Raw genomic sequence first — 72,089 nt, forward strand, 5'->3', positions numbered from 1 at the left:
ATTAATTTATAAGATACATTAAATATTAATATTAATTTATAAGATACATTAAATATGAATATTACAGGGAACATTTACTTAATTAACCTAATAATTATTGGCTTTGAACGGTCCTCAAATGTAGCTATGATATCTTTTTTCTTAAATGAAAACTAAAAGAAACAGGGAAAACACAAATATACTGATTAAAGTATTAATGAAAATTAAACTAATTTTTATCAAAAAGCTGAAATAGATTCGTTTTTATAATATTTTATTAACTATACTATACCAATATATAAAAAGGATACATTCTTTTGGGTTGAATTTTTTCAATAGATCGATGGAAAATTTCCCAATACATCATCATTTTGATTGTACTATGGCTATTTTAGCATTTGAATAAATAAAGCTTATTTTTCTGTTAAAAAAAGAAAAAAGAGATACATGATGGAAGAAATTGGCAAGTGCACCAAATTGTAACAAGTAATAAAATAACAAGTTTATCGTTCTTTACAGGGATTGTCGTTCAACTTAGTAATTAATAAAACTTGTTTTAAATGGTGAAAGTAAAGTAAAATTGAATAGAATTGTAGGGTTGAATTACCTTGCCATATGCAAGATTAAGTTTGTGATTCAGATAATTAACGGTGATTAGGGAATCCTTTGAATCTCCCCTCCGTCTTTGTTGGAATTAAACTTTAAGAAATAAACAGCTATGTCTGCTACTTATGATTTAACGAAACAAGCGGATAAAACTCTCAAGAAGCTTCTCACAACAGCTATGCGTCAGACTAACCTAAGTTATGTACGACAGTTGTCCAATGAAGGGAGTATTTAAACGGCCAAAATTCAAACCTGAACTTTCTAACCACTATAAGAATAGGTAATTAGAAAAGCCAATATAACTGATATAATTTTGGGTTGTCAGTGCCTACTTTTATCCTACGAATCATTCTTCAAGATTACAATTAAATTAACCAATTGAAAAAAACATTACGAACATGCATGATCTAATTTAAATCGGACACAATAAAAATATAGACTGAATGAAAACATTATTGATAATATCCAATAAATAAGAAGGGGTTCATCATGGAACCATAATCAAGTGGTTTAGTTGCTCATATCAACATACATCATAACAAAACATGAAAAACATACCATAAAGAGAACAAGAGAAGGAAGAAATTATGCCTTGAAGCTCTGATGCTTGACCCATGCCTTGAACTGTTAGTGTTCTGTAATAATGAGCGCAAGGGTCCCTATTTATAGCAAATCATTTGGTATGGTTTAGGAGAAGAAAAAGAGCCTTGAATTGTTAGTGTTCTGAATTAATAATAATGAGCGCAAGGGTCCATATTTATAGCAAATGATTTGGTATGGTTTAGGAGAAGAAAACTGGGCTTTTTGCACCGATCCAGCTTGGAAACACAAGCTGCAGGTAAAATATACCTACATCCGAGCGTTAATGGCGCATGCAGGGGCGCTAATGGCGCCCAAGGCAATAACAATACTGCCTCAGGTTTTAATGGAGCATGGCCAGACGCTAATGGCGCTTGAGGTAGCTCCTGATGTGCGAATTCTTGTGTTTTTCTTCCGTTTTCGATCGTTCTTTCGTCTAGAAACTCCTAGGAACTTGAAATGAGTTTTTTTTCACTTTGTATTGTTTTCAAAACCTTCTAAGAACCATTGAATTCAATCTTCATATCCTTGATCCTTCATGCGATTCTTGATTTGTCGATTTACATGATTTCTCACTACAAAACACTCAAAACATATATGGAGTTGCATGATCTAAGATAAAGGCGAATTACAACGACTCGAATGAAAACAATATAATATATTCCTCAAACCATTGACAACTCCTCAATCTCTCAACTTATTTGTCTTCAAATGCAAAGAAAAGTACTAAAACATAGCAAAAAATGTCATATGATGCTCTGTCATCAATACAGTCTTTTGAGCTGAACTTTTTCTTTCATTTTTATCCTTTATTTAGCTATTTATTTAGAATATTATATAAATTATCAATTAAAAATTGGTTTAGTCTCCCTCAATATAGGAACAATCTACCAATATATGAAATGATCTACAATAATAGGAACGATATTGAACACCACTATAACGAAAACCTTACTTTGACCCTATGTAAAAATATTATGTATTGGTGTAACATTTTTTCTTCCATTATTTTTTACCATTTTACCGTCTGTTGTCAATAAAAGCAAAAAGACAAACACGTTAGTACCCGTCTTGACGCTAATCTATATATCTATACTATATATAAAGAGAATATATAGTTTTGGATTGTCTTTTACACTTCCAATTATACCCTTACACAAATTTGACTATAAGAATGTTATTTTGTTGGTATTATTAAAAAAAAAGAATTTATATTATATTTATTATATTGTTGATATCCTTGAAAAAGATAAGTATAGTTTGTTACAATATGAAAGTGTAAAATATATATTAATTGCTAGTGTTAAGAAGGGCACGTACTGTCTGTCATGTCTTCTTATTGCACTAATGCGCATAAATTACGAACAATAGTTTTTTATGAAATTTTGATAAAAATTAATTTGATTTTGATAAAAATTATTGATATACATAATAAATATTTTCACTTTTGTATTGTAATAAATTATAGTTATCTTTTTCAATGATGCCAACAATTTAACAAATATAATATCTTTCAAAAAAGGAGAATGTTAACAAGACCCTTCAAAAAATATAACAAATATTTCCCTCAAAAAAAAAAAATATAACAAATATAAATAAATCCTTATCTTTTCTAATGACACCAACAAAATAGCATTTTTATAGTCAAATTTTGTTAAGAGTATAATTGGATGGAAAAAAAGTCAGCCCAAAACAGTCTACTTTCTGTATATATAATAAAAGAAAAAAAGGTATAGATACCTATAACTTTAATGAAAAACATATTATTTTAATCAAAATTTCATAAAATATACTCTTCGTAATTTAAATGCATTAGCGCAATAAAAGAAGCGGACAGACAGATATGAAGTACTCGTCTAAATGCTAGTCTATATATAAAGATGATACATAATTTTGAACTGGTTTCTTATCTTTCAATTATACTTTTCATTTGTATTTGTGACTATAAAAGAATCTCTCTTAATTTAAATGATTTGAATTACAATTTTATCTCTTGTATAATATTATTCGAATTTTTAATTAAAAAATCAGTTAAATCTTGTTATAATTGGAAATATTTCACTACAATAGTTTTTTTTTTTAGGGATTTCACTACAATAGTAAAAGCATAAGTTAAATCTTTTCTCTAAAAAAAAACATAAGTTGAATCTTTACTTGATTAGATACTCTACAATTTTATAACCAAATACAATAAAAAAAAAACATACACATTAGTTAAGTGCAATATGAAAGTTAAAAAATTGTGTCTGTCCTAACGCTAATCTATCTATCTATCTATCTATCTATCTATCTATTATATCTTTGTAAAGTTAAAAAATGGTGTCTGTCCTAACGCTAATCTATCTATCTATCTATCTATCTATCTATCTATATATTATATCTTTGTAAAGGAAACTTGAGTCATTTTTATTCTAGAGTTTTGATGATGTGGCACATCTAAGAAAGCTTCTCATTGTTAGAAAATCTTCTCACCTCACATATAACTTTTCACTCTTTGATATATCTCATTAATCCTCCACTAAATGATAATGTTGTGTGAATTAAAACTAATTCACTCTTTCTTATTCTATTATTATTAGTGCCTTAGAAAGTTGTCATGTATTAACATTAATCTTGCACTATCTTCCAAGTGAAGAGTCACCGTCAAGCTTAATCAATTTTTTTTTTCTTCATGAGCTTCTCTAATAATTAAGTTACAAAAACTTTCCAACCTTCCACGTTCAATTGTTTCATTTTTCAATCTTTGTAAGAAAAACTTGAGTCTTTTTTTATTCTAGAGTTTTGATGATGTGACACATCTAGGAAAGCTTCTCATTGTTAGAAAATCTTCTCACCTCACTTATAATTTTTCACTCTTTGATATATCTCATTAATCCTCCACTAAATGATAATGTTGTGTGAATTAAAACTATTCACTCTTTCTTATTCTATTATTATTAGTGCCTTAGAAAGTTGTCATGTATTAACATTAATCTTTCACTATCTTCCAAGTGAAGAGTCACCGTCAAGCTTAATCAATTTTTTTTTTTCATGAGCTTCTCTAATAATATAAGTTACAAAAACTTTCCAACCTTCCACTTCAATTGTTTCATTTTTCAGCATCCATACATTTGTGAGAAAATAATGAATGCCAACATTATCATGTAACAGTTGCTTCACATTTGCTGAAATAAAATCCGTTCATACCAAATATTTGATTATGCTATCCAAATAAATTCCATTTATTAGATTGGAAACTCTAAAAATGAACGTTTGAATTTTTCTAATAAAATCTTGCCCCATCTTATCTTATATATGCATGATTGCCCAACTCTGCTACCATGACCATTTATGCTTTTCTGCATTGTTAAGGTGATATATATGGTTCTCCTTTTACTTTCCTTTATTTTTTGTGTTTGGGTTTACATTTTCGGTCTATAAATTGGTAGATATGTTTTCTCAAAAAGAAATTCATATATGCCACACATATAGTATAGAAGATTATATATATAGAACACATTATTTTCTTAGACTAATGCAGTTTTATTTTCAGATTTTGTCCATAACAATAGAAAATGGTGTGATTACTAAATGTATTTTTACCTATATGTCTTATGAATTTTTAAGATATACTTTTATATCTATTAATTTATTTAATAGCTTTCTTCCTTCTCACAACTATTTGTTGATGGCCTTTTTGATAGTTGAGTTAGTATTTTTTTTCTCATGATTTATTATTGAAAATCCTTTTAAAAATAGTTGACTTTTTTTTGAAGTGTGATATATTTTGGAATAAGTTTGTTCATGGTCTTTACATTAAAGATGTTCTCTCAAATTTCGTTTTGTATCTAGCTTCTTTTGATATACTTTTATCATTGATTTGGATATTTGGTCATCTTACATTTTCATAGAACGTATTTAATTAGGTTTGTTTGTTATCTAACTCATGATGACATTTTTTTTTAGGAATTATGATTAATATTTAAAAATAAAAATCCTTTTTGTTTGATTACATGATATTGGAGAAGGTTTTATATTGCATGAAATTTCATCTCAAACTCAAATAAATTGAAGTTTTCTCGAATATCGTATGTTACATTGATTTATGTTTTGAGAAACTTAGTTTGGTATAGCTTACCATTTTTTAAGGCAATCATATGCCTCACTAAGCCATCCATATCTATCTATCTATCTATCTATCTATCTATCTATGTAATTGAACCTTGAGTTGTTCATAGACCTTCATTGTGCTTATGTGTCATGCTTTAGAGAAGTTTCTCATCTCTAATTAAATATCCAAAGCAATTATGGTCAAATTTTACAAATTCTACATTGAAACAATATTAAAACCCGTAATTTATTAGGTGTATGTCCATTTATAAACTACTCTCCAAAACAACAAAAAAAAAGTCTATCTCCTTAAAAAAAAATCTATCATCCTCCACTAATTCATAAATTCCTATCCAGTCATAATTTGTTTAGATTTATTTAAAAAAGGAACATAGAGTGGCTTATACGACTGTAACAAAAAAAAAGTGACTTATAGGACACAATTCCTTCAATTATATATTCTTCACATTCTATTTCATCTTTCAGTTCATTTTTGTTTCAACTACACTATTTCTATTCGATCAATTAATTCACGGCCAACAACAACCCTTTCATTTTCCCTCAATTAGTAACAACTCTGTCTCTGAGTTATTCTTAAACTAGAATATTGATGATGTGTCACCTCTAAAAAATACCTCTCTTATTCCATGTCATAACTTAACTAATTCAATTCAAAAAATAGTTGGTCGATTTCCCCTTAATTTTTCACCGTAGTGTTAATGATTCAATATTTATTTTGATAGGAAAAAAATTGTGCATATTTCAATAATTAATTGGGAATAAAGCCAAATTCTTGATATGGCAGATAAATAATTTTTTATTTTTGGAGTACATATTATAAAATAAAGGTTCGATTATAGTTTTGATCTCTTTATTTTCACTCACAAAAAGTGTTCGCTATATTAAAAATTCAACAACATTGGTCCTGCCTTGACATAAAAGACTTTAGCTTTTATAGAATTAAAAGAAAAAATAAAATGGAACAATATGTTAATTTGATTCTTTGTTGTTATTTTTTATTGGAATGTTACTAAAAAGCATTCATTTAAGTTAGTGTCTTAGGTTGAACATGTATCTATGATCTTTTTTTTATTTTTTTATTTTTTACGTTTAAGACAATTTCACTAATGAAAGTCTGGGAATAAATCAAAAGCCAAGACTGCAGAAATACAGGGCGGAGTTCATTCGATCCATATGCAATCTAAATTCTTAAAAACATATTTAGCTAAATAATGAGCAGCTTGGTTGACTTCAAACTAACATGCAAAAAAATTAAACTACGAAACTACCTTTAAAACTAGGGAAATGTTAACTTGTGCCCTTAAGGCACAAGTTAATGAGCCAAAAGTGGAAATACTTTAGTGTAATTAATACATTTGAATTTAATTTTTTGACTTTTGATTAATTAAATGCACAAAATTTAAGAGAATGTTTCTACTTTTGGTTGTTTAACATGTGCCCTTAGGGCACAAGTTAACATGACCCTTAAAACTAATACAATCTCGAATAATAGAGCCAACATAGTTGGGAGATTGTTGGTGAGCATTCAACGTTAAAATCACATTAGAAACATCCGATTCTGTTATAAGATTCAGAAAAGATATGTCTTTCTCAAATTCCAAACTATGATCTTTAAAGCATATTAATATTGGAATGCATCTTTGGAATTTTGAAAGCTTGAATGTTTTTTTTTTAAGCTAGAACCATGATGATGTGCAACTCTTAGAAAAACATTCCACTCTTAATAATCACTAATATTAATGTAATTAAGCATAAAATAATTTGGACCAATAAATGTAGATTTTTTTTTTCTTTCATAAATGAAGGTTTGATAGGAAAGTTCAAAATAAGCTAATTTATCGCCATAAGGATATCTTTTCAATAAATATAGGAGACCATAAATCAATACAAATTCTCATATATTTTAAAGAATACTCCTATTTTAGTATAAATTAATATTAAAATATACATTTAAAAATATTATAAATCAATAAAATATATGTGTCTTATACTTATCATAATTTTTATTTTCTCAAATGCAAGTTATAATCCAACCTAGGTATGGCAACAAAACCCATACCCGTGGTTACCCACCCGAACCAAACCCAATTTGACGGGTTTTCCCCGTTTTGTCTGGGTTCGGGTATGGGTTTGGGTTTTCCCCGATGTCAAAACACGGGTATGCGATGGGTAACGGGTATATAGGTACCCACCCCGAACCCGTACCCGAACCCGTCCCGAATGCAGAAAACTATTTTATGTTGATATATCATGTTGTTTTGTTTGATAATTGCCGTGTTATAAAAACTATCATTGATATTTAAAGAAGCAACTAAATCAAGCGGTCTAACAAATGTTAAAGTGAGCATATTGTTGAATAATGCATTACAACATTTCTCCAAGGGTTGCAAAAAAACTTTTATTTTTTATTAAAAAAATTTATTCAATGCGGGGATGGGGATGGGGCGGGGATACCCGAACCCGTTGGGGACGGGGATGGGGTTCAATTTCTCATCCCCGTTGGGTATGGGTAGGGTAACGGGTAAGTATATGAGAATCGGGTATGGGGATGGGGAATGTAAAACCCGTCCCCACCCGCCCCATTGCCATGCCTAATCCAACCCGTGGTTAAATACCTAGTTATAATATTAACTTATTCATGAGTTCATTTTTTGTTTTGCTATAGAAAAAATGATTCATGAGTTTTAAATTGATTGTGTTGATGGAGACCTTTTGTCGATCTAAGAACGTGCTCAATAATAAAAGAATTATTCCCGATTTAAACTATATTCGAGATACTTATTTTTTTCTCTTTTAAGAAAAAATTGCTTCTAAAAAGCAATAACAATCACCATACCGTAATCACCTCTTACGGTGAAATCAAATAGTTCATCAACATATATAGTGTACTTATCTTTGAACTATTTGCACTAGTTATGTTGATAAACCTCTTCACGCAAAAACTATTGTCCCTGACCATTCAATATTTAAAGTAGTAGTAGTAGTACTATTTATTTATCTACTATACGTAAATCATGCATGACATTTTCCTTCTCTTGTACCACGAGAGAAAAAAAGAATGTAGATGAAATTGGACCATTTAACAATATGAATATGAAGAAATTAAGGGTGGTTCTCACTGTTTGGTCCTCTTATCTAGCAGACAATAAATCCTTGAACATTAAACACACAGTGCCAAACAATCTATGATGATCCATGTAATGTCCACTATGAAACCTTGGAGTTCACAGTCACCTCCAAGACTGAGAAAAAATATAGAGCCCTAGCTATATACCTAGACGTTTCAACTTAATTTCAATTTTCAAGTTTCAATTTCAACTTCATATTCATATATCTGAGCCTATCTGCTCTCACTTCAATTCCCAATGCCTAGCCTTCACCTACAATCTTACTCCCTCCGTCTTTTTTTATAAGCAAAAAACACTAATTCACACTTATTAAGAAAACCAATGCTTAGTGATTTGAGGTATAATTTTTTGTGTTCTCCTTGGAATAAGTTTCATGGAAAGATGTAAAAATAATTCTCATTGGTTAAAAATTATGGAGAAAATAAAAAGAGAAACAAATTGAATGCAACATGCATTTAATTTTATATTGGAAAAGATGATTTGTTTGAAAAAACACAATAATAACATAAAAGTTGGTGTTTTTTGCTTATATTTTGATACAAAGAAAATGAGATTTTTTTGCTTATATTTTAGGACGGAGGGAGTACAACCCAACCGCATGTCTTTTTTCATTCTTCATTACTCCTAATTACTTTTATACCCCCCTTTTTCTTTCAATGCCGTAAACTACCTTATCTTTCTTTCATTCCCAAGACAAGATTGATCAACGTTAATCAATCTTAAACACTCTCCATGTATACATATGCACCAAAATCAAGAGGAAGATGAAAAGAGAGGGCCATTTTGGCAATTATTATTCCTAAAAATTCTACTCAACCATAGAAAGACGACGAAACCTAAGCAAGCAACCTCTCTCTCTGCCACCTCCATGTTTTCAGAAATGTTCTGCACCAAAAACTATACGCATGTTAAATTGTTCATTAATCTCTCTCTCTCTTTCTCTCTCTCAATTCTCAACTCTCAACCAATCTCAACTAACTTCGTTATTTATCATAACATCACTCTATAAAAGAGTGCTTGCTTAAGAGTTGTGAAAGCATTGGAAATAAAGAGAAGAAGAAGAAGAATAATGGAGGGTGAGAATAATAATGAGATTAATGAGGAAGGTTCAAATGGGAATAATAGTATTTCATCAAGTTCACGATGGAACCCAACAAAAGAACAAATAAGTATGTTGGAGAATTTGTATAAGCAAGGAATAAAGACACCAAGTGCTGAAGAAATACAAGAAATCACTGCTAGGCTTAGAGTGTATGGTCACATCGAAGGAAAGAATGTCTTTTACTGGTTTCAGAATCACAAAGCTAGACAGAGACAGAAACAGAAGCAAGAAAGTATTGCTTATTTCAATCGACTTCTTCATAGACCTCAACCCATTTATCCTTCACCTATTTGTCCAAATGGTATGTTCTCAACTTCTTCCTTTTTCTAGTTCTAGGTTATAAATTTTACATATACTTTATTCCATTTTCATATCAATGTTTTTGTTCTTATTATATTTTCATGGAAAAAAATTTCTATGCCAAAAGTAGTACTCATTAGGTTTTCAGCCATATTTAAATTGTGCTAGCGGACTTGTGGTTATGCTGCAAACTTTTTAATTTTTTTTTTTTTTATCTTTGTACGACATAAAATGGTTTATAATAGAATATTATGATGTAATTTGATTCATGTAGCGAACTTGTTGTTGTTGTATCTTTTTCATGGATTCTGCAAACATCTATATTGTGGTAAAATATGGGAAGATGCAGCTAATTCCGTTGAAAATGCACCTTGTTTTTAACTATTAGTTATTTGTTACATGTTAATTCAATCTCAGTTTAGAAGACATTAGCCCTCTATATAAATCCCGTTTTAGGAGAAATTAACCTTTCAATAAATCTCATTTTCATGGAAATTAATTTCTGTAATTTTTTATTTCAAATAAGTTAATTAGTTTATTCATAATTATCTTTTAATGCCTTCTAGTATTTTATTTTTGGTATTTAGTTGATTAAATATTTCTTGATATATTTCTTGCGTTTCTTCATGCAAATGTGTTTGGTGTATGTGTTCATAAAAAAGATTAACAAATCAAGATCTTAACTAAAAAAGCATTAAAAAAGGATAACTTCAAAACAGAAACATAACCAAAGATGGAGTAATTTATTTGCTCTGTGTTTTTGTTACAAATTAAATATACTTTTTAATCTAATAATGTGTTTTTTTTTACACATTCTAGTATTCTACTGTAACGTTGGTAATTGAATTATTATTTTTGGTTTTCAGCTATCTGTGCACCATATTGCGTACCACAACCACAAAGTCATGAAATAAGCTATTACCCTCAAAATCCAAAAGTGCTTCTACCTGCAGTAGGTTTTAGAAGGAATCACGCTGAGAAAGTTATGTCAAATGGCATGTCAAATATCTGCAATAGTCCAATGGTATATAATGAAAACATGCAACAGAGAATCCCTAACTATAACTTTGGTTACAGTAATCAAGAAACATTGGATTTGTTTCCACTGCATCCAACTGGCATATTGGAAGGGAAAACAACTGACCAGGTGTCTTCTATTGTTTCAGTTTCTGCTGATAGTTCCACTGATACACATTCTGGTTCTTCTCATCATCATGATATCAATCAAGATCATGGTTATAATGGGAACAAACCCTTCTTTGACTTTTTTAATAATTCTTCAGGACAAGGTTCTTAGGATAGTTTGGAAGTTTTTTTAATGTTTACTTGTTAAAAGTACAAACATGCAACTTCTAGTTTTCCACATTTCCTCAATCAATGAAACTGGTTTATGTTCTTTAGTTTATTATTATTATTAGTACTCCCTCCGTCCCATATTACTTGACCTATTTAGAATATTTGCACTATTCATGTACCATGCTTTGATTCTATTTTTCTACTAATATATAAAAACAAAATATAGCATATAAGATGTTGTTAAATTCGTCTCGATTAATATTTTCAAAATATCAAATTTTCGTAATTTTTTCTGCTAGATTATTAAAGAAATTTAAGTTTAAAATTGTGCATTGTCATACGTGACAGAGTCAACTAGGTCAAGTAATATGGGACGGAGGGAGTATTATATTATATTTGGGAAATGCTAACCAGTGCCTTCAGGACAATGGTTAAGGAAGCAAATATAGTAATCTTACAATGGAACTTGTGCATTCAACTCCTCAAAAGTCTAAAAAGTGGTATTTTCAACGTAAAACTTTTTTTTTTGTTTCCTTAACCATTGCCCTAAGGGCACCGGTTAGCCTAACCCATTATATTTTAGTATTTTCACCATTTTTTAATTTAAAGAAAAATTAAAGTACTATATAGAGTTGACATATTATGTGAGTATGGAGTATTTTATTTCCATCTTTCATGCACAACGTCCATCCCATAAAACAATTATTTTTGCAGGCTTTGAAAACATAGAAATTGAAATATTTCAGTTTTGTTTATGCCGCTTTTTATTGGTGGAAATGAGAATCGCAAGTTTGATCCTCGCCGGGGGCTTTATCAATTTATTTTTTCCTTCAAAAAAAAATTGGTGGAAATGAGAAAGAACAACGAGAAAATATGAGATGGAGAAAATTTGAGAACAAGCATAACACTTGATCCTTATTGACATGTATTTTATCGAAAATGCTAACTTTTGCCCATATTTTATTTAACATCAAACAAAATATAAGGACCACTAACGTTCGAAAGAAGAAACCACCTCAAGCATGCAATATAGAGTTACCTCAGCATACAATTTAGAGGATTCACAAACCATTCACGTAATAGATTTTGAAGAGAATATACTATCATTCTTTGCCTTCGAAATTAACCACAAAACCAATTGCCAATTGAAGCGAATATACAATTATTTAGTGTTTTGTTTCATTTTATTACCAACTTCTTATAGTACAAAAACCTTAATTATAGGGTCTATGAAATTAAAAAATGCATTTTTTGGGGGACAACACAGTAATTAAAGGAGAATTTTTGAATACTCTAGCATAAGGTATGGTGCATATATTTTATTTCTAAAATTTTTGAATACTCTAGCATAAGGTATGGTGCATAAATATTTTATTTCTAAAGTAAGAATTCATTCATCCATTCACGGGGTACGTGTACTCTCTCGGATCTGATATTCATACAATTGGGCTTACCCCAAACAAATCTTTCTACATAAGTAGTTAATACACAAATACTTGGCAAATTTAATTGGTGGACAATCATCATCAATTTGACATTCAATAAGTGCTGTAATAAATAAAGAGAAAAAAATATTGTTACTAAGAAGATATAAAAAGACTATGTAAGATATCTAAATTAAAGAAGGAAATTTGAAAACAATGAAAAAATAGGTCACAACTCACCGCTATCTATGTTCTTTGCCACAAGAAATAAGGAAAGAAATATAATCATAACATACACAAACTTGAGAGTTTTAGCCATATTTTTCTATCATACTATGTAGCAAATAGAATATTATTTGATCATTTTATAGTGTAGAAAATGCATGTTCAGCTAAAAACATTAAAATACTTTTAGAACTTAAGGTGCTATAAAAAAAACCTCTCTAAAATTAGAACTATTATTAAGTGTCTCTTAAAAACATTGAGGGGTTGTGTTTGACCCTTTATCACAATTAAATGTTCTTTGCAAATAATTAGATTTCATTCTTTTTTTACTTAACTTTTCATCTTTTGATGATAGAAAGGGGAAATTTAAAAATAATAATAATGCACAATCTGTGTGACAAATAGTTACGTACAAGTTTTTTTTTTTTTTTAAGAAAGATACGTACAAGTTAAAAATAAATCATTTGATCATTGGCGAATGAATATAAAATTTTGCTGTTACATGATTTTTCCAACATTCTCATTCACAATGATATACAAAAATATATTTGGATCTACGAAATCACACTACATTTGTTTAAAGAGACTTCTTATTGACGCTTTGTAAGTTCCTAATTTGATTTGTCCCTAAACCAAGTATATTAATATACAAAATAATTTGGTATTGAATACTATAAAAAACAATATTTTGAAATGATTAATTTTTTTAAAACATAAACCGTAAGTGCAAAGTCATCATTGCGATGAGATGACATCCCAAATACGTTGACACCCCACCAAAGTGACAAGCATTTGAAGAACCTTAATAAATATATAAATCATAAGAAGAAGAAAAAAAACACCTTAATAAATATATAAATCATACGAAGAAAAAAAACAAGGGGTGTCATAACGCAAAACCACAAACAAAATTAATAGTACCCTCTTTCAAAATAAATAAATTAACAGTAACTAAAATTTAAGGACAAATCTATCGCAACATAAATCATCATGAAAAAAGATAGGATAGTGTTAACTTGTGCCCTTAGGGCACATGTTAAGAAACTTAAAAGAAGAAACTTTCTCTAAAATTTTGTGCATTTAAATGATTAAAAAGTTAAATATTAAATGCAATGCACACATTTCAATAAATTTTTTCTATATTTGAATCATTAACTTGTGCCTTGAGGGCACAAGTTAACATTTCCCAAAAAGATAAGGATAATATCCCATAAAGAAAGGTTAATGTTATCCAGTGCTCCCGGAACACTGGTTAAGGAGCATTAAATGAACAAATTCCACTTATTTTACTTTAATTAAAGTGATAAATAAAGCAATTAATTAAAAGAAGAAAAATGTGTATTCAATACTCTATCAAATTTCCTATTTTGTGATACAAGCATGAAATCCTATTTTGTTTTGAAGAATATTTTATAATTTTTACACATTTGATGATCTTGTATTTGATATTTTTTTTTTGAGAGGTTGTATTTGATATTTTAATTGATTATATTTTATCTTTGGAATTGTTAATTTATTTTAGATTCAAAATGTTGCTAATTATGCATAGGCTTCCGTGAATTGGTTTGAAGAAAAAATATGATTCATAAAAAAAATTACGGAAAGAAAAATTGGTTTGAGTAAAATTCACAAGAAGAAAAAAAATTGTTAAGAAATGAAAAGGATATAGAAATGTAAATATGAAATGGAAAAGGAAATTTGACGGACTATTAAATATAATTTTTTTTTTATTTTAATTAGTTACCTTATTTATCACTTTAATTAAAGTAAAATAAGTGGAATCTGTTCATTTATTGCTCCTTAACCAGTGCCCCGGGGGCACTGGTTAGCAACACCCATAAAGAAATGCCATTAGAAAAAAAACATTAAATATCTAATTTATTTGCACGTATGTTTCCCTCACCTTAGTATAAGAATATATGAAATTCATTTTCTTTGTAAACTAGGTGCAATTATATGCCATCTAGTATTGAGTTTCCATGTAAAACTAGTTACAAACCCGTGCTTCGCACGGGGGTTAGCTACTTTTTTGACAAAATATTATATCGGACGGATAGATTGCGAAATGACAGATCATGTGTCTATAAATTGCTATCATCTTATTTCCAACAGCTCTAAAAGATAGTTTATGAAAACAATTTAAGCTTATATGAAAATAGTTTGACTTTATTTTATATATAATTATAGTTTGACTTTATTTTACATACACACTTATATGATAGAAGTTATGCCATATGGATATATTTAAATTGTTTGTCCAGCCCAGACATTAGACAAAGATAACATTTCAAGACCAATGCCACCTCTTGTCAATATTTTGTCTTGGAGAGCCATGCAACCATGTACATTGGCATACTTATAGCGAATGCAACTTATTCCACACAGTACAGATAACTCAAAATCCAACCACTGTGTGGGAATAGGAGAAATTGAATTGTCTTTGCCCAGAAGCAAAAACCCTCTAGATGATTAAAGTGCAAACTTCTTTTTTTTTTTTTTGAAGGATTAGAGTGCAAACTTATAGTGAGAATTTTTACTCAAATTTTGGCATTCATGATATATGAAAGACACAAGGACAATTTTTCAAATTCAGTTTTAGAATGATCTAAAAACTTCCTTATATTCCCCTACCACTTTTATTAGGTACAACAGTAGAGAGATCCATTTTGTGACAACAGAACATCACCACAAGAAAACCTCCTGATCTGAAATCAGGGGAGGTACAAACTGTGCTAAAAACCGCATGTTACATCCATCTAAGATACAGACCGCCCTTATGAGGTGGAAAGCGTTTGAATAGAACAGCAAACAAAAAATTTATCTTTTCCCACCCTCCTTATCAATTATGATTCAATGCTAAAGCACATGAAAATTATGGAGTACATTACGATTTTCGGTGAGTTCATTTAAGGTTCAAAGTGTTATTAATAAATCCAATAGAAGAGAAGGGTAGAGATAAGAAGGGTATCTATTCACAACATAGTAGCACCTGTGCAAAACTACTCTCGAGCAATATAGTCATGTTACATACAATCTACATTGCCAAACCCAGGATAAGAGAGTAAAGAAGGCCACAATTCACAATCCGTCCAACAAAGAAGACCTTTAAGTACATTTTGAGTATTTAAACTCATATCTTAGGTTGAATGTACAATCATGAATAGCCAAAAAGAGAAAGTTAGATGACAAAGATAGAAACACATGCATATATGAAAGAACTAAATCAATATATTATGAGTTTAAATAGTATAAAGCACACATTTGCAATTTTGATTCAATATTTAAAACAAATATATAAAACCTTCTAAGCTAAGAAAGGATATATAAAACATTCTAAGCTAAGAAAGGATATTTTTAGATATCGGTAGTTGTCCTGTCGTACCCAAACAGTTAGATTCCAAAGGAAAATGCACCTAAGATCAAATATTTCGAGCCAGCTTCCGTGGAAAATTACAATTCTGTAGATTTGACCCAATTTTCCTGCATGAAACATGTCAAAATTCATCCAAAAATAGTCCCCAAACAGCCCAAACCAGTTTAATCATCATTACCTACAAAACTATTCGGATTGAGCAGCATTTTCGTTCGCCAGCCTTCAATATCCAGAAGATAGAATTCCGTGTTCATGAGATCTGAATCGTGCAATATGTTAACGAACTTGTCGGCGTAGACGCTCAGGGTTCGAAAAACCCATTACCACTAAAACTGTTCAGAAACAAAAAAAAAAAAGAGCATGAATAACAAAGCAGAAATTTACGGGTCAAATTGAAAGTGGTTATGCCACTATTGTGGGTTTTAATAGAGAAAAAGGCCATGAAATATCAAAGGGATTAGAGTGATACATTAGTTTTCATTAGTAATAAAAATTTAGATGGATAACTCTTATAGCCATATCAATCACATGCTTCATGGAGCAGTTGCATGTCTGCTAAACAAATTCTGGTTAATTGTTATAACATGCTATATTTTCAGTACAACCCAATACCCTGGCAGTTGTAGTATAGCAATCGATGAATCAGAATCTAACAACACTTGCTTTCATACAAAACTGAATCCAAATATTTAAAATATCTAAAACAAAACTGAAGCATAATCAATCCAAAACTACAAACACAACACTCATTTGTACAAACTTCCACATATCTAATTTCTATCCACCTTTTACTGCATGAAAATAAAAATAGAAAATCATACATCATAGAAATTCAAGCCATGATTAAAAACCAGGATTATACCTTCAATTTGATTGCCTCTCCAATATCATAAATAGAAATTCACGCTTTTGCTATACAGATGAGCTTGTCACTGCTTCTAGAACATAACAATGTCAATAAATTTGCAAGCTTGGTGGAACCAAATAAAACAGAAAAAACTGAAGAGGGGATTATCTAAGAACAACTGCAGCTAAAGCTAAACATTAATCCCACCCTCCACACAAAAAATCTAAAAAATTTCTACCAAAGACATATGAATTAACAATGCAGATGAAGAACAAATCTGATTTCTCAAATGCCACATTGTGTACATGCCTAGAATTTATCATGAAGTTCATCAGAATTCATAACCACATTGTATAAATGTATATTCAAAAAATTAATGGTAACTATTTCAAATTTATTTCATTAAAAATTACTTAAATTTCTTGATGACATGATTAGTGTTACCTGAATGCTATGACTTCAACAAACTGTGTTTAGTCACCTCTAACATTCAATCCAAAAAATTATGGAACCAAACCAATGTTTCCTGCAGCAGAAGTAGTAATCATATGACCAGATCAAAATCACCTTATATATAAAAAAGTAAGTGCAAGATAAAAGATATTAAAAAGAGAATTGCCTCAATAGCTTCTTCACCACTATATATGCTGCTCTTGAGATAATTATCTTCTTGCAACACATCTGCTATTGCATTAGAAACCAAAGAAAACCTTATAAAACACACAAGAGAGACTCAAATTATGCAGCACAAAAATCCATAGAGCTAGTTTCATGATTAAAATGCTACTCTAAACCACTTATGCAATTACTTGAACCTTCAGGACTTCGAATACACTCAAATTTTACAGAAATTTAAATCCAAACTTACAAAAATTTAGTCACCTGTAACATTCAATCCAAAGAATTATGAAACCAAACCAATGTTTCCTACAACAGAAGTACTAATCATATGACCATATCAAAATAACCTTATATATAAAACAATACAGTGTCACGAAAAATCATTTATTAGTGTACTATTATCATGCTGTTACATGATATTTGGAAATACAATGTCTTAATTATGCTCTCAAATAATTATGCTCCATAAAATTATTTTTAGGGAATATACTGATAAATCTTATTATATGGACTAACATATTACACTCTATCACCAGACTTTCTTGACATATCCTTGACCAGAAAGTTCAAATAAAAAAATGATAAGATAGTAATAACTATATGTCAGAACTCAGAAGTGTAATGAACGGGAACAATAAATGGTTATGATTTTCAAATTGTAGTCATCACCTTGCAAGCAATGGAGCAGTACTGATATGAATCAGCTCCATTTGAGTTTCTGCTGCCAAAGCCGCATGATGATGCATCATCCAATGCTGACCCACATCGTGGGAGTCGATGCAGAACCCGCCGTTTGTTGCGTTTGTATTGCTGCGATCAAAGAGGAATCAAATACAGACACTAAAACAACTTCATTGAAAAATTGAATTACTTAAACCCATTTATTTACTTTTATTGGCAAACATAATTGTAGTAAGAATTTTTTAGGTGTATGGCTGCATACATAAAAGAGGAACAAAAGTAATGTATAGTCCGACTTATATTATATCTAGCTTGCATTTATCTTCTTCTTATGGAAACCTAAGAAATAAGAAGCAAGGCATCAATACCAGCCAGTCCAAGCTTCTGTCAACATCTTTGGTTTGTAATCCTTATTTGGAAAGAAATAATCACAATAGAAGCCATTGCAGGTATTAATCTGTAAAATTATTTACGTCGAAATTAGAAGTTGAAATCCTTGGAGGCATAAAAGACTATATCAAGAATAAAAATGTATTTTTAAAAAATGATACAATTCAGCTGAACTTACAACAGGATCAGGAGCATCATCTTGCTTACACATGATCCACAGAACTCCGATACCGAGTCCTATAGCCATATCTGCTGCCCGTTTCGTGTAGGATGTACCAGGAGCACCAATTTCATACTCCATAGGTCCATATTCATTTTCAATCTACACAAAATTAAAAGTTCTAGTCAATAAATAAAACATAAGATAATTTAAAGCGAAGATAGATTAAGTAGAAAGTTAGCAGCATGTTTAGTATACCTGAGACATAATTATTGGACCACCCTGAGACTCAAATAGCTTTTCTGCTTTCATCATATCAACAATCTTCTCAGTAAATTTTTGCATTTGAAACCTCATTATAAAAACAAAAACTAATTAGAAGGTACTAACCAATGAAAAGGGAAATAATGAGAATCTTTAACAATTCTTAAGGTATAATAATAACTGAAAATATGACCTTAAATGGACCATTGTCAGTTCTAAAACTGATAAACCAGGAATGTACTTCAACCAAACAGGAAAACCCCTAAAAATCAATCAAAGAAAAATTGATACCAAAATTATCACTATTCGTCGTCTAAGTCGGTAACACGCAACCATTCAATCACCGGCGACGAAACCCTCTCCGATTTTCGTTTCACAATACAAATTGCATCGCAAAAAATTCCAAATCCTTGTTCAATCACCAGACCTACAAATTCACCCTAAATCCAACAAATTAATAATGAAAATTGATTTTTGTTTGTGTTAATTACAGTTGGTTTCAAAAATCATAACTTCTATAAGCAACTGCATACAACAAACCTTAACACAACAATATCACCCTTCATTTAGCAACATATCTAAAATTCAAAATGCAAAAAACAAACAATATCATAGATTAGAGAGATGAATGATAATTAAATGAAAACAAATTTCATCCCAAATATTGGTATTTTTCAGATCAAAGAAGGAAAACGGGATTGGGTTTCAAAACTCTAATTTCACCTTGCTTCTTTCTCTTCCTCGGCTTCTTCTTCTTCTTTGATCTGTACAGGAAAAAAAAAACTTTACCATGCAATCAATTAACCAAAATGCAGAAACAAAGAAAGAAAAAACTGAAAATCAGAAAACCTAAAACTCAAATTGGGAAAGAAAAAAAAAACCTGAAAAAACCAAATTGAAGAAATAAGCTTGAATTTGAGCTAACATCTTACCAGGATTAAGTTTCCAAGCTTGCATGTTGATTTGGAATGGATTTGGTTGATGAATTTGGTAGGAATTGGAAGAAAGGGGGGAGGCCGAGAGAAGTAGAGAGAGGGAGGAGAGTTCTTCCCGTTTCTCTCGTTCCCGTTTCTCTCTTTCTCTTTTCTCATATTACCCAAGTGCCCGTTGATTTTACCAAAATGCCCTTCTCTCAAATTACAGGATTACAAAAATGCCCTCAGAAGGGCAAAATTGTAAAAAGCACAGACAACTATTTTCATATTTAGTTTAGTAGATATAAGGAGATTTACATGCCAAAACAATCATTTGAGAGTTACTCTTTAACCAAATATTATGCCAACAATTTTTATAAACAATCTTGATGATCAAAATTGTACCATACACTTGAATAAACTAAGCCAATTTCGATCCTATATGATAAGACATCTAACTAAGAGTGGTAGATTTCATGTCTCAAAATATGCTACCACAAGCACCAAGACTAAGGGAACCCTTGGATGGACAATCTAAGATACATTTAATTCATCTACAAGGAAGTTTAATAGAACCAAATATACTTGGAATTCAAGCCCATAACTAATTTTTATGGTAACCCACGTATTTAAGTTAATAATTTATTATATTTTATTTGATAAAATTACTTGAGTGTGTAGATGGTTGTCCAATGTTAAGAACTATAGAATTTTGGGATGATTGATACGAATCTGCAAGCGTACGGTTCTATCGAGTAGTAAAAATATCGTTCCACAAAGAGTTATTGTAATGACTGACTTCGTTTTCAATGTTGATTAGCTGAAAAGATTCAGTATTTGAAGTTCAACGGTATTCTTAGTTAAAATTCAGATTATAAAAAGCGTCTAGGGATTATTGGTTCGTCTTAATAACAAATCACAAACAATTCAAGCCTATATTTTTATCTTATTAGAAATTCATTTTCTAAAGACAAGTTTCTCTGTTATATTTCATGTTTCCTTTCAGAATCCACAAATGTATTTCAATAACAACCAAACCTATTCTCATGGTTGATTGTTATTGAAATTCTTTAAGTGCGAAACTTATGGTCTCAAGGTTTACAAAACTATTCTCATGTTTTGCTCACATTGTCTAATCTCATTTGTTCTAATATCAATCTTCATCTTTCGATCCTTCAATTAATATTTGAAATATAACTTAAAAATGATGAGATTAGATTAGAAAACGAATTTAAATAAAACAAAGTTCTAGACTTGGCTTGAATATGATTTACTCATTAGACTCGTCCAACAATCCCAAGACTGAAGGGTTTACTCACTCATGCTCATTGTAGACAAAAAGTAGTAATTATAAGACAGAATGATAATGCATAAAAGTAAATGACTGAATATTAAACTGCAGAATTGTAAAGAACAAAGAAATAAAATGCAAGAAGGTAAAAGTGCAGAAAAATAGAGCAAGAACTTAGGAAAAAAAATGATAAACTTTGATTACAATGTAAACAAGTTCACGAGATATTCCAAGGTGGTTTATGTAACGCCCTCCTTTTTATTTAATTATTTTTATTAAGTTAGAGTCTATTTATGTGATTTATTTAAATATGTGAGGTGTTAGTATTTTATTAAGTGGCATTATTCTATTATTTATAAGAATATGAGAATTATTAAAGTAAGTAGATTTGAAGGTAGTTTTGAGATTAGATGTCTTTTTATGATTTAGTCGATTTATTTTGATGAGTGGTATTTTGTTATGTTATATGTTGGTATTTACTAGCATAATATATTTGTTATTTGTTAGAGATATATTTGTTATTTGGTGTAGAAATATATTTGTTATTTGTTAGAGATATATTTGTTATTTGGTGTAGAAATATATTTGTTATTTGTTATAGATATATTTGTTATTTGGTGTATTATTATTAAGTGGGGGAGAGATATATTTAATTTAGAAATAAATAAGATTATGAGAAAAAGAGTAGTTTTGAGGTGTAAGAGAAATAAGAAGGTGTTATAAATAGAGAAGTTAGGTTTTTGGAAAGAGTTTACCTTAAAACCGCTTTTTGGAAAAGAGGAGAACAAGAAAGAAGAGAAGAGAAGAGAAAAGTCAAGAGGAGAGGAGAATACCTTAGAAAAGAAGAACGCTGCTGCTGATTCAGGAACTAATCTAAGGCGAGGGTGAGACTATCTTACATTAATATTAAGTTGTTAAATCATTAGATTACATCTAACAAGTTGGGGAGAGTTTGTGAGAATTTGAGAATTAGGGTTTTGAGAGAGATTTGATGATTAGAAGATGAAAACTTATTGAATTGATGTAGAAATTATGTACAGACCTTAGATAATCCATAGGATGATTATTGGAAGTAGTTTTGAGGTTAGAACCATGAGATTAGGTGAAACTTGGAGAAAATCTGCATTCAGCCTGAATTTTGATATTAAAACTGGAATTGATCGGTGCCGAATTGGTCTTAGGTGTAAACACGAAAGTTGTAGGTATGGATGTTAGCTTTCTAATGTCGTTGGTCTCACGTCAAAACAATATATAGAACTTGAGTTATGGTCAAATTACTGCACATGGGTCACAGTGAATTTTTATGGACTTTCAGCACAACTTTTCCGAATTTAAAATAAAAACTGGTATTGATCGGTACATAATTGGTCTTAGGCATAAACATGAAATTTTAGATAATTTTGTTAGCTTTCTAGTGGCTTTAGTTTGACGTGATAATGATGTTTGGTCTTTGAGTTATGATGAAAATACTACAAGGAGGTCTTAGCAAAATTGTACGGTGACAACATTCTCTGTTTCATGTTTTTGCGTTTTGTTCATATGTTTCTGTTTTGAATTGATCTTTGTTGTAAACATGAAAGTTGTTGATATTTGTGATATATTTCCAATAGTTTTGGTTTGACATGAAAATATATTGTGGATAATTTATTATGTTTTTACAAAGATACATAGTGAATTATTGTTGATGTTTAAATACGATGTTATATGAAGTTGTTTATGATTGATGAATATGATGTTTTAAGATGTTGTTTATTATCATTTGATATTGTTATATTATGATATGACATGAATTATTTATGTGATCCATATGTTGTCAAGATGTTAAGATGTTAAGACGTTAAGATGATAAGAGTTGTTAAGTCGTCAAGTCGTTATGAAGTCATCAAATTATTAAGATGTTATGTTGTCAAGATATCAAGATGTTAGAATGTCATAGATGTTCATGAAGTTGTCTAAGTTGTAGGAAGTTGAGTCCATTGCATACTCATTAAAGTTGGGGGCTTTAGGCCCGGCAGCCTTGTGCTCATTAAAGTTGGGGGCTTTAGGCCCGGCAGCCTTGTGCTCATTAAAGTTGGGGGCTTTAGGCCCGACAGCCTTTGTGCTCAAACTACGTTGGGGGATTTAAGCCCGGCAGCTTTATGCTCACATGTTGAAGAGCCTAATTACGCTCATTTATGTTGTTGAATGGTACCACATGCATTTGCATATCAAGAAGTTTTAAGATGATTTAAGATGTGAAGTTGTCGAGTTGTTAAGTTGTCAAGATGCTAAGATGATTTGAGATGTTAAGAGTTACATAGTCGAGTTGAGTCGCATTGTCGAGTTAAGTGAGGTTTGATTATGAAGTTTGATTGTGATTTGATGATTATGATTTAATGATGATGTTTGTTTATGAAGTTGATTATGAACTTGATTATGAAGTTGCTTTCGATAAATGCTATGTTTTGATAATGATACTTATGTGAATTATATGATGATGCTTACGATTATATTTGGTGTTAGATATTGATGCTTATGATCATGATTTAAGATAAGATATTTTATGAATAATAATTGAGATTACTTAATGAAGTATAATGTAGGAAGGATAATGACACTAGTTAAGGAAGTTTAAGTTATTAGATATGATTAATGAATTATAAGATGTTTAAGTTGTTGAATGTACTTTATATGATTTATATGCTTACTATTATTGTTTGAGAAATCTCACCCCTCTGCTTGGAAATGTTGCTCTTCGTATGGGTAACTTGCAGGTAACCAGGATTAGTTGCGGTCGTGAGTGGACTCCTCACAAGTATGTCTTAGGTGCTCTGATACGTAACAGGATGGGATTATGTCTTTACTTTCTGTTCCTTACGTATTACTTTATGAATCTTTCAAGAATTGATGTTGAACTAAGTTTTATGAAATTTTATATTGAGGCCCTTGTGCCAAAGATTATTTAAGTTGTCAAACTATTCCGCTGCGAAGTTTTAAAGATTATGTTGTTATATTTTTGAAGGATAAATTATTATTCCATTTACGTTTTTTAAGAAATGTGACATTCCGTTTTATGATGAAAAACTCTGATTTCATTTAAGAAATTTTTACGTTGGGAAAACGTGGTGTTACAATTTACAAGTCTAATATGGGTCATATTTATACCATAAAACCTCAGACAAGGCATTGAATTCAATGGAAATTTGGGAGACAAGCGGTTGTCCAAATGGAAGAAGTGCTAATCATGGAGTTAGGCTTTTTTCAGTTATTTTGCTATGTATAAATAGTAGTTTTCCATAGGGAAAACGGGTCACAAATCACTTATAGAAATTCTAAAACACTTGAAGTACTGGCGCGAGAGAAAAGAGTTATATAGAATGTATGTAAACTGATTTATCGAACCACCTTTATTTTAAGAGTAGTGCTAGCAACACTCTCTTTTCAACACTCACTTTCTAATTGGCTTAAATCATGGTGGGTCTCACACTTTGGAAATGAGTTCTACTTAAAGTGGTGGGTCATACATTGATTTATCCAATAAGAGAATGAATGTTGAAGAAAGTGTTGAAAAAAGAGTGTCCCTGGCATCCCTCTTATTTTAATGCAATGCAATTTATCGTTTCTTTAACTTTCTGCGTTTTAAACTTTTAGCCTTTATTTTGCATTTAATACGTTTCCTTTTATTTTAAACCTTTTTCTGTCGAAAGACGTCATAGAGACCCGTCTTGTTCATAAAGCAACCTCTAAATTTGATGAATGTTCACTATTTTTCTGGAAAAAACTTTGCACAACATGTCCCACAATTTCTGGTTTGATCCTGCTTGTAATAACCAAAACCAGCCCTTCTCGTTCGCCAAAAACACCAGTGAATAGCAACGCATAAGCAACACATGTGAAGCCCAGTAGCAAGCTACTAAGGTGGCATCTCCCCCTCAAAAAAGTAATTTAATATCGTGTGACCTATTGTGCCACATATTAGATATTAAACTGATAAGGACAGAAAGCCTCACTATTCACTTGAGGGGCATAATCATTATGTAGGAGAGATGGCCAAGTGGTTGAAGGCGTAGCACTGGAACTGCTATGTAGGCTTTTGTTTACTGAGGGTTCGAATCCCTCTCTTTCCGCACCCTTATCAAGTTCATCAATGTTACTGACCTCAATGTTTGCAAATAGATATCATTATTCCAACTTTGATGTGGATTCTTTATATATATATATATACATATTAAAAAGACATCAATCCCTCAATATACTTACTTAATGTCACATCAGTACCTAGAAGTACTTACTTACTCTCTTATAAGTCCCTATAAGGAAAGATTTATTGTCACCATTGAGAGACTATTTTAACGTCAGAGACTATTTTGACTAAAACAGTATTGAATGAGGGTCAACATTAGAATTTATATACATTGAGGGATTATTACGGTTACTTGTTACACATTTAGGGACGAAAATGGCTATTTACCAAAATAAAAAATAAAAAAAATCTCAAATTATTTATATTATCAATATATCAGGGTGCCATAGTGTTAGGTCTATAGAGGATCCCAATGGATCAACCACATTGGACGTAGAGCAACCACACAAGTGAGAGAGAAATAACACTTTTACCCGAAACATTAAGACGTTGAGTTTATGGCTCCTCTCACTTATAAAGTATTCAACTTCTACTTTTCTAAGCAATGTAGTATTTCTAACTCACATTTCCAAGACAATAATTTCACCTTCAGGTGTGAGTCCTGATGGTCGGATGTGGTAAGTTTACCAAGTAATAAAGTCATAAGTAGAGTATTGTATCCACATGGATTGTCGTTTCGTCCAAACAATTCGCGTTACTTATTTTTGTATGTTTGACGATATAAAAGATAAGGGTTAAAGAGTTGCAATTTTTATCTGTTTGCAATAGTGCAAGTTTACCTGTTTTGGTTGCAGAAAAGTAAGCAGCGGTTAGGATTCTTCGAAGCCCCCTGTTTATAATGTTGGATATTAAATAACAGTAATGTCACGTTTATTTATCTTAGGTAGATTATACAAGTGATGAGGTCGTTGGGATGTTTCTAACCTAATTGGTCTATCCCTCCGATGGCTAACTGCACCTGCTGATCGCACAATGATCCTTACGTGCGGGGTCTTGCTAATTTAAAGGTAATTGAAACATAAACTTAAATTGGTGTTCCAGTTTTTCCCAAGGCAATGAAGGCCAAGGTTCCATTAGGTCTTCCCATCTATGAATCTTAGGACATTCATATCACACCCTCTCTCACCTACTTAGTAGTTCTACAAACGGGCAGCCCTAATCTATGTCTACCTTATTAAGGGTTTAAGAGAATGGTTCTATTAGGCTACAACTTATTTCCTTCAAGCAGGTACTTGTTTCCTTAATTACTAACCAGTTACATCCTAGGTTCAGCAGAGTTATTACTCAGTCTTAGTAATGTCACCTCCTAAGTACTTACTACTAAGGTCAACTCTTTTTCGGTATCGTTCACTAATTACTAACTAATTACTTCCTAACCAAATAGTTACCAGTATAAGGATATAAATATCAAGATATAAGTATCCAGATAGTGATAGCAATATTAGGCCATGTCACAACCTAAGTACCTAATCTAGGGTTGCACCTACTACAAAAATAAACTAAGAAATGTCCTAATAAAACTTAATAGCGAACAGAAAATAAATAAAATAAACGACATTATATTAAATAAATATCCAACAAAAATAAACATAGGTTCATCTTAGAACTCTAACCTAAAAAGATTTAGTTACACATGGTAACTAAAAACAAATTACTAAAGATAAAGACATACCCTAAAAAATCAAGGAGAAGATAGAAATTCTCCCGAAGCTCCAAAGTGGCCTTCCTCTTAAACTACAATAGTTCTGAACGAGAAATTCTGAATGAAGAAGGCTAGTATTTATAGTGAGATTTTCTACCTGGGTTTGGGTTAAAAGTGCGGGCTTTACCCAAAATAAAAGCAGGAAAAGACGCTTGTGCCTCGCATTTTCAGATGCATGAAGCACATGGTCAGCATGTCTAGCGCATGAGTGTATGGCAAAAGTGATGCCTTAGGCGCATGGATAATTCCCTAGGTCCATGGCATGTCAATTCTATGTGCTAGGCACATGGTTCATGTGCTAGGCGCATGGCTCTCCCCTTGGGCTCAAATTCCCAGATTTTCCGTCGTTTTAGGTGTTCGTCTTCAAATAATTTGTCTCGGAACTTGGGAACAGAATTCCTCCCTGTTGTAAGTCTCATGAGGCGTCTTGAATCTTCATTTATTGTCTTCCAAAGTCTTCACGATTCTTCAGGTGTTCTTGATTTGCCGACTTGCATGATTTCTTCGTGAATTACTTCAAAACTCCCCTAAAATTGCTATGTTTCGAGAAAAACTAGAATTACAGACTCAAATACAGAAAACATTACAAAAGTCCCGAAATCATAGGCAATTGCTCTAATACTCATCCTTTTTGCTGCTAAAACCTACTGAAAATAATTGAAAAACATGCTAAGAAAAACGTAAGATGACCTGTCATCAAGTCCATCCATTCATCATGCTCACCCGTCAAGCGAAAGATCTTTCATCCATTAACACGACAAATCTCCTAAACACCTTATTTGTAAGAATTTTGATACAAGGAGCCGGTCGATCAGACTTTGATACCATTGTTTGATCTCAAGGGCAGGGCCGACCCCTAGGGGGTGCAAATAGCTCTATCGCGGACCAAATATTTTTTTATTTGTACAATACTAGAAAAAATATCATATATACTAAACAAGTGCATACATATTACAATTAGGGTCTTGTTATCTTGTGCCCTTAGGGCACAAGTTAAGGAATTCAAAATTAGAAACTTTCCATAGAAAACAATAAAATTTTGACTTTTAAATGTTGATTAAAGTTGAATGCACAACTTTTGAGACAATTATTTCTATTTTAAATTTCTTATCATGTGCCCTTAGGGCACATGTTATCATTTTCCTTACAATTATTAAGATGGCTTGGTGGTAGAGATGTATATTGGCATAGTCGCTGTCATATAGGGTCAACTCCTAGCAGTCAAGTAAAGTACTTTTTTACTTTAATTATTTTTTTAGCATGATTGGGCCTCATTTTGTGCCTAATTTAACATGGATTTGAGTTCTAAATATCATCAAAATTCTATTCTCTCTTAAAACCACAATATAACTTCTTTTTTTCTTATTCTTTTTTTAAAACACTTGTAACATTTTTCTCTTTTTAAAAAATGTTTTTTTTATTAGGGGTCTATCTTTACATTTAGAGTCGAGCCTCCAATTTTATAGGAACGACACTACTCAAGAGGAGTGTGAAGGATCATCCATATCGTACTCGAAGCAAACACACAAGTGAGTTGGAAACAACACTTTTACCCAAAATTTTAAGACATTAAATTTATGGGTCCTCTCACTTTTAAAATGTTCAGCCTACATTTTTTTTCAAACAATGTAAAATTTCTAACTCAAATTTGCTATACTACGCACTCCACGGGACACCCATTTTGCCTAAAAATGCTAGTTATTTAGATTTTCTCAAGACGAAGATAAAAGAAGAAGCGTACGATCCTTTTCAATGTACTCGTTGAGGTGAATCTTCAATAATATGTAGATAAGATATCCATGATCAACGTAACATATATCGTATTCATTTACACGTTTTAAATTATGATGAACAAGAGAGATTGTTTCCAAAAAAGTGAATAAATAAGTGACCTTTACTAAAGAAGGACAATGAAAATGCTTTACGTATATATAATTGGCCAGGGCCGGACCCTGGGGGTGCAAGCAGCGCTATAGCACCAGGCCTCCCCAAGGTATGGGCCTCCAAAAAATATTTACAGCCTAGTACCCCCACTAACATACCAGTTCCTATGCTGTTGTAGCATGCTTTGCTGTTGCTGTTTCGGTATTTTGGGAGGGATTTTGTTTATTTTTCTTTTGGTGTATGGCTTTTTGGTTTCTTTCCTGTTGCTGGCCTTTTTTTCTGCTGTGTCCTTTGCCGCTGTTTGCTTTGGTATAGTAGGCTAGACACCTTATTTTATCTGTTGTAACAGTTTGCCATTTAGTGCACTCCTGGTGCTTGGCACTTGAAATATATGCTGTTTCAAAAAAAAAATTAGCGTTTTCCCCTTTCCAAAACACATTGTATGAATGAGCCTCATTTTACTTCCGGCACCGAGCCTCCAAATTCGTTGGAACGGCCCTGTAATTGGCATTTAGAGGAAAAATGGGTGGACGGAATTTCTAATCATGTTTTATTTTATTTTTTTAAAAAAAAGACGCTAAACGATATGTATTAAACGAACAGAAGTACTACAACAAGGGATATACACATCCACTATAAAATGGACAAAAAAAATATAAGAAGAAAAAAAAGAAAAAAAAAAAGTTTGTCCCAATTCCATACAAACCACCAAAACACCAAGACGAACCCGAAAGAAGAAGAAAAGAAAGGATCACACATAAATGATTGACACGCCCGGGTAAAGTTCCTCTCCATTTATAATTTTTTTCCATTTGTTGCAATTTGGAGAGAGATAGACACACAAAAATAATGATGGTGGGATCCATTTAATGATAGGACCCACCACTTATTTTTTTGTGTTTATCTCCCTTCAAATTGCAACAAATGGAAAAAGTTATAAATGGAGAAGATCCTGACCCGACACGCCCAGCCCAAACAAGCCACCATATATGCTATTTTTTATTTTTTAAAGAAGCCACCATACCCTGTAGAAGATTATGTTTACAGGGAAATTACCCCGTATAAAAGACACAATTTGGATTATATAAACTGAACGTTTCTTGACAAAAAAAGACTGAACGTTTAAGATGTAGTTTGGATTACATTTGTCGAACTGTTTCAACGCAGAATGCCGAAATCTGTGTTCACTGCTTAACAGTTTTAATTGATGAATCAAAATTGATTTAAACATGCATCAAAACAAATGGTAAGAAAATAAATTAATGAGACCATATGAAACAACACACACATGTAACATAAAATTAAAACAATGTCTCAAATATTTATTGCCATCAGCACGTCGACCCCTCCCCTTGCTCCTACACATTTTCCCTTCCGCTACTTCTCCAACCGCTCTCGCCTGGAAGAAGCAGTCATGGAAGGTCTGTTGTTCCTTAGGCGGTCTAAGTGGTCCATATCTGAAACATGCAACATTACATATACATACAATTAACAAAAAAAAAAAAAACCAAAAACAGCAAATACTATTGCAGTTCGGATTATATTTACCGAACCAGGAACAATCTAGTTCGGCAAATATCATCCAAACAAGTTCAGTGACAAGGAAAAAAAATTCAACCCAAACATTAAGAAATCGAGGGATGAGATCTTATCTTGTGTTTTATGTTTGAAAATGCTTGAAATATGATGATTTTAAGCGAAAAACCATCAAGAATCGGTGTGAGAGAGAAGTTTCGTAAAGTTAAAATAGAAACTAATGAAGTGACGTGAGTTTATGATTTCGAATTATATATAGGACATGTTCGGATTATATATATAAGAGCAAATGCATCAGGACTGTTTCTCAACCCATTGATATAAGAAGAGTGGTAGGAACATTCTATTTTTAACAATCTCTCTATAACATGAACTCTCTTATTGGCTAAAACCTATGCAGATTTTATCACTTTATATGTGATCCCTTTTAAAAGTGTGAGGCTTATATGAATCTCACCCAATAAAAAAGTTGATTTTAGAGTGTAAGAAAGAGTGTGTTGTAAGCATTTCTCCTGATATAATGTAAAGACTTGGCCAGAAACCCTTTATAAGAGAAGAACTAAATCTAATTCAACACCTCCTCAAATAACACCTTGCGGGAAAAATAACGCCATTTTGCTACCTCTGTATCATTCACACCACTAAATGTCAAACCAAAGTTAACATATGACTGAACCTACTAAGACCGTCGAACAAACAAAAAACCGCAAATAATCCAATAAAGTTGGGAGGAATTGGAGACGCAAAACCATACTTAGGGGGAGAAGTCATAGGTAACAAACATGTGTAACACCTGTATATGCCTTAAAATCATGAATGATCCTATGACGAAGAAGATTTTGAAAGTCGAGACTCTAGACCTTGTCGATGAGTAACTGTCAAGGGAATGTCATTACCTTTGTCGGAGCATCACTCATCCAAACCTTGGAAAGGATTTATAGTTGAATCACCGAGAGACCTAATAAAGCATGCATCTCTACCGAAAAAGCCAATTTTGACACCATAAATTGCAAGGGTAAAGCTGATCTGAAAGATTAATTTTTGGTTGGATGTCTTCTTTTCCAAGGAACGACGAAGCTTTATAATGTCTTTCTTTCCTAAGGGCATTTAGTTTGCTTCTTCACAAACATGTCTATTTCACCAAACCTCTCTCTAAGGCAAAGCCCAAAGAGTCACACCTTTCATGAGGATAATAACTTAATCGACAAGAAATTTCATTTAGCTCCATTATGGCTACAACTTCCCTTCATCAAAAAATCGATTGCTGGTTTCTGTGCCATTGACGTTAGAGGTGGAATATGACGAATATGGAAGGTGTTAATGTACTTAAAATTGAGGGGAATATTTGCACATAAGAGTTAAAACTCAAGGAGTTATTTGCACATAAGTGCCACCTCTATTATAAATTGAATATTTTACTCATTCATGTATAGGCGATGTTGGGACTTAACAACTCACACTCCAACACTACCCTATGTAATTCGAATTATGTTAATGGATCAGGATGGCTGATCCGAATTATATTCATTTTTCCTATAAAACAAAGTTACTAAAACACATTATAACTAAGCCAAAATTGAGGGCACGAAAGGGCGATTAGGGCTTTCATGTGTAGAGTATTTTGGTTAGGTACAAGGTTTGGAAAACACATGTAAACCTCTTTGGTAGTTATAAATCATTTGGGAAAGGATTCAAGATTTCTCTATTGCATTCTTGAGTGAAAATGATTGATGGTTAAGAGAATAAAAGAGAGCAATTAGGGATTTCTCTTGGTGAGAAATTGAGGATAATTTCTGTCTATTTCCTAACTCTCTTGATAGAAAAGGAAAAAAGTAGGAATTAGCATGGATTGCTTGTGTCACAAGCTACTGTGTAACCGTCTAACTAATTAACAGTTTCAGGTTAAGTTTGTAAGATGAATAACTAGCTGTAGTTGCAATTATAAGATGAATTACTGGGTAACCGTCTACACATGCAATGCAAGCTTTCAGCGTTCATTCATGGAATCTAAGATTAACCTTTCACATTATAAATTAAAAGAGTCTAACACTTAATAACTTAGATATTTATTGTTAGAGATTTTAACATAACAAAATTCACATATTTGTTAAAAACATATCTATAAAATAAATAATTTTTATGAGAAGATACTAAAATAGCTTGTCTTTTTAAACATATCTATTTTATGATAACAAGTTATTTCAACTAATTTTATTGTATAAAAAAGAAAAAAATGATCTTTATAAAGGACAAGTGGCCGGAAATATCAAAGACGTCAGTTGTCCATGATTAAACAAATCGGCTTGGACGTTGATATTTAATGATGTGATGACTATGAGTATAATCCTAATTCCTAACTACTATTCTTAGAGTATCCTATGCTAAAGAACCACTCTTTATGTCACTGTCTTTTGAAAATACTTTATGAAATTGATAAAGTATCGGATTAAAATTCGCTTAATACATAAGAAAAATTATAGAGTTAAGGGGATAGCACTTCGGTGCCATTAATGGCACGGTGCCATTAATTTTGGTCCATAGGATCTTGTGCTATTGCATTTGGTCCATAGGATCTTGTAAACATAAACCCTCCCTGCACATGTGTCAAAATTTTATTGGCTCTATGCACAATGGTACCGTGACATTATGTCACTGAAGTTTTTTCCCGAGTTAAGGAAGATTATTTCCAAATTTGATTCTCACTTTTATCTCTTATTCTTAAGGTTGAAAGTCCTAGACAGCTAGCATATTTTAGACTGATATCTTTGGTGGGATGTTTTTAGAAGGTGTTGGCTAAGGTCTTAGCAAACAAACTGTGCCGTGTTATGGGAAATGTAATCTCAGAATCTCAATCAGCTTTTATTCGGAGGAGACAGATTCTTGATGGAGTTTCTAATCGCAATTGAGTTGGTGGATGATGTTTGACAACTAAAATAAGAGATGCTATTATTTAAAGCTGAATTTGAGAAGGCTTTTGATTCGATCGATTGCGATATCTTGATGTTGTAATGACTAAAATGAATTTTCCAACTTTGTGGCGAAAATGAATCATGGAATGCGTAAGTACTACTTCAGCCTCCATTCTAGTGAACGAGTGCCCGACCATTGAGTTTAAATATGAAAGATGGCTCTGACAATACGATCCACTTTCCCCTTTTATCTTTTTGATAGTTGTTGGAGGCCTTAATGTTTTGATACATGGTAGTGGAGGCAACACTCTTTATGGGTTATAAGGGGGTCGCTCAAATAATGTCTCTATCTCTCACCTACAATTCGCAGATGATACACTGTTGGTGGGAGTCAAAAGTTGGGCAAATATTAGAGCTTTGAAAGCCCCGCTTATTCTTTTTTAGGCGACTTTGGATCTCGAAGTCAATTTCCATAAGAGCATGATTGTTAGTGTCAACGTGCTTTGATTCTTGGTTGACAAAGACCACTTCGGTATTGAACTATAAAATGGGACGTTAATCTTTTCTTTATCCGGGGCTATCAATTGGTGGTGACTTCCTTAAGTTGAATTTTTGGTATTTCTCGCTTGAACAAATAATTATAATAAGTACATAAATGTTTGTATGTTGACTTTAATTACTCCTTAAGACTTGTGCCAAGAGCTAAAACATCAAAAGATAAAAAATGGAGGGAGTACATAGGAGTATTTTACAAAAATCATGAGTATTAAGAATAGTTGTTGAACTAATAATTTTTTTTTTAAAAGTGTGTAACTATTACTAAATTGCCCTTTATATATAAATTCATTCAATGTTAGTTTTTCATATTCCAAGACAATTGGTAGTATTAATGATGATGGTGGTTTAGTTTTGTTGAGGTTTTTTCTCTGGGTTGTAAATTGGGGTTTTCGCCGACAGTGTGACTGAATAAGACATATGAGGTCGCCGGTGATGGAGGAGAACGATGGTTGTCGTCGGCGATGGAGGTGCTGGTGGAAGGTGGTGTGGATGGAGGGAGAGAGTGAGAGAAAGACGCCACCGAGAAAGAGACGCCAACAAGAAAGAGGGATGCCGTCGAGAGAGAGGGATGAACGACGGTGGTGGTCGTGCCAAAGGGTGGAGGTGTGGTCGGTGGAGAGGGAGAGATGAATCACACAGACACAGAGTGAGGGAAGGAGGGTTGGGAATAAGGGAAAACAACAACACATGAGCTCTTTTGTTTAATTTTATATCTCAACCATCTATTTGTATCTAATGGTTGATAAGTATTCTTGCCAATGTCACATAATTAACTCATTCTCACTGTATGTGTATATATGTATGTATATATATATATATATATATATATATATATATATATATATATATATATATATATATATATATATATATATATATATATATATATATATATATATGGGTTTTGCTAGAAAACACATTTTTTGAATGTGTCTTTTAGCAAGTTATTCTATTAGCATTTGTTAAAAGACACCAACTAATTTTTATGAAGGTGTCTTTTAGCAAAATTATAACTAAAAAGTGGAAATCACACCTTAAGGTGTGGGTTGCTAAAAGACATCTTCATGAGTGACTTCTAGCAAAACCCTATATATATATATATATATATATATATATATATATATATATATATATATATATATATATATATATAATCACGTCAACTCATGAACTAAATGAGTGAAATCATATATAATTCAAATTCAACTCATTTAATTCAAGAATCAAATTCATTAAGTTAATTATTAAATCTAATTTTGAACTATGTTCTAGTGAGCTTCATTGATTGTCATCATTTTGTAAAGTTGGTTTTAGTAGATAAGAAAATGCATGGAGATAAATGATAAGTGGGTTGAAAGTAATTGATTTGGCGTTTTCCAATTTCAATTGTGGAGTGTCCACATCCTTTTAAATTTCAGCACGTAATATATTCCGTAGGAGACATGACGAGTAAGGAAAACCGTAAGCATCTCATGACAAAACAATAGACATTGATTCCATGTTACTATGTTCGGTGCTTAAAATGGCAATCCTTAACCCCCACCACTACACTCCTATGCCAAGCACAAGTTCAGCCTACACTGATGAATTTGTATCTTAATTGCAATCTACTAATTAACACTACTGTTTTTCAAACTATATATGTTTTCTTAACCCCACCACTACACTCCTATGCCAAGCACAAGTTCAGCCTACACTGATGAATTTGTATCTTAATTGCAATCTACTAATTAACACTACTGTTTTTCAAACTATATATGTTTTAGTTGTCAAACAATTAACCAATTTTTTTATGATTTTTTTTTGAAGGAACCAATTTTTCTATGATTAATCTCTATATTGAATATTTAATTGATCATCTTAGTGAAATTTTTCTCCCAATCTTTTTTATCGTTAACGTTTGAACTTGATCTATTGCGTAAAGGATCTAAATTCAGTTCTACTGATTAAATCAACTATCATATGCAAGTTAGCCACTATTTATTTCTAATTTAACGTTTTTTTTTACTCTCTCCGTTCCTAAATACACGTCGCACCGCACACATCGTAATACACAATTTTTACTCTTAATATATTTAATTATCTATAATAAAAAAAGTATAAAAATTTGATATTTTGAAAATATTTATTGACATAATTTTTTTTTTAGACCAAATAGTAAATGTAATAAATAAAAAGAAAGTGATACAAAGACTGGGGACATAGGACCTGACCCAGAAATGACCCAAGTGGGAATACAACATGATAAATCAGTTCAAGTTGATCAACTCTAATCTATCCTAACAAAAGTTCATTAATCACATGCGCAACCCAGCGAACCCGCGTACGGGCGCGAAACCAAGTTACAAAAAAGAATGAAAAATGAACATCCGCATCAGACAGTTAGAGTATAATAATGGCGAATGGATTGACTGCCAACACGGTAACAAAATCCAAGTGCCAACAGCTTCCTGTTCAACAACAAGCTTCAAATGCTCTTTCGAGCAAAACAACGCGTGAGAACTCAGATCGAGGGATGAGTCCAATACGTCAGCAACCAAACCCTTACGGGTTAAACGAACCAGACCCTTTCGGGTTTAGGAACTCAGATCACTGCCCACCAGTCTATGATCAACAACGAAACAAATCATTGACATAAATGGAACAACATCTTACATGTTAATATTTTTATTTATATATTAATAAAAAAATTGATCAAATTGTAAAATTGTGACATGTATTTAGGAAGGAATGAAGTAATTACTTGGAGTAAAAAATACATTTTTTTTCAAATAATGTATGTAAATGATATATATATATATATATATATATATATATATATATATATAAAGTGAGAGGAATTGCTAACATGAGAGGTGAAAACATTGAATAATAACCGTTGAATTAACTTAACTGTTGAGTTAAACTAGTTATGAAAAACTTTCATTTAATTTCATTGTTAATGTTTTTTTTTTATAAACTAAAATGAGATATATTAATAACAAAATCGATTCATCCTGCACAAGACATGTAAAAGGTAAACCAACCAAGAATATTTACAAGATCAAGGTGTCGATGGATGGAATACACCCAACAAAAAGCTAAACAAATTACATGTGGACACCCATACAAAGGAGAAGATGTTTCCACCAATCATGATAACTGTAGTTAATAGTCGCCTGTTTAGATTTAATCTATAAGAAAGAATTCAGTTTAACTTTTTCAGCTAGAATAGAAGAATCAGAAGTCATATTTTAAAATACACGGTTATTCCTTTCCTTCCAAATAGCCTAAACAGAAGCAAACCAAATTATGATTAAATCTAGGCAAACCTACCATATTAGTAAGCTAAATGATTATCATTCAATGCTCTCACCTCTCATTATAACATTTCCTCACACAAATAACATTGGCGTAAATTTTCCTTTCCCCGCTAACCAATAATGTATATCATTTTATATATGCAGGCAGTCACGGTTCCACGTTTAGTAGATTGGGGGCAACTGCCCCCACTAATGTTCCGGTATTTGTTAAGTCTATGATATTTTAATGATTGTCCCCTCTTAAAATAATAGATTTCCGACATTAAATATAAATTTATACTATAAAAAGAGTTTCGCTCATGAATTTTATAAAATCAAATGTGTAAATGCATTTGAAATGAAATTTTGAATAATTTCTAACTTACTTTTTAAATATAAAGACATGTAAAGAACAATTTTAATTTGTTAATGTTAACGAGTCTTTGATTTTTCTAATATATAATAAGATAGTGTTATAATCTCAAGTATTTTGCTCAATGATAATGATGTTATTATTCTATCACTTTTGCATTTCTAAAAATTTTCTATAAATATTTATCGTATAAAATCTTGCCCTCACAAGTCAACATTTCTGGATCCGTCACTGATGTAGGGTCATTAACTGTGTTAACATAAATCATCTCCTTCTCGCGACAATGTTTGGTTTATGCCTCTAATATAGTCAGGGACGGATCATGTGTTAGCTTGTGTGAGCTTATGCCTGCACAAACTATTTAGAATTTGTTTTTCTAGTAGTATAATATAGTGATAGTTGATATTTTGACTAAATGACCCACAACTCTCACACAACCTTTCTCTTTTGGTCCTCTCTTGTTTTGACCAAATGAAAAAAATCATTCAATGTTTGTAGAATAAAGATTTTTTTTTTCTTTTTACAATCATATTATCAATATAAATAGTTCACCCAATAATACTCAATATCACATTCCATGTATAAAGGAAACCGTCCAAAATACTGAGCGATTGCCTAAAGTCAAAAGTAAGAGTGGATTCACCAAAATATAAACAATAAAGTATATTGACTAAGCTATTATTTGTTTGTGTTCAAATAAGGTATAATAAATACCATCCAGAAGTAATTCACTAACGATATCGAAGAATGAATACACACTTTAGTAAAACATACCTAGCCATGGTATCACGATGTGGAGACCTAGGGATCATGGGACTTCCCAACTCGTACAATATGCCAAACTATGGATATCGTGTGTCACCTTTTGGTATATATGAAGAGAAATGCTAGGGTCACTCATTCTAACACTCTCCTCTAACACACACCAATAGAAATTAGCCACGTCATCCAGCTTTTAGATTCTTTTTACTGGCAACCGGTTTCATCTTTATTGTGTGTAACCCATTTATTTTATTATTTTATTTATTTTTATTAAGATTTGGAGTTTAGCTATTCATCTTCTTCTCTATATCATCCTCTCACAAAGGTTACGGTCCCTTGAAGTTCTATGTTTCAACAAGCCAACCTGTAAAAAATCACAATAATCCATTGAAAACATGTTCGAGAACATTTTTTTACTTTTGATACAAAAAAATAGTTGTTGGATTGTTATTGAAAACATGAAATTGGATTATTATTGAAAAAGGGATTAAACAACAGAAAATAGTTGATGCTCTGCTGCTTAGAACCCAACTTAAAAACGATTCAGAGATTGATTTGGAAAAACAATATGAAACCCATATATGAATAAACATTTGAATTAGGGAAAAGATTCGTGGAAGAGAAACAAGCAGTGGCAATGAACGAATTAAGTTAAACAATATGAATTGAATAATATGAAATCGGTGGTGGGTGTTGAAGTAAAAGAACAATCCTCAAGATCTTTCACCAGAAAACTCAGAAAACTCTCTTTAATGGATTGACAGTGAAAACGAAGAAGATAGGGAAAAGGGTAGAAACAATAAAATTACAAAAAAAAAAAAAAAAAAACTGTGTTTTCTCTTTCCACTTGAAGTACCGGTTACCAAGTAAAATTTTTAAAATAAGGAGTGATGTGGCACCAATAGATGAGAGTGTGTTAGAGGAGAGTGTTAGAATGAGTGACCCTAGCATATCTCATATATGAAATACTTGAATTCTCTAAGGGCTAAGGCAATAATATTGCTACTCACATTATTTTGTTTTACCTTGATTTTGTCTTTATTCAATTAATGTGATAGAAATTCTTACAAATATTGAATTATGGTTGTATTGTTTTCTGACACAATACATTTTGGAATTTGAAAATTCCCTCTTTTATTGTGAGATGACTAATTTTATTCATTGAGCTCACAATCCAAATTTTGATCTCTTTTACTAATGAAAATTATGTGTATAATTTTTAGACATAACTTCATGGCAATAATAAGTGGTAGTTTTTTAAACAAGATGGAACATGGTTTATCAAGTAGAGGATCCATCAATTACACAAACAAAATATGCTTCTTTAATAATTCATATTTAATTACTAGTGTGTTAATTTCTTGAATATTTCTTTCTTCTAACCCGATGATAATTACATTAAAATGATAGAGGATGGTTTTCATAAGATTTCATATTTTGTGTTTTCTACTAAAATCAAGCTCTTGATCTTTTTATCTATAGAAAATTTGTTTAATTAATTTTTTTACCAAATGAAAATTGATTGTTCCTTTTTGTCTATTGTTGTGAATTCGGACTCAAATCTCAAACATCACATCAATGAAATTTAGATTCGTGGAGCAAGTATCAATGGCAACCACCAATAACCAAAATTAACCAGAAGCAACAACAACAATATAGACCTAGTCTATAAGTCAAGTGCATAGCAAAACCACAATTCAATCAAGGAATAAACAAGATAAAGAGAGTAAAGGAAAGATAACAACACCAAGAAATGTTCACCCAGTTCGGTCCAACTTGACCTACTCTGGGGGAGAGATTGATCTCTCCAATTCACTATCAATGAGTTCTTACAAAGAGATGCAAATGGGTTACAAGAAATTAGGTTCAACAAGCACACAAAGAACAACCCTAATTTCTACCCATTTTCCCAATCTCACCAATGAACAAGACAGTGACACGTTTTGGCAACCGTGTCACGATTTCTGAAGGCCGTGAGCATGTTTTTCAGGTGTCCAAAACGTGACACGATTTGTGGATAAGATTTGTGTACCTTGGGTCGTACACAGTGAACCGTGACACGATTTTGGAAAACGTGACACGATTTTCCACTTGCTGGGCACGTTTTGAGGATAAGGTTGATCCATTATATGGTATAATTTTGGTCATCTGGTCATCGAGATAGCTTATGAAAAGGGTTGGGTTAATATTTGTCTAGAGAGTGTTAGTCTCAAATGAACATTCTTTGGCTTGAAAATCTTCTTCTTTTGTTACATGGAAACTCAAGACTAGATGCATTGTGTAATTAAGCTCGTAAAATAAATGAGTTTCAGATGTTATCATATTTATGAGAGGAAAACAAGTGTGGAGATAAAATTATTTCTTCATGGGATATTATACCTAACTTTATCTATGATTTATTTTGAGATAGGTTTGGCAGAAAACTTTTGGTATTGTTAATTTTGTTCATGGGTTTTGCTTTATATCACCCCTTGTTTTTCATCTTATTATTATGGATATATTTATTAAGGTTTTGTAAATGACTTTTTTTTTTTTTTTTTAGTAATTGTAACTGACTCCTAGTTGGGATGTCGGTGTTTCCTCTTGATGCTTGTCCATTCTCCTGGTTTATCAAAAAAAAAAAAAGTAATTGTAAATGACTGTTGGTTTGTTAGGGTTCCAACATATTTGATATTTCAAGTAATCATTATGATGCCTTTGTACTTTCAATTTTTGTTTTGAAAACCTGAATATCAATTAAAAAAATTGTTATTTTGGTAATCTGTACATTATTATTTTGTATACTAATAGACTTAGTTTAGGGACAAATCAAATGAGAAATTCATTAAGCATCAATAAGTAGCCTCTTTCAAAAAATATGTAAGGTCTCATAAATCATAATATATTTTGTATATCATCGTGAAATAAAATGTTTATGTGAATGATAATGTTGAATTAATCAGGCAACAACAAAAAAAAAAGTGCATAACTATGTTTTTACACCAATTGTGAATTATTATTATTTTAAAATTCCCATTTCTTTTTTTTTTGTTAATAAAATTCCCTTTTCTTTCACCAAATGATGAAAAGTTAATTAAAAAGAATGAATTCTTATTATATGAGCAAATTTTACGCTACCCTTTAGTAAATGTTCTTAAGGGACAAACACAACACGTCAATGTATTTAAGAGACATTTAATAATTATTTTAAATTTGCAGAGGTTTTTAACAACTCCTTAAGTGCTAAAAATATTTGATTATTTCAAGCACAACATGCGCTTAATACACTATAAAGTGAGCAAATTATGTTCTATTAGTTACATGTAAAGACAGAAAAATATGGCTAAAACTCTTAAGAATGTTTATTCCATAATTATATTTCTTTCCATATTTCTTATTGTAATGAACGTTGACGGTGGTAAGCTATTTTTTCATCCTTTTTAAATGTTCTTCTTTAGTTTTTTGTTCGTACACAATATTTTATCTCATTTTATTAATATTATTTTATTCTCTTTATTTACTTTAGAGCTTATCAATTGTACAACGGATGATGATTGTCCAAAGAGTGCGTTTCGCAAGTGGGTGTGTATTAACAACATATGTAGAAAGATGTGTAGAACCAAGGTGATTGAATGAGAACTACAACCAAGAGAGCAAACTAACTCCTTGCACGAAAGAATGGGTTCTTAAGTTGGAATATTCTATAATTGTCATTTAGTTAGTTTTTTTGCACCCAATATTATATATTTTATTTATTTTTCCTTTTTTCCAATTTCACAGACCTTGCAATAGGTTTTGTATTCTAAGATGTTGGTAATGAAATGAAACATTAGACTAAAGAATATTAAAACTAGTGTCTTTTTCTCTCTCTTAATTTCTGATGCAATAGGTTTTGTATTCTAAGATGTTGGTAATGAAATGAAACATTAGACTAAAGAATATTAAAACTAGTGTCTTTTTCTCTCTCTTAATTTCTGATGTATCGCCATTGCCACTAATTTAAAAATATCATATTTTATTTTTAGGGCACAAGTTAGTGATTCAAATATAAAAATAATTTATTGGAATGTATGTTTTGCATTTAATATTTAACTTTTTAATGAATTGAATGCACAAAATTTTAGAAAATATTTCTTCTTTTGAGTTTCTTAACATGTGCCCTAAGGGCACAAGTTAACACTACCCTTATTTTTAAACCCACCATCTATCATAATTTTTTTGATAATTAAGTGGAAACAAAATTATTTTACTTCAGAAGACAACCTATGTTGGATGTGTACTAAGCATGGTAATTATACTATTAAATCAGAATATTATTGTAGTAAGGATTGTGACAAGGATTGAGTTGTCGATAACTCTTTCTCTCTTCTCCCTTCTCCTTCTTTCTGCTCGATGCATTTCCGAGCCACTCCCCCCCCCCCCCCCCTCCTTCTATTATGTCCCTTTCGTAATTAAGAGTATTCTTAAGATCATAGTCCCTCTCCAGATATAATGTCCCTTCGAAATTAAGAATGATCTTAAGAGCATGGTCCCTTTGATAATATATGTCCCTTCGTTTGTACAAAAAAAAAATACATGTCCCTTCAGAATAAAGAGTATTTTTAAGATAATAGTCATTTTCAGAAATAATGCCCCTTTGGAATTAAGAATGATCTTAAGAGTATAGTTTCTTTCGATATTTTCTTCCCTTGGAGATATTAGAGGTTAGAATTGTGGTAGCACCATAATTGAGTATAATTACATCTGTCTTTCGCTTCTTTAACATTAATGTTTATCTTAATTTTTTTACTCTTCAATCTAACAACTTTCTTAAGTTCATTATTGTTATGAGGAAATTATGTTTATCTTCATCAAATTATCTTAAACACTTACTCCATATCCCTTCCTATCATCGTCTTTCACTTCTTTAACTTAATCATACTTTAGGATCACCATTATTTTGAAGAATCACTTATAATTACTCCTAAGCACACTCCCTCAATGAGGTACATTGGTTTAAGACTCTAACCCTCAGTTTAGGAACTCAATTAGGGAGAAAAGTTGGGGTTTCTAGGCCTGGGAAGGGTGCACAACTTTGCTTTTTAAGGGGACGATCACGCACCCTCTAAAACACAAAAAATTGAACACGGGAACAACAAGTTGTGCACGAGTCGTGCGCTTGGGAGACACGACCGTGCATGTCTGTCAGTGACAACAATCGCAACTCTGCTGCGATTTCCTCGTGGGGGACCTTCATAAACTCCGTAATTGACCTTAAACTCACCAAACTCGTCTCTAATCATCACCCTAAGGTTATGATGTGCAGATTAGGCAAGTGTACCAAATCGTTTACCAAATAATAAATTGATAAGTAGGGTAACGTATCCACATGGATTGTCGTTTCGTCCAAACAATTCGCGTTACTTACCTTTAGTCGACAAATAAATAAAAGAGTTAAATGGTTAAAGATTTGAAATTTTTATCTGTTTGCAATAAAGCAAGGTACCTGTTTTGGTTGCGTAAAAGTAAGCAGCGGTTAGAATTCTTTGAATCCCCCCTATTTATTATGTTGGATATTAAATAACAGTCATGTCGCGTTTATTTATTCTAGGTAGACTGTACAAGTGATGAGACCGTTGGGACGTTACTCTCTCTCTCTCTCTCTCTCTCTCTCTCTCTCTCTCTCTCTCTTAGTAGTTCTATTAACGGTAAGTCCTATCAGCGTCTACCTTACCAAGGGTTTAAGAGAATGGTCCTACTAGACTACGACTTATTTCCATCAAGCAGACACTTGTTTCATTAATTATAACTAGTTACCTCCTAGGTTTAACAGAGTTTACTCAGTGTTAGTAATTTCACCTCCTAAGTACTTACTACTAGGGTCAAATCGCTTTCAGTATCTTTCGCTAGATATAACTAATTACTTCCTAGACATATAGATATTAATAACAAGATATAAATATCAAGACATAAGCATCAGGATAGTAATATCAATATTATGCCATGTCACAACCTAAGTATCTAATCTAGGGTTGCGCTACTACATAAATAAACTAAATTCCTAATAAAACTAAATAGCGAACAAAAAATAAATAAAATATAAACGACATTAACTTAAATAAACATCCAACAAAAATAAACAGAGGTTCATCTTAGAACTCTAACCCAAAAAGATTTAGTTACAAATGGTAACTAAAAACAAATTATTAAAGATAAAAACATACCCTAGAAAAATAAGGAGAAGATAGAAACTCCTCCAAAGCTCCTAGAAATTCCTTCCTCTTGAACTGCTCCACTTCTGAACGAGAAATTCTAAATGAGGGAGGTGGGTATTTATAGTGATATTTTCTACCTGTGATTGGACTAAAAGTGCAGGCTTTAACCACAAAAAGCAGAAAAAGACGCTTGAGCCCCGCGCTTTTCAGATGCACGGGGCGCATAGCACACATGCTAGGCGCATATATGTGAGTGTCTCCAAAACCATACCCTAGGCGTATGGTGCATGCCCTAGGTGCATGGCCATTCCCTAGGTGCATGGTGCACTGCCATGATGTCTTAGGCGCATCATGCATGCCCTAGGTGCATGGTGTTGCTTCTCGGGCTCAATTTCTCTTATTTTCTGTCGTTTTAGGTGTTCTTCTTCAAATAACTTACCTCGAAATTTGGGAAGAAAATTTCTCCCTCTTGTAAGTCTCATGAGGCCTCTTGAATCTTCATTCTTGGTCTTCCTAAGTCTTTACAAATCTTCGGATGTTCTTAATTTACCGATTTGCATGATTTCTTCGTGAATTACTTCAAAAACCTCCTAAAATTGCTATGTTTCGGGAAAACTAGAGTTACATACTCAAATATAGAAAACACTACAAAAGTCTTGAAATCATAGACAACTGTTCTAATACTCCTCCTTTTTACTGCTAAAACCTACTAAAAATGACTGAAAAACATGCTAAGAATAACGTAATATGACCTGTCATCAGGTTACCCTACCATTTGGACACTAATCACACACTCTTTTCACGGTTAAATTCTTAATTCAATTACCCTAATTTTGTTTTTATGAATCCTAATATTTCAACAACAACATTAACTTTCATCTCATCTGTTCATCATCATTCTCTCACCATATTCCTCATCATAACATCACTTAAATTCATAAGAGTAAACAACATCACAAATAGAATAAAGACACCCTAAGATGAAAGGATTCTCCCCCTTACCTCGAATTCTTCGAAAAATGCAGCTTTTGGTTCAATTCTCCTTAGTTAAGGTTTGCCTCCTTTCCCCTCCTCTTCTCTCTGATTCTCACGTGCAGCAACAATGAGGTTTCAGACTTTCTATTCTTCTATTTATACTAGAGATTTGGACGATCCATCTATTATTATTTTTCTCTCCTCTAGTTAACATAATTTTACTTCCCCTTCTCACTCACTTATTATTTTTATTTTTGGTCAAGTAGCCTAGTGGCTAGAATTCACCTTTCTCCCTCACTTATTTTATTACCTCTATTCTCACCTCCCATCTATACTATCTGTTATATTATTCCCCTCCTCATTACTTTAATTCACATAAAGTATCAATAATTACCAAACATAATATTTTCTCAATAACGACATCTTATTTACAAGTAAAATGTCTCGTCATCACAATAATAAATCAAGATGCTATTTAATTAACTCTATTAAATAAAATAAAATAAAATATGGGGTGTTATAGGCGGCGTGGTTGATAACATGTCTTGCACAATTTTGTGTAATGCTATGAGACATCTTAAAGAGAGTGACCTGGTTGTGGTCAACCCTGTAATAATTTTGGTAGATAAAAATTCTTTTTCGAAATAGACGTTGGAAATCCAAATATAATAGTTTGGAAATCTAAAACCAACATATATGTAGCAATAGTATATGCTTCACCCCATAACTGGATCAATAGCATTTGCTTTCACATATTTTCCAACAATGGTGATCGTAATCGGGCTCTTGATGCCAATTTGATAGAATAATAGTGAAATTGGGAATTTTTTAGAAGAAAGGGTTTGAGATAATTGAGATAGATTGAAGAGAATCAAAGGGAATGTTTTTTTGAATGAATTGCATTACAAGTAACGAACACATAGTCTATATTTATACTACAAAAGCTTAACAAACTTCAACAAATTTTCTAACGAACTAAATTACAACTTCCTAATAAAACCCACCACCTTTCATTATATTTTTGATAATTAAGTGGAAAGAAAATTAGACACTCCTAAAAAATTGAGATCAAAGACGGACCAAATTCGTGTCTAGCCATATGAGAGATGGAATCAGAGACATGAATAATTCCTCTCCAAAATACTGGTCACAACCCCATTATTTGTTCATCATTCATTACACAATCTATAAATTATAACGGACAAACTTTGAACTAATAACGTCAATCATAATAAAAATGACACTTACAATACATTAAAATATATAGTCATACTAAAAATATATTTAAATAACAATTAGTCATAATAAAAGTGCCCACAACATAAAAATAAAGTTAATACTATAGAAATATGAATCTAATCGATGAAATGATCATCATCCATATTATATTCACCCATGTCATTGATGTAATCATTCTCTCGTACCATGCCAATACAATCCTCTCCTTCATTCCTAACACAACTTTTAGAAACACCTACTACCATCGATTCAATGTTTGTTTTATTCTTTCTTGTTCAAGAGTCTTTTGTTTAAATTGGTTTGTTAATGCTTGAAGTTTATATCTTGATGTAGCAACCTCTTTAGATGATGTTGTATCATTGTGATTTATTTTTTATTTTTTTGTAGATGCTTTAATAGAATCAACTTCAAATCCTAATCTAAATATACCTCACTTCTTGTTGATACCACCAAATACTTCCAAGTATATGTTATTATCTGAATGTACCATACACTGATGACTACTTCCCTCACCACATGAGGTTCCGTCTCACTTTTGTTTATATATTTCCTGACATGTCATCAATATTATAGGAAGAAATGATACGAGGTAAGAGTGGGAAAAATAAATAAAATGTGTAAAGAAGGAGAGGGAGAGAAGAGAACCGAAAATAAGAAGAAAAGAGAAAAGGGACACTAAAAGATAGAAAGAAATGACAAGAAACCATCATCCATTAGAGAAATGAAGGCATACATACAACCCATATTTTTCTTTCTAGAAGTATGTACGCTACCAATTAAACAACCGGTAACATTCTATCCAACAAATAAAATTAGTTACTTATAGTTTTTCTCTAATGGTATTTTTTATGGGATATTACCCCTGACTTTGATTTATTATGTGATAGGTTTGGCTGCAATAATTTAAGTAAGTATTAACACGGAAACCAAATTAATAGAGAAAGAGAAAAAAAAAAGGAAATTTTGGTTAAGGTTGTCGCAAAATAGTTGTACAAATATCATTTCTCTTGTTATTTTCCTTCTTATTATTATTATCGATATTTTGGTTAAGGTTCTGTAAATGATTGTTGGTTTGTTAGGGTGCCAACATATCTTGGATTTCAGTTAATCATTATGATATCTCTATAATATCAATTTTGGTTTTGGAAGTGTGAATCATTTCAAAAAAATTGTTATTGTTAGTAATTAATACACTATTATTTTGTTTATTAGTAGACTTAGTTCAGGGCCCTTAAAATAGACTAGGTTTAAAGACAAATCAAATTAGGAATTCATTCAGGGTCATGTTAACCGGTGCCCCCGAGACACTGGTTAAGAAAGAAAACCAAAAAAAGAAAGTTTTAAATTGAAAAATACACTTTGTTGACTTTTAAGGGATTGACAACACAATTTCCAACGCAATATATACCACTCTCTCCGTTTCAAAATGAGTGTCACTTTAGCAAAAATAATTTGTTTCAAAATGAATGTCATTCTCACTTTTCAATGTACTATTAATTACTTTTTTTCCAATAGTACCCTTAATTATTATTATCCACACAACTTCCAAAGTATCATTTTGTACTTTAATTTATAATGATGACAAACGCACCAATAGCTACGAGGCTATTTTAGTAAAAATATCATATTTTTGGACAACATTATTTCATTCCTTAATATGTGTGCAATTGACTAAAGCGACACTCATTTTAAAACGGAGGGAATATATTTGCTTGTTAACTAGTGCTTCGTGGACACCGGTTAACATTTCTCATTCATTAAACATCAATGAGAAGCCTCTTTCAAAAAATATCTAGTGTAGTCTCATAAATCCTAATCTATTTTGTACTCCCTCCGTTTCAAAATACATGTCCAAGTCAACCACTTCACACATGCCAATGCACAATTTTGACTGTTAATATCTTTAATTATCTAAAGTAAAAAATTATAAAAATTTAATATTTTGAAAATATTTGTCGAGACAAATCAAACAACATCTTTCATGCTAATATTTGTATTTATAGATTAGTTAAAAAATATGGTCAAAGTAAGTCAAGTGAATAGTGCACATTGCAAAAAATGGACATGTATTTTGAAACGGAGGGAGTATATCATTGTGAAACAAAATATATATGTAAATCTTAATGTTGAATTAATCAGGCAACGACAAAACTGTGCATAACTATAATTTTACACGAATTGTGAATTATTATTATTATTATTATTATTATTATTATTATTATTATTATTATTATTATTATTATTATTATTATAATAATTATTATTATTTATAATTTTCCTTTTATATCTACTTACAATATATAAAAACAAGACACTACCAAAATTACTTAACTATACCTAATTTTCTTTCAAACTTTTTCCTTTACAACTTTAGGGTTATTTTTGTCAAATCCACTGTCAAAACCCACTTTACTAAAACCCACTTTCTCACATTTATTTATTTAATAATAAACTTTTCTCTCTCATCCCACTTTCTCACATTTCTTTATTTAATAATAAACTTTTCTCTCTCATCTTTATTTATTTATAATAATAATCTTTTCTCTTTCATCTTTATTTATTTAATAACAAACTTTTCTCTCACTTTTATTTTTTAATAATAAACTTTTCTCTCTCAATCTCACTCTCCTCTCTTATCTTTTTCTTACCAACTTTCTTCATTTTTTCATTTTCTCTCTTTATTTACAACTCCATTTTCTCTACTAATTTTCAATTAGGTTTTACTAACAAGTTTTTTTTTAGAGGAAACTAACTCTCTTTATTTACAACTCCATTTTCTCTACTAATTTTCAATTAGGTTTTACTAACAAGTTTTTTTTTTTAGAGGAAACTAACAAGTGTTGTTGTTATAGCAGAATATGATTTTGTATTTTACGATAACATTATTATTTAATGCGTTAATTATGTTTTAATTAGTATTTTATTAATATCTCTAATTAAACACCGCGATTGTCTAAGTTTTATTAATATATTAATAAAATATATGTGGGTGTATGGACCATATATTAATAAAAATATATATGAGTATATGTTTGTTTTATGGGAATATATAAATATATTCTTATTTCTGAAATTTAATGGGAACTATACATTGATGAAATACAAATGAGTATATATTAACAGAAATATATCTCACTACAGTTAAAACTCTATAAATTAATAATGTCAGGACCGGAGAAATTTATTAATTTAGATAGTTATTAATTTATCGATAAATTAATAATTATTAATTTAAAGAGTTTTTAAGTAATTATACTGTACATACCAAACAAAAAGACGAATTAGTCTATGCCTCTTAGAATTACGTTGCAGCGAACCTTGGGACTCATCGTAAATTTGTAACTACTGTGTTCATATGCATTGGAAATCAATAATGACTTTTGAAGTACAGTAAATGTAAACAAGAGGAATAAATGTGTTCAATGTATTCTTAATATATTTTTTTTTTCAGTTTCTATGAATTATTAATTTATGATTTTCTTGGGACCGAAAATTATAAAGGGATCTCCTGAAAAATTATTATCTTATTATTTTATCGAGTTTTTCAATTTTTTACATTGGCCCAAGTCGGGACCGGACAAATTTATTATTTTAGAGAGTTTATTAATTTACCGAGTATTAATTTAAAGAGTTTCGACTATATATCTTTTTTTTACGGGAATATGTTAGTATATATTTATTTAATACAAATGAGTATATACTAAAAAAAATATATCTCACCATATGTTTTTTTACGGGAATATGTTAGTATATATTTATTTATGAAATGTATTTTCATTTATTAGTTTTTTTAATATCGTCAATACTAAAACAAGTACAATATTATAATATACTATGATTAATCATACTTCAATTTTTTCCGTTGTTTTTTTTTTGAAAATGTATCACTAAAAAAGTCATCGGAGTGTACAATTGTAACACGGGACCCATTTTAGTAACTACAACGATTGATCAGTTTTAATTAGTATTTTTTTAATATCTCTATTTAAACACCGCGACTGCCTAAGTTTTATTAATATATTCAAAAAATATATGTGGGTGTATGAACTATATATTAATAAAAATATATATGTGAGTATATGTTTTACGGGAATATATTAGTATATTCTTATTTCTGAAATCTAATGGGAACTATATATTGATAAATATATATATATATATATATATATATATATGAGCGTATGGACTATATATTAATAAAAACATATCTCACTATATGTTTTTATACTGGAATATGTTAGTATATGTTTATTTGTGAAATGTATTTTCATTTTTTTAATATCGTCAATACTAAAACAAACAAAAAAAATTATAATATACTATAATTAATCATACTTCAATTTTTTCCGTTGTTTTTGAATGTATCAATAAAAAACCCGTTGGAGTGTACAATTGTAACACGGGACCGATTTTAGTAACTATAACGAGTGATCAGTTTTAATTAGTATTTTTAATCTTTCAAAAAATAATAATATTTTTTTCAATATCTTTGTTTAAACACCGCGACTGCCTAAGTTTTATTAATATATTAATAAAGTATATGTGGTGTATGGACTATAAATTAATAAAGATATATATGAGTATATGTTTGTTTTACGGGAATATATTAGTATATTCTTATTTATGAAATCTAATGAGAACTATATATATTGATAAAATATATATGAGTGTATGGACTATATATTAACAAAAATATATCTCACTGTATTTTTTTACGGGAATATGTTAGCATATGATTATTTATGAAATATATTTTACGATAACAATATTATATAATACATTAATTATGATTTTTCACGGGATGCTTATTAGTATTTTTCACACTAAAACATATTAGTAAATAAAAACTATGATTATTTTTATTTATTAGCTTTTTTAATATCGTCAATACTAAAATTTAATATATATTTGTTCATATTAAAATTTAATTATGTTACAATTTTTCATTACTACCGATCAATATATACATTATTATGCTTTAAATACTGTACATATTTTCACCATGGACCAAAAAAAAATCACTATGTCAATCGCAGCCGAGACGCGACACGCGGCAGAGCCGCGGCCATATAGCGCGGCGAAGCCACGCTACCCGTGTGCTGTAGCGCGGGTATCTCGACTAGTCATCAAATAATGAAAAGTTCATAAAAAACGATTGAATTCTTATTATATTAGTAAGTTTTTACGCTACCCCTTTAGAAAATGTACTAAAACGACAAAGACAACACATCAATGTATTTAAAAGACATTTAGTGATTATTCTAATTTTACATAGGGTTTTGAACAACTCTTTAAGTGCTAAAAATATTTCATTAATTTGAGCACACAATGCGCTTAATACACTATAAAATGAGCAAACTATATTATATTTGTTAAATATAAAGGCAGAAAAATATGGCTAAAACACTCAAGTTTGTTTATTCTATAATTATATTTCTTTCTCCATTTCTTGTTGTAACGAACGTTGACGGTGGTAAGCTATTTTTCAATCCTTTCCGGATTTTCTTTAGTTTTTTTTTCTTCGTACACAATCATTTCATTTTATAACATTATTATGTTGTCTTTAATTATTATAGAGCTTATTAAATGTATAACGGATGCTGATTGTCCAACAAGTTTGAATCGCAAGTGGTTGTGTATTAACAACATCTGTAGAAAGATGTGTGTGACCAATGTATGAGTGCCATAACCAAGAGAGTACACTTACTCCATGAATGAAAGAATGGGTTCTTACTTTGGAAGAAAATCTATGCATATATCTTACGCTGATATCTTCTATAATTATCATTTTATTATTTTGTTGGCACCTAATAATTATATGTTTTTTTTATTTTTATTTTTTCTATTTCACGAACCTTGAAATAGGTCTTGTACTCTAAGATGTTGGTAAAATATGGCACACTAAAGAATATTATAACTAGATTGTTTTCTTCTCTTTTAATTTTGGATGTATCGTCATTGCCACTAACTTAGGCATATCGCATTTATTTTCAAAACCACTGCCTATTATAATATTTTAAATAATTAATTCAAACAAAACTATTTTACTTCAAACTCTATAACACTACTAAAAAAATGAGATCAAAGACATATCAATTTCGTGTCTAAAATTGATCAATTCTATCTTCAGCCATATTAGAGACGGAATCAAAGGTCCTTGTGAGCTTAGCTCAGTCGGTATGGACAATGCATAAAATGTTGTAAAATATTGACATAAAATTATATCCAAATAATAATCAACATATAAAAATAAGAAATAATTAAATATTAAAGAGAATAAACAAAAGAGATATAAGTAAACTTATCTGTGCTATATATAATTGTATGACTTGGCCATCGACACAGTTCCATCAATATCTCCACCGACAATTCATATGAAACCCACACAATAGTAAACCAATATATAACCTGAGGCGTGCTGATCGCACTGTCCTTAAGGATTTATCCGCCTCATAAGCGCAAATCCCCCAGGATTCAACATGCTCTTCTTGGTTTGAAACCAAGTATACAGAACTATCAAGAAGAAATATTTTTAGGAGGATGTAACCCAGAATTATATGTCAGACTCATGAAAATCTATTTATGTATAGCTTGAAGCATAAAAAGTAAAGAGGGATATTTGTTTAGATTGTGCATGAGTTTGTAAAAACAAAAGAAAAAAATAGTTTTCCTGATCTTAAAAGTAAAAGAACGTAAACTCCATATATGTACATTGGCAGTTAGCTTTTTGAGCATAAATAGGCACAATCTTCTCAAATACAATAGTAACTCATAGTCAAAGTATAACTGCTTTCTTAACATTGTTTCCGTTGCAAAATAAACACTAGTGCAGAAAACACTTTTTAAATCGGGTGAATTTGACTTTTTAAATCGGGTTAAGATCCGACTTATAGGTAGCCGATTTAAAAAGTGTCTTTGATTTTAAGTCGGCCTCCTTTACCCGATTTAAAATCGTATAATTTAAATCGGTTGAACCCATTTAAAATCTTCTAATTTAAATCGGTTGAACCCATCTAAAATCTTTTAATTTAAATCGGATGAACCCACTTAAAAAGTCTCAAAAGGGATAAAAAAAATCAGTATCATGCATTACTAAATTGAGCAAGCTCATCCAAAATCAGTATCCATCTTGTATTGCATCTACAACGTTTGTACATACACATAATTAAGACAAGAAATTCTCAAATCTCAAATTCATTAGTTTTGCACAAAATATTGAAAACCGTCCAATTGTCAAAATTCTAATTTCAATCTAATCATTTCATTCATTACATATCAATTCACAACTAGAAGAAATCAATTCACTAGCTTTAGGACCTAGAATTTGTTATCAACAACCTTCAATTTTTCCTCCTTGCCAATAACCTCGCTATTGCCCAAAGCATCAACAGAACCAATTGTAATAATCATTACCTGAACCTGTACAAAAAGAAAACATGTTTTAGATTCTACTTATATTTTGTGAGTAGAACAATTGTTGCGCCTAATCTATAAATTCAGTTCATCTGTCGCCATTCTCGCACACTTGTCAGCCACTACTGCTAAAAAAGAGTTACAACACGCTTGTTGCGTCTAATCTATAAATTCAGTTCATTACAATACCAACACCAGAAACTCCAATTGCAGGAGTTACAACATACTTGGTAAATTCCGCCCTATAAAAGAGTGTTTCATTACCAAATAGTTATGAAGAACTCATGCATACATCAGACAACACTGACACCTAGACGATAACAATAATTTGAAAAAAATGAAAGTAATTGAATGTAACCACATGCGAAGTGTACATACTAGACACACATTCAATATGAAATGTTTGTGGTACATAGCAGAATCGTACAAACTAGACAAAAATAAATGGCACCAGCAGAACTCAGAGAACCATTATTACTATTAATAATAGATTGTTCAGACAAATGCTTTTATGGTTCATAAGAAATTACCATACAAATGCTGCTTGTAGACCTGAATATGCAATAAGAGGGATGATCAACAACATATTTGCATCAGAGAATGAACTCTTGAGTGATCTACATAGAGACTTCAGGGACGATGATTCATGCCACGCATCGAGAACAAGATCTCATGAAACGCTGCAGAACGAGAGGCTAGTTCAACTTCAACAGCATATATTTGGAAGAAAAAGAGAGTTTTCACAGCATTCGTACCATTTACAGATGCCTCTAAAAATCTCTAGTGTCATACAGTTAACCTGTAACAAACTCCAAAATAAGTAGTATATCAAGCCTCGTGAAAACGAAGACATCAGTGCCGTTAAATAGCGACTAGTGCTATCTAGTGCAAAATGTTGTCAAATAGTATCTGTAGCAGCACTACATAATTACACCACTCTTGTGTAGTGGAATTTGTAGAAACCGCTGTTTTTTGCAATTTACAACACAGGGAATACATGAACCAGTTTTGCATTGAAATATGAATTGAAATAGTAGAGTTTAAAACTTCTCCATGAGAATCTAAAAGGGCAAAATGGTGGAACGATTTTCTTAATCTTGTATTATGAACGATTGATATCATGAAGCATGAGAAGTGATATGTTTTATCTTATTTAGAATTGAAGGATATGGAAGACATAACAATTAAGAGAAGAGTTGGTAGATGAAGGATATGTCGCACACCCTCATATTGTGCTTCATCGCTCGATGCTTGGCTGATTTTTCATCAATTTCTGACTCATGAACATAGTTGTAGATGAAGGCTCTAAATGCAAGTGATAGGAAAAAGTATTATATATAATCTAAACCCTCTTAGTCTAGCAACTGTTAAATCAGATGAATAATCGTAACATCAAATATATAAAGAGACTAGAGCATTCGACAATGAGTAAAACTCAAATATAATATATTCAAATAGATAAATACAGAAACAAAAGTATCATATCAATCACATAAGAGAAATTGACAAAAAAAACTTGATGATCTTGATTTAAATGTAGTTATCATCTTAGTTTTGGTACTGTAAATATTAGCAGCACAATATTTCAATAAGAAAAATACTAAAAACTATTAAAACATATCATATAAACCCACACGAAGAGGTTGCCACAAGTGCAGTTCTGCCTACTTTAAATTTATGTAGTTTTAAAAATGAAAGTATGCACATCGAATCTAGTCTATCAAAAGGCAGAAGACAAATAATAAGTCAGTCACCTTCATTAGCTCTTCAAGCAGGCAAGGTGCTGTCTCGAAAATCCGTCTGAAATCACTTGCTAAAGATGGAGACAGGGCTGCAAATGCGCGAGTCAAACGAGCTCGATCTAACAGCTCCGTCTAAAAAAAAATAGCATTAAGCAAGCAGGCAAGGTGCTGTCTCGAAAATCCGTCTGAAATCACTTGCTAAAGATGGAGACAGGGCTGCAAATGCGCGAGTCAAACGAGCTTGATCTAACAGCTCCGTCTAAAATAAAATAGCATTAAGGGTGAGAATAAAAAGGATTATTTGAAATCAAAATAGAATATATGTATTTATGAAAAAAGAAAAGGAAAAAAATAATACATTATTTGGCATAGAAATCCATACAAAAAGATACCTCTACTAATACAGGATGCTCTTCCAAAACTTGGTCCGCTCTTGCTTAATGTTCTTGAGGTCAAGATTCACACATCAACAATCCAAGGCAAAGGTATCCCACAAGATGCCCCATCAAAATTCAGATGGATTTGAGGGAGAGCTATATCCATTTGAAATCCCTGCAATAAAATATTCTGCATACTCCATTAAGCATGTAAACTACCATAAATTGTGATGCATAAGGGAAAGTGAAGGAGAAATAGGGAATTCTAGAGAATTAGAGTTGAGATAGACTTGTATATTTTATTTAGATTGGTACAAGAGTACAATGGTGTATTTAATTATAGTACAACTAGCTAATACAATTTATATTTTACGGATATATCTCAAGTTGTACAACTAGCTAAACAAAATGAATGCAATACAACACTAATGAGTTCCACCAAACTAATGAACAAACATGAAGATCAATCAATATTATAAAGAAAACAATAATTCCCAAGATTAGCTATAAAAGTCTATCCATGGTAAATGCAAAGTAAAACAAAGCCATCAGTCTCAATCCCAAAGTTTAATGCAATGTGATTTTTATTCTCCTCTTTCATTTCGAAGATAACAAACAAGGGTATACTAACACTACTTGTGGAGTTGTAGTAGACTATACTCATTAATTCATTCATTCATAGCAGCAACCAAGGGTATACTAATGCTATTTGAAACATAATACTTTCGATTCTCAAACTTTTAAGACGAGAGAGGAAACAACTAGCCACCAGAAACCATTAAAATCAATATTTTTTTCAACAATTTCAGAATTAATTTGATGACTAACATGAACCCCTTAAAATCAACATTATTTTTCAACAATTTCCTCAATTTCAGCATGAAAAACATTACTTTAAACAAAAATATGAACACACAATTTAGAAAATATACAAAACTGGAAGTTAACAAAGAATTTCAAGACATTAGCATTTAAAATCGAAAATCACATGCAACAAAAGAAAGATGAACACGGAAGGAGAAAGAGTGCACCTGTGAGTCGTTCAATCGTAACGCTGCGACGTGATAGAAAGGGATTAAACAGTTGGTTTGTGTGACGGTGAGGGATTTGCAGAGAATAGAGGGTTTCAGTGAGGGTGAGGGATTTGGTGAGGTTTCGCAGCAACCTTGAGTTGATGAGTGGGTTTCGCGACGGCGGTGGGTGGATGTGGGAGTTTCACGACGGCGGTGGGTTTGAGGGTTAATAAGAGGGTCGATTGATGATAGTTGGTTGAGATTTGGATTTCGCAAGGAAAGGGGTGAGGCAAAGGTGAGAAATTAGGTTTGGGGATCTGATGAATTTGGGTCTTCGATTCAATATTATGTTAAAGTTTTATTTTAACTGTAATATAAAATTGTTTTTAAATGGGGTTACACGATTTAATATTTATTGTTGCCAAAATTCTTTCTTGGTATGGGTTTTTAAGTCAAGTAGATTGCAACCCATTTAAAAACTCTGAGCTAATAAGTGCTTTTTGCACTAGTGAAATACCATGTGCCCAATTTATTGTTTCAAATGAGAGTAGACTTAATCCACTCAAAATGATGTGGCTAAACAAATTAGACCAGGTCAAATATTATAATTAATAATATGATAATAATTTTTTTTATTAAAATATTTTTCTATATTTCTCAATTAAAAATATGGGACACAAAATATTTGAAACTTTTGAAATATACTCAAAATTTACAACAAAAATATGCAAGGTCAGGGGTTCAAACCCCGACCACCAAAAAAAAGAGACGGAATCAAAGACATAGTACATGTTACAATAATTTCTCCCCAAAATACGAGATTTTGCTAGAAAGAAAAATCTAATGCTAACAGCATGCAGAGATATATGATTCCATCTCCAAATCTAATTGTTTTTTAAATTTGTTCATCATTCATAACACAGCCTATCTATATATTATAATGTACAAAATTTGAACTGATAATGTCATTCATAAGAAATATGATTCTTACAATACATTTACAAAATATAGTTAAATAACAACTGGTCATAACAAAAATGTCCACAACTTAAAAATAAAGTTATTACTATAGAAATATGAATATAATTGATGAAATGATCATCATCCGTATTATATTCCCCCATGTCATTGATGTTATCATCCTCTCCTTCCATGCCAGTATCATCCTATCCTTCATTCGTAACATAACTTTTAGTAACACTCGCTAGCATCAATTCAATGTTTGTTTTATACTTTCTTCTTCAAGACTCTTTTGTTGAAATTGTTTTTGGACCGTCATCATATTCCTAAGGGCATAGGAGCCCTTCAAAAAGGGCTCTAAGCCCTCCAGAAAGGCCTGGGCGCCCTCTGGAAAGGCCGGGGCGCCCTCCAGAAAGATTCCTGAGCCCTGGCGCGCCCCCTAAAGGGCGCCGCCTCATTAAAACTTCTAGAAGCCTCTAGAAAGCGCCCAAAAGCCCCAAAATACACAAATACCCCTGTTGCTTGGAAACCAAGCAACCGAAGCCCAAGCCCATAGCAGGCTATAAATACCACTCTTGAGAGCATTCTCAAGGCATCTAATCATCAGTCTAAACCCTAGAATCCTAGTATTCCTTACCGTACTTTTTTGCAAGTACAGTTGGCGCCGTCTGTGGGAAACAGGTAAAACTAACCTTGACCACGTTTCGGGATCGCAAATCGTGATTCAGGAACCCTCAAACTAGACCTCTGAATCGTAAAACTCCTTTGCGATTTAGAAACCCTAACCCCCTTTCGACCAACCTAAATCGCACCTCACGTACGATTTAGAGAAAAGCCCCTCGTCATGGCAACAGCCGAAGAGTTGGAATCCATGCGAACTCAACTCGCTCAACTGAAGGATCACAACGATGCCCTTCAGGCCTCAATGGAGACCATGCAACAAAAACAACTGGAGGAGAAAGAAGAATCACACCATGGCGAGTTAGATGACCCAGAACCACAACCATTATCCACTGAAATCTGGGACGCACCAGTTCCAGAGGGCTTCAAGCCGCCCCACCTATCCACCTTCGACGGAAAGAACGACCCCATGGAGCATGTCACGGCCTTCAATACACGCATGGCGGTCGTCGGGGCTCCCGATTCTCTGAAATGCAAATTGCTAGCAGGTACTTTCACTGACGCCGCCTTACGCTGGTACATGAATCTCCCACGTTTCTCCATCCTCAGCTACCAGGACATGACCAGAAAACTCATACAACAGTTCTCCGCTAGTCGACATCGCAAGGTCCCAGCAACTAGCCTTTTCAATGTGCGACAAGGGCATAATGAATCCCTCAGAGACTACCTGGCTAGGTTCAACGATACAACCATCAAGGTAATCAACCCCAACCAGGAAGTGTTCGTAGGAGCTTTCCAGAACGGACTAAGGGCAGGGCAGTTCAACGAGTCTCTAGCCCAGAAACCTGCGGATTCCATGGAAGAAGTTATAGCCAGGGCAGAATGTTACATCAAGGGCGAGGAGAGCAACGCAGAAAAGAAGGCCAGAGACGCCAAGGAACGCGCAAACAATCCAGAGCGGCGACCTTATCAACCAACAGCTGGCAGAGATCGCGCCCCCTACAGAAGGCCGGAGAGGCGACCGTTCAATCCGTATTCTCAAAGGGACTTCACGCCCTTAAATACTAGGCCAGAGCGTATCATGAAGGAGGTCTTCGAAGCAAGGCTGATCCCAGAGCCCTTGCCAGCCCGCAGCCCCGTCATGGGAAGGGATGAAGACAAATGGTGCAAATATCATAAGGTACGAGGACACGACACAGACTCGTGCATTCATCTTCGCCAAGAAATCGAGCGACTGATACAAAGTGGGAAGCTAAGAGGATACGTCAGGGACAGAAGGGGCGAGAATAAACAAAAAACGGATCATAAAAAGGAGGAAGTGAACGACGAAAAAAGACACGCCATAAACACTATTTCGGGCGGCTTCGCCGGAGGAGGGGAGTCGAGTTCGTCGCGAAAGAAATATGTGAGGCAGGTAATGTTGTGCCAGGAGTATGAAGAGACAGATCAGAAGCACGAACCAGAGGTGTCCTTCACGCCCAAAGATTATCGAGACGTAGTACCCCACGACGACGACCCCATGGTCGTCACTTTACAAATCTTCAAGTGGGACGTGAAGCGGGTGTTGATAGACCCAGGAAGCTCTGCGGATATTCTTTACTACGACACATTTGATCGAATGGGGCTAGACCCAGAGCAGCTGCAACCTTTCAGAGGAACTCTGGCAGGCTTCACGGGCGAGCAGGTTCATGTGAGAGGATACATCACCCTAAAGACAACTTTCGGAAGCGGATCTCACGCCAAAACCATTCGAGTCAGGTACCTCGTCGTAAACTCGCCTAGCTCCTACAACATCATCATAGGTCGCCCTGCCTTCAACCTGTTGGGCGGATTCTTATCCACGAAGTTCCTAGTAATGAAGTACCCTCTTGACTCTGGAAAGATTGGAACCGTTCGAGGCGATCAAAAACTCGCTAGGGAATGCTATCATAACAGTTTGCGTTTGCAAAAGACCAGAAAGAAGCCAAGTAGTGAGGTAACGCACGAAGTTAACATGATCGATCTGGATCCCAGAGAAGGCTTCCAGCAAGAACGCCTAGAACCCACTGAAGAATTAAAAGAAGTCTCCATCGGACCAGAAGCCCACCATACAACAAAGATTGGCACGTCACTATCCCCTGAAGAGGAGGTCGCCCTGATCGAGCTACTAAAGAAGAATCTGGATCTCTTCGCCTGGCATCCGTCAGAAATGCCAGGGATGGACCCCGACATTGCTTGCCACCACCTATCTATCAAGGCTGGCGTGAAACCGATAGCACAGCGGAAAAGGAAGATGGGCGAGGAAAGAAGGAAGGCAGTTGATGAGGAAGTGAAAAAGTTAGTTGAAGCCCACTTTATCAGCGAAATAAAGTATCCCACATGGTTAGCCAACACCGTCCTTGTTAAGAAAGCAAACGGGAAGTGGCGAATGTGCGTAGACTACACGGATTTAAACATGGCGTGCCCCAAAGATCCTTATCCTCTCCCTAACATTGACCACCTGATCGACAGCGCCTCAGGTTACAAAACGCTAAGCTTTATGGATGCCTATTCAGGTTACAATCAAATACGGATGGACCCTCTGGACGCTCCAAAAACGGCCTTTATTACCATCACAAAGAATTATCACTATGAAGTCATGTCTTTTGGTCTAAAGAACGCAGGCGCCACCTTCCAGCGATCTATGGACACCGCGTTCTCCGCGCAGATAGGACGAAATCTTGAGGTGTATATTGACGACCTGGTCGCAAAAACGAAAGAGGGATACAGCCACTCTGAAGATCTGGAGGAGATATTGAGCCAGGTTCGAAGGTATAGGATTCGTCTGAATCCAGCAAAATGTTCTTTCGGAGTGCAGGCGGGAAAATTCTTAGGTTTCCTCTTAACAAGACGAGGCATCGAAGCAAACCCTGACAAATGCCAGGCGATCATCAACATGAGAAGCCCCACCAACATCAAGGAAGTGCAGCAACTCACAGGTAGGCTCGCCGCTCTTTCTCGTTTCTTGTCCTGCGTCGGCGACAAAGCCTTCTCTTTCTTCGCCTCCATTAAGAAAAAGGAGAGATTCGAGTGGACTCCAGAATGCGAAGATGCTTTCCAGCAAATTAAGAAGTTCTTAGCTAGTCCGCCCATCCTTCAGCGGCCAAATCCGAACGCCGTTCTTTTCCTGTATCTGGCGATTTCTGACAACGCCATGAGCACAGTCTTGGTAGAAGATTCAGCAACAGGAGAAAAGCCGATTTATTTCGTCAGCAGGGTGTTCAAGGGGGCAGAGCTGCGGTATCAGAAGATAGAACGTCTCGCCCTTGCTGTCGTCGTAACAGCCAGGAAGCTTCGCCCCTACTTCCAAAGTCACAAGATCGTCGTAAAATCAGATTACCCGATCAGGCAAGTGCTGGGGAAACCTGACCTGGCCGGAAGAATGGTAGCCTGGTCCGTAGAGCTTTCAGAATATGACGTCCAGTTCGTACCAAGGGGGAGCATCAAATCCCAAGTTTTGGCAGACTTTGTAGTAGAGCTCGCCTCTCCAGTACAGGAACAACCTCCTTTCGTATGGCTCTTATCTGTAGATGGCTCATCCAACCTGAAAGGCAGTGGTGCAGGCGTTATCTTGGAAGGACCGGACGACGTTCTCATCGAACAATCCCTCATATTCGAATTCAAGGCAAGCAACAATCAGGCCGAGTATGAAGCTTTAATAGCTGGCATGACCTTAGCCCTAGAGATGGGCGCCGAAAATTTAAGAGCTAAGAGTGATTCCCAGCTCGTAACAAGCCAGATCACGGGCGACTACCAGACGAAAGACACACAGCTGGCCAAATACCTGACTAAGGTGCAGAGCCTCGCCAAGAAATTTAGCTTCTTCGAAGCCATTTATGTACCACGGGAGCAGAATTCCAGAACAGATTTATTGGCAAAACTCGCCAGCACCAAACGACCAGGCAACAACAGAACAGTTATCCAGGAAGTAGTTGCAACACCCAATACGAAGGTGGCCGAAGTACTTCAGGTCGTAGAGAACACAGGAGGATGGATGGAGCCATTGCTTAGATATTTGACAGGATCATTCACACCAACCAACGACGAGGAAGAACAGACAATCAGAAGGCGAGCGTCCAAATTCACTTTGGTCTCTGGGAAACTCTACAAAAGAGGCCGCACGACTCCCTTGCTACGATGCCTAGGAGAAGACGAGACGCACTTGGTCCTTCTGGAAGTACACGAAGGCGTTTGCGGTAGCCATATAGGCGGGCGAGCTCTAGCCGCCAAACTCCTCCGCGCCGGCTACTATTGGCCCACCATGCTTCAGGATAGCTCGACTTTCGTAAAGAAGTGTGACAAGTGCCAAAGGTTCTCTGACAGGAAGCATGTCCCAGCTCAGGAGTTGACCTCTGTATACTCGCCATGGCCTTTTCACAAATGGGCAGTCGACATCATTGGACCCTTTCCTCTCGCCCCAGGACAGCTGAAATTTCTCATAGTGGGAGTAGATTACTTCACCAAATGGATCGAGGCGGAAGCAGTCGCCAAGATAACTGCGGAAAGAGTAAAGAAATTCTACTGGAAGAAGATCATCTGCCGTTTCGGCCTACCTAAGTGCATAGTGTCAGATAATGGAACTCAGTTCGCAAGCTCAACAATGTTGGACTTCTGCAAGAACCTAGGGATACAGACAAAATTCGTCTCGGTAATTCACCCGCAAGCCAATGGGCAGGCCGAGTCGGCCAACAAAGTTATTCTTAGCGGGATCAAAAAGAAATTAGAGGCCGCCAAAAGTTTGTGGGCAGAACAACTCCATGAGGTATGAATAATTTACAGAATCAATTTACTCTCGCCTCAACTTTCCAAAGCTTTTAAAATCTCTTTCAAGCTACTATACTATATATAAACAAATGCATCGATCAAAATAAGTACAGGTATTATGGTCCTACCACACTACCCCCCATTCTACAACCAAGGAGACGCCGTTTACTATGGTTTATGGCACAGATGCCATGATACCGGTCGAAATCGACACCCCCACATGGAGGCGAGATACGTTTTCAGAAGAAGGTATCTATCTTATTCCGCCAGGCGACTAACATTTTTTAATGCAGGGAAATATTGCTATTGTAAATTTACGTGTTATTTTCCTTAAAAAAGCTAATGAAGTAGGTATGGCGGTAAGCATGGACGTCATTGATGAGGTAAGAGAGCAGGCACACATCAGGGAATTCGCAGCCAAGCACAGAGCAGCTAGACGGTACAACTCCAGAGTGACGCCCAGGGAGATGAAAGAAGGCGACTTAGTCCTCAAGCAAGTCGTCGCCCCAACCAGAATAGGCAAACTATTTCCAAACTGGGAAGGACCTTACAGAATCAGAGAAAAATACGCTCACGGGGCGTATAAGTTAGAAGAACTGAACGGAGACGCCGTACCTCGCACTTGGAACGTGGCCAATCTGCGTCACTATTATAGCTAGATTCTTTTTCTTTTAAATTTTAATTTTATTATGTACCAAATAAGGATGATGTAAGATCACCACTGCAACTCTTATATTTTGACTATATCAATAATACAGGGTTAGGGTGGCACTCTTTTCCCCTGCAAGGGCAGGGGTTTTTAACGAGGCGCCCTTTCCTTTTTCATATCTATGATTCTATCCACATTTTTTCTATCATGCAAACAGAATTCGCTCCCTGAAAGAACAAAGATAAAGGATCCACAACGCCAACCTTGATAAAGGCTCTGGCTGCGTCGACGCATCAACTCGCCTAGCCTTCCATCAGAGTTGGAAGTGTAAAATAAAAAAGTCTTCCCTCAGAGCGGGAAGCAAAAGTCCTCCTTCAGAGTAGGAGGCGCCTTCCATCAGAGTTGGAAGTGTAAAATAAAAAAGTCTTCCCTCAGAGCGGGAAGCAAAAGTCCTCCTTCAGAGTAGGAGGCGCCTTCCATCAGAGTTGGAAGTGTAAAATAAAAAAGTCTTCCCTCAGAGCGGGAAGCAAAAGTCCTCCTTCAGAGTAGGAGGCGCCTTCCATCAGAGTTGGAAGTGTTAAATAAAAAAGTCTTCCCTCAGAGCGGGAAGCAAAAGTCCTCCTTCAGAGTAGGAGGCGCCTTCCATCAGAGTTGGAAGTGTCAAATAAAAAAGTCTTCCCTCAGAGCGGGAAGCAAAAGTCCTCCTTCGGAGTAGGAGGCGCCTTCCATCAGAGTTGGAAGTGTCAAATAAAAAAGTCTTCCCTCAGAGCGGGAAGCCAAAAGTCCTCCTTCAGAGTAGGAGGCGCCTTCCATCAGAGTTGGAAGTGTAAAATAAAAAATTCTTCCCTCAGAGCGGGAAGCAAAAGTCCTCCTTCAGAGTAGGAGGCGCCTTCCATCAGAGTTGGAAGTGTTAAATAAAAAAGTCTTCCCTCAGAGCGGGAAGCAAAAGTCCTCCTTCAGAGTAGGAGGCGCCTTCCATCAGAGTTGGAAGTGTCAAATAAAAAAGTCTTCCCTCAGAGCGGGAAGCAAAAGTCCTCCTTCAGAGTAGGAGGCGCCTTCCATCAGAGTTGGAAGTGTTAAATAAAAAAGTCTTCCCTCAGAGCGGGAAGCAAAAGTCCTCCTTCAGAGTAGGAGGCGCCTTCCATCAGAGTTGGAAGTGTCAAATAAAAATGTCTTCCCTCAGAGCGGGAAGCAAAAGTCCTCCTTCAGAGTAGGAGGCGCCTTCCATCAGAGTTGGAAGTGTCAAATAAAAAAGTCTTCCCTCAGAGCGGGAAGCCAAAAGTCCTCCTTCAGAGTAGGAGGCGCCTTCCATCAGAGTTGGAAGTGTAAAATAAAAGTCTTCCCTCAAAGCGGGAAGCCAAAAGTCCTCCTTCAGAGTAGGAGGCGCCTTCCATCAGAGTTGGAAGTGTTAAATAAAAAAGTCTTCCCTCAGAGCGGGAAGCAAAAGTCCTCCTTCAGAGTAGGAGGCGCCTTCCATCAGAGTTGGAAGTGTCAAATAAAAAAGGCTTCCCTCAGAGCGGGAAGCAAAAGTCCTCCTTCAGAGTAGGAGGCGCCTTCCATCAGAGTTGGAAGTGTCAAATAAAAAAGTCTTCCCTCAGAGCGGGAAGCCAAAAGTCCTCCTTCAGAGTAGGAGGCGCCTTCCATCAGAGTTGGTAGTGTAAAATAAAAGTCTTCCCTCAAAGCGGGAAGCCAAAAGTCCTCCTTCAGAGTAGGAGGCGCCTTCCATCAAAGTTGGAAGTGTACTATCTTCCCTCAGAGTGGGAAGCAAAATCCTCCTTCAGAATAAGAGACGAAAGAATAAACGCCAGGCGTCTCGACGTGACATTTCAGGGCGACGAAATGTACCAGATGAGTGATAGAGATTTAAATCTAAAAAGAGACGCGGTCACTGAAAACTCTCACTTTTGAAGAAACAACTCATGAAGACGCATTAAACATATAGAACGAAATCGAAAGCAACGTAGAAAATCATAAAATTATTTAAACATTTGCAGAATATCAAGCCACAACAGGAAAGAGATACCGCATCTGACATAAGCATATGTAAACATCCAAAGTCACAAATCGCCGGGCAAATAAAAGAGTGTTTAAAAGGGCGCTCTAAGAAGCCGCCAATATCAAGTTACAGACCAAGAAACTTAGTTCGAATAAAAAACAAATAAAAAAGCACAAGACTATTCATCGTCCACCAACTCGCCGTTCACGATGATCTTGAAGGGATCAAGCTCTTCAACTTTGGCCTCTGGGTTAAATAAAAGCACCTGCTCCTTAGCACGCATAAAGCCGTCCTCAAAGTATAGCGCTAGAGCCCGCCGCCCTTCGTCTACCGCCAACTCTGATTTTTCTAACGCAGCTTTCATCGCGTCCTTCTCCGCCTCCGCATCCTCCTTAGCCTGCTTCATTTCCTCCAGGGCGGATTCAGCAGCTGTTTTGTCCTTCAACGCCTCCTTAAGGCGGCTTTCAAGTCCAGAAGACTTATGTTTCCATTTCTCCACGTCTTCCGCAGCATCATTGTGCTTCTTCTCCACTAGGTCATACTTCGTCTCCAAGCAATGGCTCAAAAGCATAGTTCTCAAAGCTGCAGTATGGATATCCGCCACCAGGTCGCTGCACTTAGCTTTCACTCCAGCTTCCACGTCCACCTTAGTAAAAGGTACTTGTTCCTTCATATACCTGCCAGATCATCAAACAATAAAGTCACTAAAATTCAAAGACCTAACGACCAAAGGAATTAACGCCTAAGAAAACAAGGATAGTATTGTACCGGCGAATGTCGAACCCGGAATGCCAGAAAGAGTCCATCACGTCGTCATTCAGAGAAGTCCCTCCAATTTCTTTTCCCGAGGGAGGGCGGCTGCTGCTAGGTTTAGATCCCCGACCCGTCCTCGCCTTCTTAGACGAAGGAGAGGCCGCCGAAGTAGGGGCATTTCCTCCACCAGCGTTTTCTAAATCGTCCACCTCAATCACACCAGAATCACCTTTAGCGGACTCCTTCCTCTTCAACCTCCTCAAGGAAACGCCCCCTGGACTGCTGGACACGTAGCCATCAGGGTTCTTACTTCTCTCCAACTCAGCCAAATACTTCCTCATCTCCGCGCCAGTAAGGGGCAACATTTCGCCTGCACAAAGTAGAACAAACTCAGGTGAGTAAATCAAATAAAATGCCAAAACCAAAGCAAATGCGAAACTTTTAAAAGACACTCACGCAAATAGGTTTCCATGCGGACAACGTCGCCCTCCCTATTTAACAGGTCATGAATATTTGTCAATGGAACCTTCTCCAGGAATTGAGTTAGCTCATGCTCATAGGACGACATCGCATCCAAGTCATACCCTTTCACCGCCAAAGGGGCACTGGACCACCGAAGAGGAAACTTTGGCTCGCCATTCACCAGAACTGAGGACGTCGAGCATCCAGGCGACCCCTGCACTCTAACAAAAGTATCCCGCCACTCCTTCTTAAAATTACTAGCGTAAGTGGGAAAGAGCCTCTTTCCAGAGTGAGCAGAGATAGCTATCCAGGTCCCTTTGTTAACATCTTTGGTACCATAGAATTGGAAAAAGACGGCGACAGAAGGATCAAGACCCAGCGACTTACATAGAATTTCGAAACCCCGAATAAACGCCCAGCTATTAGGAAAAATCTGTGTGGGCGCCACATTCAGAAACTTCAATACGTCCATCTCAAAAGGCGTAAAAGGAATTTTCACGCCGAATTCCTCTAAGACGGCGGTATAGACAAAGTAAGATTCGTCCCCCTCGCCCGCCATCTCTTGATCACACACGCGCTCGTCTGGATCACAAGACAACAGCACCACGTCCTCTTCCCGCCCGGTAGCTGAAATATCGAACTTACTTCGAAATGAATCCATAGCAGAAACATCAACATAAAGGGATTCTTCTAACAACACTTCTTCCGCGAACAAAGACATTCCTAGTGACCTAGAAGGTAATCTTTTCCACTCCACTGCGCGCGAAGTCCCCTGAAGCGGACGAATTTCCCAGCACTCGTCCTCCTTAGCTGCCCCTGAAGTGGCAGACAGAAACACACAATCACTATCATGGCCCGAATTAGCACTTGACTCGCTCGAAAGGTCACTGAACAATTCTTCCCCGAATAACCCATCGTAATAGGCATCCCAATCGATAATCCCATCAGCACCGGTAGCGTGCCTCAGGCACGCTTTCCTCAAGTTCTCTTTTTCAATCGGATCAACGGGTTGGACCAGTTTCCCCTCACCATCGCACTCCCTAATTAGAACCATCTCCTAAACTAACGTTTTTCGCTCTAAACATAAAAATACAAAAAGAGGGAAAAAGAAGGGATGAGAAGTCAATAAGTACCTGCGAGGGAGTGGGAGACGGATCTGCAGATGCTATAAACCGGCAAACAAAACGTGAAGAGAACCGAAGAGGAGAGCAGCAAGGAGCGTTGGACAAATGAAAAATGAAGAAATGAAAACCTAGAAGTCCGTTTTTAAGGGAGAAGCAAAAGCCGCCTCGGGAAGCGTGCCAGGCACAGTTAAGATCAGGACACGTGGCGGACATAAAATGGTTCAAGGCATGTCAAAGGTCAGTAAACACCCCAAGAGCGCCTTGGGGAGCTCGCCATACAAAAGGAACATACGAGATCGCCTAATGGCGACCTCCTTCGAGCAAAACATACACGAAGCAAACCCGAATCACCAACCAACTCGCCTTGACCCAAGACTCGTGCTTAGGGGGCATGCAGGATACGGGCACACAGAACAAACACCCTCGGGTTCCGTCAAAGCATTCCATGACAGACTCAGTACAACGCTCCAAGTTCAGAACATATATCTACCCTCGGGGTCTCCGTGACATTCGTAAACCGCCCTGGAGAAATCCTTCGAAATAGTCTGGCTGCATAGCGGGATTTCATGAAACCATCATCACTTCACCTTGTCCCAAGACTCGTGCTTGGGGGACTGTGGACCGTCATCATATTCCTAAATGAATCAAATGATCCCAGAAAGACTCTTCGCATGACATCATCACTTCACCTTGTCCCAAGACTCGTGCTTGGGGGGCTGTGGACCGTCATCATATTCCTAAGGGCATAGGAGCCCTTCAAAAAGGGCTCTAAGCCCTCCAGAAAGGCCTGGGCGCCCTCTGGAAAGGCCGGGGCGCCCTTCAGAAAGATTCCTGAGCCCTGGCGCGCCCCCTAAAGGGCGCCGCCTCATTAAAACTTCTAGAAGCCTCTAGAAAGCGCCCAAAAGCCCCAAAATACACAAATACCCCTGTTGCTTGGAAACCAAGCAACCGAAGCCCAAGCCCATAGCAGGCTATAAATACCACTCTTGAGAGCATTCTCAAGGCATCTAATCATCAGTCTAAACCCTAGAATCCTAGTATTCCTTACCGTACTTTTTTGCAAGTACAGTTTTGTTAATGCTTGAATTTTATATTTTAATGTAGCAACCTCTTCAGATTATGTTGTATCATTATTATTATTATTTTATTTGTAGATGCTTTAATATAAGCAACTTGAAGCCCTATTCTAAATATACATCCATTCTTGTTTTTTTTTCTTTTTAAGGATACATATCCCTTCTTGTTGATACAACCAAATACTTTCATGTATATGTTATTATCTAATTGTACCATAGATCGATGACTACTGCCCTCACCACATGAGGTTTTGTCTATATATATATATATATATATATATATATATACACATTTCCTTAAAATATAATAATTATTCAATATTTTTTTAAAAGGAAAAATTAAATTAAAACTATATATATATATATATATATATATATATATATATATATATATACATTTCCTTAAAATATAATAATTATTCAATATTTTTTTAAAAGGAAAAATTAAATTAAAACAACACTTAATAGAGAACATGTAGGGTGGTGAATATGAAAAATATAAACATATATTGCACAATAATATTCCAGACATTACTTATTGAAAGTTCAACACCATAATCACATACCACATAAGTACTTACTACTAGGGTCAACTCTCTTTTGGTATCTTTCGCTAGTTACTAACTAATTACTTCCTAGATAGGCCGATATAAATATCAAGATATAAGCATCAATATTAGGCCTTGTCACAACCTAAGTACCTAAACTAGGGTTGCACTCCTTTCAAATAAACTAAACCTAATAAAACTTAATAGCGAACAGAAAATAACTAAATAAACGACATTAAATTAAATAATTATCCAACAAAATACATAGAAGTTCGTCTTATAACCCTAGCTTATAAATATCTAGTTACACATGGTAACTAAAGACAAAATACAAAAAGATAAAAACATACCCTAGAAAGATAAGGAGATGATGAAACTCCTCCAAAAGCCCCTACAATTGCCTTCATCTTGAACTGCTCCAGTTATGAACGAGAAATTATGAATGAGGAAAGCAGTATTTATAGGAAAATTTTCCACCTGACTTGGGGTAAAATCACGAGCTTCTAGGGGCGAAAATGTTACATAAAGCGACTTTATTCGCAAGCAACCATACACTGGGTGCCTAAGAGATGTACCAAGCGCATGTGCTTGGCAACTCCAGGCGCCTGGAGCCCCCTAGCATGCGCGTGGGGCTTCCTACACTCGTGTGGGAGCCTGGGTGCTTCTGTGTAAATTATATGCTAAAATGCATGTTTTCTTCGCCTTTTTAGGTGTTTGCTTCAATGTAAGATGTCTTGAAACCTGAGAACATAATTTCTCCCTCTATAAAGTCTTCTCAGGCCTCGTGAATCTTCATTCTTCATCTTCCCAAAGACCACATAAATCTTCAGATGTCTTGTTTTGCCTGATTTGCATGATTTCTTCGTGAATTACATCAAGAACACCCTAAAATTGCTATGTTCTGGGAAGAATAGAATACTCAAATATAGAAAACAATACAAATGTCCCGAAATCATAGACAATTGATCTAATATTCATCTATTTTGCTGGTAAAACCTACTGCAAATGACTGAAAACATACTAAGAATAGTAAGATGACATGTCATCAATATTATAGGAAGAAATGATACGAGGTAAGAGTGAGAAAAATAAATAAAATGTGTAAAGAAGGAGAGGGAGAGAAGAGAACCGAAAATAAGAAGAAAAGAGAAAAGGGACACTAAAAGATAGAAAGAAATGACAAGAAACCATCTTCCATTAGAGAAATGATGACATACATATAACCTATACTTTTCTTTCTAAAAGTATGTATGCTACCAATTACGCAAATAATACAAGGTAGAATTATATCCAACAAACATTCCCCAATTGGCATGTCATGCGGCACGGAGATGATAAAAACTCATCATATTTAATTGAGAAAATCATGTTATTGTCAAACTTCAAAGAAAGATAAAGGTAGATATGACAATTATAATTTGTACAATTTCTCTATACTGTAATTATGGTTTCATGTATCTTGATTTAAAAAAAATAATAATTAGTTCCTTTAAGATAGCACATATACTTACAACAATCTTTGCTTGGTTTTCATTGAACTATTCGATTACCCCTTGGCCTATGAAGAAGTCGCTTGTAAAGCTCATAACTTGTGGGTTCCTATTCATGTCAAATATCTACAATAATAAATATCAAGTTATTACAAATTTAATTAAACATTCAATCTTATAATAATAGTTAAGAACCATTCTCTGTAAATGCATAAACCTTTGGCTTAAGTATTACGCAATTATTTTGGTTTTGATTGGATGTCAAAACTTTAGGTTTA

General features: G+C 33.8%; 3 protein-coding genes, 4 long non-coding RNA genes, 1 other non-coding gene and 1 pseudogene across 20 annotated transcripts; 4 read left to right on the forward strand and 5 right to left on the reverse strand.

Moving 5' to 3' along the window:
• The first annotated feature begins 9,224 nt into the window (after positions 1–9,224).
• WOX2 (WUSCHEL related homeobox 2) lies at positions 9,225–11,204 on the forward strand. The gene is made up of 2 exons (XM_085702100.1): positions 9,225–9,805; positions 10,671–11,204. The coding sequence occupies exons 1-2, from the start codon at positions 9,472–9,474 to the stop codon at positions 11,099–11,101; spliced, it is 765 nt and encodes a 254-aa protein (XP_085558226.1). The 5' UTR covers positions 9,225–9,471; the 3' UTR covers positions 11,102–11,204.
• LOC146930627 (uncharacterized) lies at positions 10,529–13,034 on the reverse strand. The gene is made up of 3 exons (XR_015006436.1): positions 12,765–13,034; positions 10,949–12,648; positions 10,529–10,812 (listed from the first exon to the last, which is right to left on the reverse strand). It is a non-coding gene; the product is annotated as an uncharacterized LOC146930627 (long non-coding RNA).
• A 2,923-nt stretch (positions 13,035–15,957) lies between these two features.
• On the reverse strand, positions 15,958–20,271 carry LOC146930628 (beta-galactosidase 4-like). Of its 9 annotated transcripts, none has more exons than XM_085702102.1 (12): positions 20,018–20,271; positions 19,809–19,849; positions 19,080–19,173; positions 18,840–18,983; positions 18,640–18,728; positions 18,260–18,400; positions 17,852–17,896; positions 17,589–17,650; positions 17,414–17,495; positions 16,985–17,054; positions 16,301–16,454; positions 15,958–16,229 (listed from the first exon to the last, which is right to left on the reverse strand). In XM_085702102.1, the coding sequence occupies exons 1-8, from the start codon at positions 20,174–20,176 to the stop codon at positions 17,632–17,634; spliced, it is 732 nt and encodes a 243-aa protein (XP_085558228.1). In that variant the 5' UTR covers positions 20,177–20,271; the 3' UTR covers positions 15,958–16,229; positions 16,301–16,454; positions 16,985–17,054; positions 17,414–17,495; positions 17,589–17,631. The 9 variants fall into 9 exon arrangements, with proteins under 9 accessions (XP_085558228.1, XP_085558229.1, XP_085558227.1 ...); XM_085702103.1 differs by having other exon boundaries at positions 16,985–17,057; XM_085702101.1 differs by having other exon boundaries at positions 16,985–17,060.
• Positions 20,272–25,112: 4,841 nt separating this feature from the next.
• On the reverse strand, positions 25,113–25,317 carry LOC146930629 (U2 spliceosomal RNA; annotated as a pseudogene).
• TRNAS-GGA (transfer RNA serine (anticodon GGA)) lies at positions 25,310–25,396 on the forward strand. The gene has a single exon. It is a non-coding gene; the product is annotated as a tRNA-Ser (tRNA).
• Positions 25,397–41,674: 16,278 nt separating this feature from the next.
• On the forward strand, positions 41,675–42,464 carry LOC146930631 (uncharacterized). Of its 2 annotated transcripts, XR_015008350.1 has the most exons (3): positions 41,675–41,815; positions 41,924–42,189; positions 42,287–42,464. It is a non-coding gene; the product is annotated as an uncharacterized LOC146930631 (long non-coding RNA). The 2 variants fall into 2 exon arrangements; XR_015008349.1 differs by lacking the exon at positions 42,287–42,464 and having other exon boundaries at positions 41,924–42,250.
• Positions 42,465–52,074: 9,610 nt separating this feature from the next.
• Positions 52,075–52,746, forward strand: LOC146930632 (uncharacterized). The gene is made up of 2 exons (XR_015006433.1): positions 52,075–52,278; positions 52,382–52,746. It is a non-coding gene; the product is annotated as an uncharacterized LOC146930632 (long non-coding RNA).
• Positions 52,747–53,915: 1,169 nt separating this feature from the next.
• On the reverse strand, positions 53,916–57,669 carry LOC146930633 (uncharacterized). Of its 4 annotated transcripts, XR_015006430.1 has the most exons (6): positions 57,369–57,669; positions 56,353–56,512; positions 55,973–56,219; positions 54,974–55,017; positions 54,749–54,898; positions 53,916–54,224 (listed from the first exon to the last, which is right to left on the reverse strand). It is a non-coding gene; the product is annotated as an uncharacterized LOC146930633 (long non-coding RNA). The 4 variants fall into 4 exon arrangements; XR_015006432.1 differs by lacking the exon at positions 54,974–55,017; XR_015006429.1 differs by having other exon boundaries at positions 54,749–55,017.
• Positions 57,670–65,251: 7,582 nt separating this feature from the next.
• On the reverse strand, positions 65,252–67,475 carry LOC146930634 (uncharacterized). Its single transcript, XM_085708311.1, has 2 exons — positions 67,127–67,475; positions 65,252–67,035 (listed from the first exon to the last, which is right to left on the reverse strand). The coding sequence occupies exons 1-2, from the start codon at positions 67,450–67,452 to the stop codon at positions 66,537–66,539; spliced, it is 825 nt and encodes a 274-aa protein (XP_085564437.1). The 5' UTR covers positions 67,453–67,475; the 3' UTR covers positions 65,252–66,536.
• Between the last annotated feature and the right edge of the window lie 4,614 nt (positions 67,476–72,089).

Source organism: Medicago sativa, chromosome 4 (genome assembly GCF_051527215.1).
Source record: "Medicago sativa cultivar Bolivia chromosome 4, Bolivia_mono, whole genome shotgun sequence".
NCBI lineage: Eukaryota > Viridiplantae > Streptophyta > Magnoliopsida > Fabales > Fabaceae > Medicago > Medicago sativa.

Coding starts and splice junctions, on each gene's coding strand:
- LOC146930628 (XM_085702102.1), bottom strand. CDS start 20,176: ATGAGAAAAGAGAAAGAGAGAAACGGGAACGAGAGAAACGGGAAGAAC. Junction 18,984..19,079: donor GTCCAATAATTATGTCTCAG/GTATACTAAACA, acceptor AATTTTGTGTAG/ATTGAAAATGAATATGGACC. Junction 18,401..18,639: donor ACAGAAGCTTGGACTGGCTG/GTATTGATGCCT, acceptor CTTTGATCGCAG/CAATACAAACGCAACAAACG.
- WOX2 (XM_085702100.1), top strand. CDS start 9,472: ATGGAGGGTGAGAATAATAATGAGATTAATGAGGAAGGTTCAAATGGG. Junction 9,806..10,670: donor TTCACCTATTTGTCCAAATG/GTATGTTCTCAA, acceptor TTTGGTTTTCAG/CTATCTGTGCACCATATTGC.
- LOC146930634 (XM_085708311.1), bottom strand. CDS start 67,452: ATGAGGAAGTATTTGGCTGAGTTGGAGAGAAGTAAGAACCCTGATGGC. Junction 67,036..67,126: donor TCCGGGTTCGACATTCGCCG/GTACAATACTAT, acceptor ATGATCTGGCAG/GTATATGAAGGAACAAGTAC.